General features: G+C 33.9%; 6 protein-coding genes across 8 annotated transcripts; 5 read left to right on the plus strand and 1 right to left on the minus strand.

Annotated features, from left to right (window-relative positions):
* Nucleotides 1–1185: 1185 nt before the first annotated feature.
* On the plus strand, nt 1186–6440 carry LOC149399048 (putative sphingolipid transporter spinster homolog 2). Of its 2 annotated transcripts, none has more exons than XM_089612683.1 (16): nt 1186–1371; nt 1485–1616; nt 2286–2387; nt 2690–2794; nt 2920–2995; nt 3095–3169; nt 3315–3417; nt 3514–3579; nt 3752–3794; nt 4193–4290; nt 4467–4543; nt 4641–4754; nt 4876–4995; nt 5105–5233; nt 5431–5509; nt 5762–6440. In XM_089612683.1, exons 1-16 carry the CDS (start codon nt 1313–1315, stop codon nt 5896–5898), a joined length of 1515 nt encoding a protein of 504 aa, XP_089468809.1. In that variant the 5' UTR covers nt 1186–1312; the 3' UTR covers nt 5899–6440. The 2 variants fall into 2 exon arrangements, with proteins under 2 accessions (XP_089468809.1, XP_089468810.1); XM_089612684.1 differs by having other exon boundaries at nt 3758–3794.
* Nucleotides 6441–10485: 4045 nt separating this feature from the next.
* On the plus strand, nt 10486–16045 carry LOC149399049 (P-loop containing nucleoside triphosphate hydrolases superfamily protein). 2 transcript variants are annotated; one of them, XM_089613500.1, is made up of 15 exons: nt 10486–10847; nt 10948–11019; nt 11114–11230; nt 11673–11761; nt 12089–12233; nt 12317–12412; nt 12518–12609; nt 12980–13228; nt 13338–13488; nt 13619–13681; nt 13766–14002; nt 14137–14241; nt 14371–14484; nt 14756–15271; nt 15556–16045. In XM_089613500.1, the coding sequence occupies exons 1-15, from the start codon at nt 10800–10802 to the stop codon at nt 15790–15792; spliced, it is 2331 nt and encodes a 776-aa protein (XP_089469626.1). In that variant the 5' UTR covers nt 10486–10799; the 3' UTR covers nt 15793–16045. The 2 variants fall into 2 exon arrangements, with proteins under 2 accessions (XP_089469626.1, XP_089469625.1); XM_089613499.1 differs by having other exon boundaries at nt 15547–16044.
* A 632-nt stretch (nt 16046–16677) lies between these two features.
* Nucleotides 16678–19462, plus strand: WDR5A (Transducin/WD40 repeat-like superfamily protein). Its single transcript, XM_089610935.1, has 2 exons — nt 16678–17441; nt 18902–19462. The coding sequence occupies exons 1-2, from the start codon at nt 16809–16811 to the stop codon at nt 19184–19186; spliced, it is 918 nt and encodes a 305-aa protein (XP_089467061.1). The 5' UTR covers nt 16678–16808; the 3' UTR covers nt 19187–19462.
* A 2956-nt stretch (nt 19463–22418) lies between these two features.
* LOC149399051 (transcription factor bHLH18-like) lies at nt 22419–24841 on the plus strand. Its single transcript, XM_089612937.1, has 4 exons — nt 22419–22518; nt 22650–23105; nt 23735–24127; nt 24704–24841. The coding sequence occupies exons 1-4, from the start codon at nt 22483–22485 to the stop codon at nt 24773–24775; spliced, it is 957 nt and encodes a 318-aa protein (XP_089469063.1). The 5' UTR covers nt 22419–22482; the 3' UTR covers nt 24776–24841.
* A 15738-nt stretch (nt 24842–40579) lies between these two features.
* Nucleotides 40580–44784, plus strand: LOC149399052 (uncharacterized). The gene is made up of 2 exons (XM_089613801.1): nt 40580–43315; nt 43720–44784. The coding sequence occupies exons 1-2, from the start codon at nt 40711–40713 to the stop codon at nt 44160–44162; spliced, it is 3048 nt and encodes a 1015-aa protein (XP_089469927.1). The 5' UTR covers nt 40580–40710; the 3' UTR covers nt 44163–44784.
* Nucleotides 44785–55560: 10776 nt separating this feature from the next.
* On the minus strand, nt 55561–59265 carry LOC149399053 (malate dehydrogenase, glyoxysomal-like). The gene is made up of 9 exons (XM_089613804.1): nt 59024–59265; nt 58702–58917; nt 57626–57940; nt 57284–57373; nt 57102–57185; nt 56826–56861; nt 56645–56734; nt 56032–56126; nt 55561–55930 (listed from the first exon to the last, which is right to left on the minus strand). Exons 1-9 carry the CDS (start codon nt 59093–59095, stop codon nt 55858–55860), a joined length of 1071 nt encoding a protein of 356 aa, XP_089469930.1. The 5' UTR covers nt 59096–59265; the 3' UTR covers nt 55561–55857.
* Between the last annotated feature and the right edge of the window lie 12618 nt (nt 59266–71883).

Here is a 71883-nt window from a genome sequence, read left to right on the forward strand (position 1 = left end):
ATCCTTATTCATCTAACAAAAGAGCAATTGTGGATATGACTTGTTGTATCGAGTGTGTTAGCTGTACTTGTAGTAAGTAATTGATAAAAAAAAATTGTTGAAAAAACAAAAGCAATAAACTTTGGTTTTTTTTTTTTTTTAAATCCAACTCACTAAGACGCTTGAAACATTTGATTTGTAATCTAGTTTACGTTTTAAACATGTTTAAAATTTAGTCGCATTTGGTGATGTGGACTCATTAATCAGATAGTATTTTTACACAATTGTCTTAAATATTTTCATACGTTAGTTTTGGTAAATATATGCAGACTAATTTAGTAAAATAAACGAAACGTTTACTAATTTCTTAAAATCTAGTTTGAAATTTGCTAAATAGTTACCTCATCTTTTTTTTTAATTAAGAAAAAGTTAATACAAGATAAGCATCCTCAAATAAATACTACAATACAGGAGAAAAATCCTGATTGATGGACACAAAGATATTTTAGAGGGAAAATAACACATATATACCCATGTGTTTTAGTGAAATGTCGAGTTTAACCTTTGATTTTGAAAAACGTCGAGTTCATACCCTCTGTTTAACTAAAATGACGAAATTATACCTTGAAATAGATAATAGTATCACAAATCTCCATTTCATTGATATTAACTCTTATATAAGAAAAATCGAATAAAATCTAAACCAGTATCCTAACTTCCAAATTCCCAATTTTGAAATAAAAATAGCCTCAAATTGAAATTAAATAATAAATTCATATCTCCTAAGAGATGACTTCATTTCGTGTTCGAATTGCAACTCTGAATCCTGGATTCTCTGTTCCAATCGGCGATTTTGATGACTATCAACTGTCGATTTTTACCCCTTGCCTATTTTTGTGTTCTTCGCGATTAAGGGACTGCATATGTTGCGCGAAAGAATAAAGATAATTGGTGTTTACATAAAAATATTATAGTCAACATCAATGGAAAGTCAATAAAAAGAAGATTTGTGGCACAGTTATCTATTTCAGAATATAATTTCATCATTTTAATTAAACAGATGGTATGAACTCGACATTTTTGAAAATTAAAAGTTAAACTCGATATTTCACTTAAACACAAGATATATATCTGTAATTTAAAGAAAGAATTTTATATGTGTATACATAAATAAATAAATAAAGAGATAATTGGAAGGAATTTTTTGTCATACGTAATACGTTTGGTTGCTTTACTTTCAAAGATAGGCAAGAAAAAGAAAAAGAAAAGGAAAAAAAAAAATCTTCATTTTCCTCGCAGTAAGAAAATAATCCTCAGAAGACTCAGAGCTCCAATGGCGACTAGTACAAACGACGGCTCGAATTCCCTTCCTTCATGGTACACGGCAAAGAGGTCCGTTAGAAAGCTGAACATTTTTTTCTTTTTCTTTCTGTTCCGTCTCCGATTAGGTATTTCAGTGTCAAAAGTGTTTGCGACGAATTTTTAAGTTGACGAAATGAAATCAGGTTGCTCTTGATCTTCTGCGTGATCAACATGCTAAATTACGTGGATCGCGGAGCGATTGCGAGCAATGGCGTCAATGGAAGTCTCGAGACTTGCAACGACTCTGGAATTTGTTCCTCGGCTACTGGAATCCAGTGAGATTTTCTTACCCGAAATTATATATATATATATATATATATATATATATATATATATATTCTATATTGTAGTTGTATATGCGAAAATTGCGATGGCAAACCAATTTTTACTTGTGTTTGATATGCAAGAATCCAATTGAATCTTATCAACGAGAATTCCATCGGTGCATTCTTACATCCAGGAGTCTATTTTATTTTATTTATTTATTTGGGAACAACAAAGTTTGAATTAGGGCTTGGTTGATCACATTAATATATACTCTTTTTTTTATTTGTGTGTGTGTGTGTGTGTGTGTGTGTGTGTGTAAATTAAGTTACAAGTTGTTGTAAATGATGCTTGAGTTTTCTTTTTACTAAAAAATAAAGTATAATTTGAGGTTATTTTATGCTTTTGTTAAGACTACCTAGATTCAAGGTAATTATAATACTTGGATATATACCTAGAATTCATTAATTATATGTTGGTCTTTGAAAGGTCGAGGACTAATGTCTCAAACACTAAGCCTTCAGCTGATAAGTTGAGGAAGATATTTGAAGAGAGGAATGAAATCCTCTGCCTAGTAAACTAGTCCAAGTAAAATTAGCCTTTCTTATTGATATGTGCAACGGCCATTTTCTTCATGGGGTTCCTCGGTTTTGATATATTAGTCGCTACTTTCTCTGCAGGGGTGATTTTGACTTGAATAATTTTCAAGATGGTGTTCTTTCGTCTGCTTTTATGGTTGGACTTCTTGTGGCTTCACCGATATTTGCGTCCTTGTCTAAGAGGTGAGTACTTACTAAAACTTATCTTTTTTTTTTTTTGGTTACGCCTTGACAGTTTTAATTTTGTTAAGAGTCTAGGTATTGAGGAGGGTATAAGAATAACAAGAGATAATTAGGGGACTAGAAGTTAGTCTATGAGAGACTAGAGTGACTGAAGAATAAATTCCCATTTGGGAGAGCACGGATCTCTTGAAAGTCCGATATCGACCATTGTAGTTTATTTCATTTAAATTTCATTTAATCCAAAAATAATATCAATTCATGATATCAGTGTTTATAACTTTGTATTCGTTTTTTTCTTGCAGCCACAATCCTTTTAGGCTTATCGGAGTTGGTTTATCCATATGGACTTTTGCAACAGCTGGTTGTGGCGCTTCATTTGATTTTTGGTCTATCACGTTTTTCCGTATGTATGTATATAAAAAAAAATTAAAAAAAAAGCTACGAAGATCCTTCCGATTGCTATTTATTTGCTTCTATATGATCTAATCTTCGGTCCGTATAATGACATTATTACATTGTGTTCTTCTTCCAGGCTTGTGGGTGTTGGGGAGGCGTCTTTTATAAGTCTCGCTGCTCCGTTTATTGATGACAATGCTCCAGCTGCTCAGGTTTAATTTTTCTCTCGGCTTTCCTTTGGATTCTGACTATTTTACTGATTGTAAATTATCGTAAGACCTAAATTAGCCTTGTCTGTTTGTTGATCCCAGAAAACTGCATGGCTTGCGATGTTTTACATGTGCATACCTACTGGAATTGCACTAGGATATGTTTATGGCGGTTTTGTAAGTCTCAATCTCCCTCGTGATTTTAGTGAAGAACAATCATGTTCATAGATTTCTGAATTATTTCACTTGTTTGATTGTTTATGCATGTTATAGAGCCTCATACTTATTTAGTATCTCCTGTGATGCTTTATCTCTCTCTTAGGTTGGAAGCTTTTTCAATTGGCGTCTTGCCTTTTGGGGAGAAGCAATTCTCATGCTCCCATTTGCTGTTCTAGGATTTATAGTAAAACCATTGCCTCTAAAAGGTGAATGTTTGGAAATTAGTAATCTATTTATGGACAAAATCTGGTATCTTGCTACTTTCTTCTTCTTACTCATCACCTCTCAACTTTTGGACATAGGTTTTGCGTACACTGACTCAAGCAAGGGATTGAATACTATTGAAGCAACTCACTCGGTGGTTGGAGGTAATGCAAGATCTTATTAAGTTATTGCTACTTTTGCTAGTTTTTAAATTTTATAATGTAAATTTGGGGATAGATTTATTGATCTTCAGGTTATTATATGCTTTCATATGATCTTCATACTATCATCTATTCAAGTTTCTTTTACTGAGGTGTGATTTACTTGTAACCGAAGGAGCAGATGATCATGAGCTCACCGAGTCTAGTAAGACTACTAGGTAAGTGGACATTTCTTACATTTTCAGTAAGTTCCAAATCATTACACTTTTGCATTTCAAAAAAGGAAAACTAACAATAAAATTAAAAAATTAAAAGCTCTGAACATTTTATTACGTGTTTTCCATCGAATATAAAGTTTTTAACCTGGCTGCTCTGTAAAACTAATTATAACTTGGACTGGATACACCAGTTCATGATGGAGATTGTTTAAATATTTGAGCATTCTTCTAAAAGGAACAAGAATAGACCCCTTTTTCTATTTATCTTGACCATAAATCTTTGCTTTTATTGTCATCTGAATTCGGTTGATAAAGAAAATATTAGGCAGAATGAGTGTAACTAAATATCAGAAATAGGTTACTCTTTTACGTTGGTGTCTGAACTAGTGCTGTTTCAGGTCGTCTCCTACATCAAAACTAGGAGACCAAGTCTCCAAATTTCTGAAAGATATGGAAGTCCTTTTGCTGGATAAAGTGTATCTTATCAACGTTTTAGGTGCTCTCAAATTACTTTTGACTTGTTAATTCATTCAAGTCATTTTTTGGCATTTGAGAAATGAAAAATAAAAAGAAATTAAGTCACCATATGTTAATCATCCAAGTGAAGATCTTGTGGTTAAATATTTTGAACTGTTCACCTGAAACTTTTTCTATATCAACCGACTTTCACAGGATACATTTCATACAACTTTGTAATTGGTGCTTATTCCTACTGGGGGCCTAAAGCTGGATACAACATTTTCCATATGGTATAATTATGTTAGTCCTTTTAGAACTGTAAGAAATTTTCATTTCGGCCTATAAATTGTACTGGATGATATTTTAATAAAATGAATCCATTGACAGGATAATGCAGATCTGTTATTCGGTGGAGTAACAATCGTATGTGGAATTCTGGGCACAATTTCTGGAGGCTTGATTCTTGATAACATGAATGCCACCATTTCAAACGCCTTCAAGGTTGAGTTCTCTCTTTCGAAATCATTCTTTTGAAGAGCCTAAGAGGTTTATATTTGAGTAGAAATTGCCGTACCGAAATTGTCTTGAATATTAGGCACTTGAGATTTTCTTTCATTTGCAGCTACTTTCGGGAGCAACGTTTCTAGGTGCAGTATTTTGCTTCGCTGCCTTTTGCATGAAGAACTTGTACGCTTTCCTGGCTCTTTTTGCAATTGGAGAGCTACTAGTATTTGCAACGCAGGTAAAGATTGTTCATTGCTTGAGAGTATACAAGGGTTGGGTTAGCTGTTATTAAGTTTCTGATCATCCCATTTCACTAACTTTTAATCATCATCACAATGCATGTGAAGGCTCCGGTTAATTACGTTTGTCTCCGTTGCGTAAAGCCAAGCCTGAGGCCACTATCAATGGCTATGTCAACCGTTTCTATCCACATATTCGGAGATGTTCCTTCGGCTCCGCTTGTTGGGGTCCTCCAGGTAAAGCCTTCAAAGCTTCTTCTGTTAAATGTAAAAAAAAAATATAAATAGATCATTATGTGTGGGAGAGATTAAATTTATCAATTAAAAAAAGTATTGATTGTGTCTCAGAAGCTTATCACCTTATGGTTCTATCTCGAATACGTAAATTTTGCCTTATGTTTTACGGGGTTTGTATGTTTTATATGTGATTGTAGGATCATTTGAACAACTGGAGGGAAACGACTCTGATATTGACTTCCATACTGTTTCTTGCTGCTGGAATATGGTTCATGGGTAAGTGTGTTAAACCCGGAAGGGTAAATTAGTACTTTATTTCATTATTTTCGTTATTTATTTATTTAATTATATTTTAGTACAAATAAATCATTGTGGTGAGTCATTTTATTTTCTTTAGTCCTAGAGCAGCGTACTTCAACATTAAACTTGCTATTCCAACTGATTATCATCACAAAAGATCTGGTTGCTGTTTTTTTTTCTTTCTTCTAATATTAAAGTGCGTGCTTTATGATTTTTTTTTTTCTACAGGTATTTTTCTGAATAGTTCGGACATGTCCATCGAGGACGAAGAAAGTCAGGTATCGACGGTCAACAGAGCCAACACAAAGCCATTGCTCGTAGAAAATCGAGAAGGCCAAGCTCTTAATGACAGCATAGAAACGTAAATCTTCTCGAGAGACTTACAATCGATCAGTGGTACAGCTTTTTACACTTGACACTATATATATGCTTAACCACCACAGTTACTTACGTGGTATAGCCAAAATTACTGCCCATACTCAAAATGTTTAATTGCTTTTAAGGGAAAGCAACGATTGTGAGGTATAAATGCGTTTCCAAGTTTTGGAAAGAAAGAAAGAAAAAAGAAAAAAAAAGCAAAGCAAAGTTGGCGCTTTTGAAAGGACTTTAGTTGATTAGTGTACAGCTGTGCCTGTGAATTGCTATGTAAAAATATCTTATTCGCTGTGATATATTCTATATAATATGCAAATATTTATGTGACTCGGTAGTTGCTTAAACTTGCATCATTCTTTTAAAAGGGCCGTTTGGAGTTTCTGCTCATTTTGATGGGTAGTTTTAATTCCATCTGTATTTACCATCATAAAAAGGTCCGATGAGTTTGAGAAGCATTTGATGTGGCTGATTATGCTATATAAATTATGATTATTGGAGTGTTTTAATATTAAAAAAAAAAAAACAAAAAAAACTTGCAGTCGAAGAGACTCGAGACATGGGAAATGATGATCCTTCTTTTAGGAACCCATCTTGCTGACCGGGATTTTTCGGTGGACATTTATTTTTCAGGTTTTCTTTAGGAAAAATTACACAAAATAGCCATTTAAAACCATGTTGTCAAAATATTAAATAGCCATTATCTAGGCAGTTTATATTCCTAATATGATTAAGATTGTAATTTGTTAGGTTTTTTTTTTTTTAAATCAATAAAGTGAACACTTTCCAGCTAAAGTAACTTAATCGCCAAGATAATGATGAGAGTTTAGGTTTATAGGAAAAGACCAGCCTTCTATTAATCAGAATTCTAGGGCTACCGTAATGATATTCAGATCTCGGGCTATACCACCATGACCTTCCCCACTTGAAATTATGATACTGAGATAAAGAGGAAATTCTGCGGATATCAATTTTTATGTTCATTCTTAAGGATACAGACTTCCATATACATTGGTTTTCTAAATTTAAAATTGTACCCAATAATATTTATAAACATTAAGAAAATTACGTTTGAAACATTGTTGGCGACGATTATTTTATGGGATTAAAAATTGTATTTGATGTTTGTAAAATAAGTTTTGAAAAGTCAATACACCAGATAATTTCTTCAGGAAGAAAAGATATGATGAAGATATTTCAAATGAAAAATTACATGATAGTGATATATAAATTCACTTCATGAAAAGTTCTACAAACATAGTGAAAAATCTAATTTATTTTTTCTGCTTTTTTTCTTTTTGCACCACATCATTTATTTTTTCTTCGAAATCAAACAGATTTTTGCATGTATTCAACAAGTATTTCATACATATTGCAGCTATAATTAAGATGCTCATTTGTTAGCTATTGCAAGAAATATACGTGTACTCAAGCAATACGCTATCTAATTGAAAAGTAACATTCATCCAGATTCCAAAACACAAAAAAGGTTAATCACATCATCCAAAGTTGGTAGTTGAAGCACTAATTAATTTTCTAAAAGAAGCATAGTACTTGACAAACATAAAAAATAGAAAATAAAATAAGGAATTGATGCTTTCAATTGTCCATGGTAATGGGTGCCATAACACATGTTGGTAAGGACATATATAGCTACACTTGACCCACATTGAAACCATAATATCATAACTTATTTTTTTGTATATTTTTGTTAGATTCCTTTTGCAGATACCCCATATTCTTTCATTTAAAATCTATCCATGAGCTGCGAAGTTTGCGTGTGACGTTACATTATTGGCAGGAAATTGTTAAAATCATTGGACCGGCTAAATTAAGGCCTGGAAATTGTTTCTCGGATAAATTAATGCGCACACAACTAGATTTGATCAAGTACGATCATACATCCACTCTTGTATTGCGTGCTATATATGTATTTAATGGTACCACTAAATTAAGGATTTTTTTAATTATTATGTGAAATTGACCTACTATGTAGTTAAAAACTTAAAATAGACAATATTTATTGAAGAAAAAGCTCGGCACTGAATTAGTGACTCTTTGGATGGTTACATATTGGCAAGATAGTTCAAGCGACATTCGCATCCAATATCAAATTCGCATCCAAAACTAATTTAAAAAGAAACCCATTTAAAAATACTTTTCTTTGATGATGCTCAGTGATATTTTTTTATGCGACAAAGTTGTCCGAAGCTAAAAATTCAATTTGTCTTAGTGTATTATAATAATAACTAAAGTACTTTCATTTTGTTTCTAAGAATTGGTTTTTTAGAATAATCAAATTTATAGGTAAAGTTAAAATGATTCCTATAATAACTATAAGGAAAATAACAAACATATTTTTATTTGGGTCAAGCGACTATATAGTGAAATAGAACTTAAACTTTTGCAAAATAGCCATAGTTTGCCAATTATAAGCAAACTAGCCAAAGTAAGATTAATCTAGGTTGGATTAAATTTAATCCAAACGAACTATAAAGACAGAATGTAAGCTTATGAAGGCTGGATTAAAATTAATCGAGGCAGGATTAAAAGTCGTAGTACTCTCAATTGGCTATTTTGATATACCTAATGAAACTATGGCTATTTTGCAAAAGTCATAGTTTGAATGGGCTACTTCATATCATTTTTCCTTTTTTTTATAATCCGGTCAAAATTCATGTGTTTTACAAAACCTCTTGTTAATTTTTGAAATTCCAAAGTAGGTGATTTTCTATATATTTTTTACGATTTTGCCCTTTTACTTTTTATTCAAAAATTATTATACACACGCATCAAAAGACTTAACTTAAATTTTTGACATAGTTGGATTTATATTATCTTCAAACATAGGTTAAGGCTACGTTTGGACCACACCTTTTTCATGGTAACCACATTGTGTTTCCCAATCATTTGGCACTCATCTAAGAGACCTTTTTCCTATGGCCAAACTTGTTTCATTTCTTTTTATTATTCCTTTTACTCATTAGATTTAGTTTTATCGAAACCTATATTTTCCTTTGGTGGTCCACAAATTTATTTCAATGCATGCATATATGCATATCATCATCAACCAGGACCATATCTCAATCCATGAAATTTCGAATGCATGTTGGTGTCTGAAATATTGCCATGGAACGACATTAAACGTGCTTGTCACTTATTCATATTGAGATTTATGGAGCTGAATTAAGTTTTTTTTTCATTTTTTTTATATGATCTTAGCTTTATAACTTGTTAAAAAAAATTAAAAACTTCATGGTTGCAGCGTTGTATATATATATATATATAAAAAAAATTAAACAAATAAATTATGCCGTATCAGGGAAAAATAATTATTCAAAATGTTATTTAAGTTTTCTCGTATCTTATAATATTTACTTAGAAATTAGTCCATTAATAAATGCCACAATTTTATTTATATCTCTAGTTTGATAAAATAAATAAAAAATCGGTTTTAAGGAAATTCCAACTGGACGTTTTTAAAAAAAGGACTTATTTAAATTGACCTAAGATCCAAACCGGCCATAGATCGAGTAATAAACAAGTCAAAGATACATATGTTCCAATATTCTTATCTACTGATGATCAAGTCTTGTGTTTACATTTATTGAATTTCATTTTTTAAATTTGCATAGCACGACTAATTAAGAGACAGCCATATCAGGTGTATTTATTTAAGCAGGCTAAGCAACATTTTAAATACAGTATTTTTTGTATGATTAAACTAAAGAGCAAGAAAATAGACTAATCACACAAGAATAGTTTTTTTACGCACAAAATACAGCAATTCTAAGACAATTTTTTATTTCTTCTCTTGGCTTTGAAAAATCCATTACATTGGTGTCAAAGTAATATAAAACTAGGCAAACATGTCTTCCTCATTCGAAGCAAACAAATTGGAACATAAATGACCAACAAAACAAATTTGGTTACCACGTTGTGTTGCTTGTAGTAATGTTCCCAATGAGACAATCTTTACATGATTGTATAGTTTTATATTTCACACAAACTTTACAACTCGCACGTGTGAGGTATTACAGAACGCCTTTTTCCCTACCTTGGATTTTTTTTTTTAAAGGTCCTACCCTACCGTGGATTTTATTAGATTATTTTTGTGACCATACCTCTTTGTACGAATCTTTCAACAAAATAATAAAAAGACAGAAAGACAATTAAAAACAATAAAAGGACTGATTTGTAAAAATTAAAATAGGTAACTTCAGAGATCACGGCCCAAACTGCCAAAAGAAAATAATTAGTACTGTCATCAAACTTCAAATCATAAAACGACAAAATCCCATTCGTAGTCCCACAGAGATCAAGAATCCCATTTTTGTCCCGAGCTAAAACCAATCAACGGTCACGATCTTTCACGAAAACCCACCGTAACGTTGATAGTCATTTATTGTGCATATCAAATACCAATCAGTACGTTATATAGTCTTATACCGTAGACCACATAATAATTTTTTCTGCCAACTAAGCTTTTTTTTTTTTTTTTTAATTTCTTCTTTCATTCTCTCTCTTCACGTACGTATTTAGTTTAATCTCGCTCTCTCTCACTACATTTTCTCGCGACTCTGAAATTTGTCCGCTCATAAATTAAAAAAAAAAACTGTGAAATTCCCGAGAAAATGAAACGCCGGTCTCTCATGGATTCCGTTTCGGAAGATTTGCGGTTTTCGCTCTTCGCGCCTCGTTCTTCTTCTTCTTCCTCTTTATGAGTGGTTTTCCTTCTCTTTTCATCCAAACAGAAAATAAATCCCTTACTTGTTTCTCGTTTTCTGGGAAAATATGTGGCTCTGAAAGAAGAGCCTGTTTTTTTTTTGGTTTGGTGAACTTGCGAGTTCGGAAAGCTAAAAATCGAAGAAGAAGTCGATGAGAATACGAAGAAATGCCAAGCATTAGAGCACCGGCTTCGAAGAAAACCACAACTCTCACTGTAAGTATATGTGTAAGCATTGATGTATATATACATTCACGTGTATCTGCGAAGTTGTATCTGCATTGTTGTCTTTTCTGATCGCATTGATTCGATACAGGTTGCGGTGAAATGCCGACCATTGGCGGCTAGGCGACGAGGACGCGATATTGTTCGAGTGATTGACAGCAAGGTTTTGTGGAGACTTTGAAGCTTTTTTCCCGGTTTTAGGTTTTTTTTTTTTTTTTATTTGTTGATTTCAGGAATGTTTGTTTGAATTTTTGTAGGAAGTGCTTGTTCTGGACCCTGACTTGTCCAAGGACTACCTTGATCGCATACAGAATCGAACGAAGGAGAAAAAGTACAGTTTCGATTACGCTTTCGGACCTGATTGTGCCAATTCGGTAAATTAAATTTGAAATGCATTTTTTTCTTCTTTAATTGACTGAATGTTTGCTTAGAAGAAGAAGATACTGCTATAAATGCGTTTTGTCAAAGACAATCAATAAGTTATAAATTGATTGGGATTGGTTTTTATTATTATTATTGGAATAATGTGATACTTCTGAAAATGAAATATCTATGTTAATGGATTAAAAAAAAAATTACTAGTTATTTTATTTTATTTTTCTAATCTTGTGTTTAAAGTTTAAACTACCCTTTCGGATCATTAAAAAAAAGTTTTGTTCTTCTTGTGAGTTTTAATTGAATAGTGCTGTTATGATCACTAATTTGGCTGGCCAGGCGCTATAAATTGGGTCAAAAGACATATGTAGGATTTAATTATTTATTTTTTAGGATAGTTATAGTTTGAGTTATTTGTCTGATGATCAGTGTACCGTACAGGATGTTTACACAAAATGTATATCTTCTGTGATCTCCGGTGTTGTTCAAGGTCTCAATGCAACTGTTTTCGCCTATGGTTCAACCGGAAGGTAAACATAAAAAATATATATTCCTGTTTGAACTTTACAATACTTCAATTCTCATACATGTAAGTTTAGCTTGACTTTGTGTGTCTATAGTAAAAGTTAAACCCTCATAAACTCCCATATCTTATGGTGTTATGAATTTAGGATGCTTAATTGAGCTCATCATTTTTTATTATTGATGTATGACAGCGATGAAAGGCTTGATTTTCTTTAAATAACCATGCATTATGATACTCCTAAGGTCTCATAGGTTTTTGATATTGCACTTTTGTGTATATATAATATTTCCTTTGCAACTTTCTCATGCCTCTCAATTTATCATGCATTCAGCGGGAAAACCTACACAATGGTTGGGACCAAGAAGGATCCTGGACTCATGGCTCTTAGCCTCAACAGGATTTTTGATCTTATTCAAAGTGACAAGAATTCCGATGAATTTGAAGTTTTTTGTTCCTATCTCGAAGTCTACAATGAAGTATGTATGGTGTAACAATTGATCGAGAAAGCTGATCTATTCAGCACTTTTGCACTGAAAATTCTAATGATTGTCAAAACTAGGTAATCTATGATTTACTTGAAAAATCATCTGGACATTTGGAACTGAGAGAGGACCCAGAGCAAGGAATAACCGTCGCAGGGCTGAGATGCATCAAGGTTTGAGATTTTTATCTCATTTCAAATGATGTTTAAAGCCAATTTCATAAAATCTAGATTTTGAGTGTTGATGATAGTCCTTGATGAGTTGCGTTCTTTATTTAGGTCCAATCGGCTGATAGGATTCTTGAACTCTTGAACTTGGGGAATAGTCGAAGAAAAACTGAAAGCACAGAAGCTAATGCAACATCTTCCCGGTTAGTTTAAATTCTTTACCTGTCAGAGCATTAACGGTAGTGGACACCAGCATGATTTTTCATTTCAGAATTACCTCATGTTATATCTTTGCAAGGTATCTTATAGCCTCCGATTTTCAAACCTCTTTAACGTCGATAGTTTTTTTCTCAGAACTAGCAACCTCATACACGTAAGATATTGATATTGCATGTTTTATATGGAATATGTTCACTTTCTGGAGGTACTTTCGCTTGAGAAATCTGACTCAACTAGATACGTAGAAGAAAGCAAACAATATTGAACTTTCATTCACAAAACTATGGCATTGCCTGCCCATTCGTAGCATTTTTTTTACGGCGATCTCATTATGGGCCGTTTCTGCATGACTAGATCACATGCTGTTCTGGAGATTACTGTGAAAAGGAAGCAGAGGAACAAGTATCGGAATCAAGTAATGCACGGAAAACTTGCACTAGTAGATCTTGCTGGAAGTGAACGAGCCTCAGAAACAAATAATGGGGGCCACAAATTAAGAGATGGGGCTAATATTAACCGTTCACTTCTTGCTCTAGCAAACTGCATTAATGCTCTGGGTAAACACCACAAGAAGGGTCTGGCTTATGTTCCTTACAGAAATAGGTATTCACTGGCCAATTCAAGTTTACCAATTTAAGTGAAACACTGTCACTTTTTTTTTCTTCCTGTTTTCGTTTTCTTTTTCAAACTGTTAATTCAAGTGATTCTGCAGCAAATTGACACGAATACTAAAAGATGGTTTGAGTGGAAACTCGCAAACTGTCATGGTTGCAACTATATCCCCGTCTGACAATCAGTATCAGCACACTGTAAATACCTTGAAATATGCCGACCGAGCAAAGGAAATAAAGACACACATCCAGGTATGATTGAGACTATAGTTTTGTTAAAAAGCCTGAATACATTTCATTTATCACCCTTTAGCAATTGACTCTTTATTATCATCGAGTCAATTCTCTTATAATAATAAGATGCTCTTTTTTTTTTTTCTAGAAAAATATCGGTACAATTGATTCCCATGTTTCAGACTACCAGAGGATGATTGACGGTCTTCAGGTAAGCTTTTAAAAATGGGTTCTTTCTCTTCTCCATTTTTAACACATATTAAAAATAATTCATGTGATATTAATATTTGCACAGGTCGAGGTTGGCCGATTGAAGAAAGAATTGGCTGATAAAGATTCACAACTGAGCATCAAACCGGCTGAGAGGGGTGCTGATGATGAGCTATCATGGCTGAATACTTTGAGCCACGAAACCAGTGAAAATGTACATGAAAGGATAAACCTACAAAAGGCATTGTATGAGCTTGAAGAAACTAACCTCCGTAACCGCACCGAGCTTCAACAGCTGGATGACGCTATTGCTAAACAACAGGTATGTGGGGTTCTGAAGAAAATGCATTACCTTTTGTGTGACTTCTGAATTTCAGTTTATTGTGTTGAAGTTTAAAATTTGTGGTAGAACAATGTTTGGCTAACAATGCTATAATTTTTTTGAATATGCCAAAGGCTGTTGAAAACGACGGATCAGTTTTTGAAGCTTTAAGATCAAGACGGCAAGTCATTTTGGACAACATCCGTGACAACGATGAAACTGGTGTCAACTATCAGAAGGTATGTTTTCTTCTTGTAGGAAACACCAACATTCTCTGTAGGAAATTGAATCCATAAGCTTTTAATTTTTTATATTCATATTTTTCAATGACTTTATAACCCTTTCTTTATCACCAACATTCTCTGTAGGAAATCGAATCTAATGAGAAATACCGATGTCATCTCCAAAATATGATAGAGGAGGCCATGAGTAACAACGGAAACAAAACATATCTGTGTATTCTTAGCCAATATAGGCTCTTGGTAAGTTATTCTTAGGGAAATATGGTCATTTGAAGCTTGAGGTTTTGCAAAACAGCCACGGTTCACCAACATGCTCAAGCGGCTAGTTCACTATTAAATGTGCAACCTCTTTTACTGCATTTCTCTTATATTTACTTGCTTGTTTTGAATACTTCCCGTGTAACGAACAAAGAAAAAGATACGACTGTTACTGTTTTTCACGCATAACGAGTATGATCCTTTCAAGAACTAGGTCAATCCTTGCTGATATACATACACACTCACGACACAGGGAATGGCAAACACGGAACTTCAGTGGGAAATGGCGATGAGGGACCAAGTGATCAACAACCAACGCGAAGCCGTGAGAAACATGTGGGACTTGCTCACCGGCTTGGGACTCGACGAGAGGAGGATATCGAAGCTCGCAGCCAAACGGGGAATAACAATAGAAGACTGGGCGAGAACGCCTATGCTCGGAATCTCCTCCGCGCCGGAATCAGCCTCCGGCAGAAAACCCCACCCATTTCCGGGAAGATTTACGGAACCGCCGCCGCCGCCGCTGAGCCACACGTTTCGCAGAGAAGAGCATCATCAAAGCTCGTCGTACGTTGTGGTGTCTCACGACCGGTCCCCGTGCAGCAGCGAGCATTGTGGTGGGGCCGGCCGCGGTGTTAGGCCATCGGGCGGTGCGTGGTTTAGGAGCCCCGATGAAGTCACCCGAGGCCTCCGAAGCTCGTGCCCGGAGATGAGAGTTCAGTCTTCTTCTCCGTGCGGCGAAACCTGCGCTTCCGCTTCTCAACGAAAGGTATTAAAGCCTCAATCTATTTATTTATTTATTGCAGCATTATAGTTCTGTTAATAAAATCTATCACGTTTAAATAAAAATAAAACAATTTTGGATTGTTATAGTAAGATTGTGGTTTTTTTTTATAAAAAAGGGACTAGCTATGATAAATTCGATGGTTTGATGATCATTTTGCTAGACTTTTTGTGCTAAAAAAATCCAAAATCGAAAAATAAATCAAAATTTTTGTTGTATTTTTTATGTTGTTTGTTTGCTCATATTGAGTATCGTTTTAGTTTACACAGGAGGAGTGGAATAGTAGGTCGAGGCAAGAAATGTTTGAGAGAAGTCCGTGTGGCAGCACGACGACGAGGTGTTTGTTTGGTTACGGCCACTCTGAGCAAAGCTCTTCAGGAATTCAAAATCCCGGTTATGTTTTCCCTAACATGCCTGCTTTTACTACTTCTATAAGTACAGGCTCGATTTCTTATACTTCAAGTAACACCAATTCGAGTGCTCACATCCCCCGCAATTTTGTGTAGTCCATAGAAAATCTCTTGTTTGCATTCCACTTGTACATAGGCTAGGTTTGACTTGTATAAATGTTTTTTTTAGGAGAGGTGTGGATTTTGTGTGAGAAGTGCTTGGTCACTAAAAAGGTCTATCGTTGTGCTTGTACATAAATCTCATGATTTGAACTGAACTAGGTAGGAAAATATCATTTTGTTCCCAAGTTTCTCTGGGCAAATTGTACTCTCTTTTTTTTTTTTGTTGGCTACTCGCATAAAACGTGTCACGTGCAATTCCATCGAAATTACGAGTCTCTTGTGTTTCTCAATAGCGAATGCTCTTCACTATAGTGCCGCCTAAAACCATATCTCCGTTTTACAGTATATTTTCCTGTTAAAATTTTACCTTAATAAGATTAAATTACTCTACTATGGTTTTTCTTAAAAAAAAATTAAAAAAAACCTTGTCTATTTAATTTTAAACCATAAAATTGTTCTCAATTTAATGGTTTCAAATATATGAATGCGTGTTACTGTATCTTTACATATTTATTTATCCATTTTGTGTACCTTATAGTATAGATGAAGTCAGGACTCATGACCAAAAGACAAATCAAGTGTTGAAATCACTTTCAAACTTTGTTTATCAGAACAACCATTACAGTGTTAGAGTGACGTAGTTTAGCTATTCATTCCTTAAGATCGAGAAATTATTGAAATACCATTCCCATAAGAACGGAAAGTGAAAAAGTCAACATCTCATACTAAAAAACAGATCATGAAATGTATACATGACACAATTCTGTAGAGATAAATATAACTCGTGAGCTCCTTGAGAACAGAGATTAAGGATATGTGCCAATTTCGTTTATAAACTTGACAGAAGGATTTCTTATGCCAAAAACCAAAGGATGGAGGATGATTTTGCATCTAAAAATAATATAGGGACTAAAATGCATTAAACGAAGAAGATTAGGGACAGCAAAAAACAGTAACAACAAATAAAAGTGAAATAGAAAGCGAGAGGCAAAGCAGAGAAAGGAAGAACAATGTCAGAAGAAGCGAAACCCTACGCCGTGAGCCAAACCCTGTCCGGCCACACTCGCGCCGTCTCCGCCGTCAAATTCTCCCCCGACGGCCGTCTCTTAGCCTCCGCCTCCGCCGACAAAACCCTGATCACCTACTCCGCCGAAACCCTAACTCCGATCCACCACTTCTCCGGCCACCTCCACGGCGTCTCCGACCTGTCGTTCTCCCCCGACGCCCGTCTCCTCTGCTCCGCCTCCGACGACAAGACCCTGGGCCTGTGGGACGCCGGCGCCGGAACCCTAATAAAGTCCCTCCACGGCCACACCAACTACGTCTTCTGCGCCGCCTTCAGCCCCCACGGCAACACCCTCGTCTCCGGCTCCTTCGACGAGACCGTCAGGGTCTGGGACGTCAAGACCGCCAGGTGTCTCAAGGTCCTTCCCGCGCATTCCGATCCCGTCACCGCCGTCGATTTCAACCGCGACGGCTCTCTCATCGTTTCCAGTAGCTACGACGGCCTTTGCAGGATTTGGGACGCTTCCACTGGCCATTGCCTCAAAACCCTCATCGACGATGAGAACCCTCCGGTCTCGTTTGTTAAGTTCTCGCCTAACGGGAAGTTCATCCTCGTCGGAACTCTCGATAACGCTCTGGTTAGGATTTTCTCTTCTTCCTTTTTTGTTTGCCTTCCATGTGTTCGTTGAATTGCCTCACTGGGAAACATTCTCTTGCATAACATTTGAGACATAGTCAGTATCTTAAGTAAGATGTCAATGAAGTTGTGCTAATCTCTTAGCCTTAGAGAATTTTCTATTTTTAGCTTCTCCTTTATCACAATTCCTTGAGAAAATAGAATTATTGAACGTAGTCGGGGTAAAAGGATTTAGCTTTATGGATTGGGTTCTGATATTTTTTAATTCAAAATATCTATGAACTTATGCCAAGCTCAATTACGGTCGAATTTCCATGGTACATTATGCTCTCTTATATAGCATTTGAATTATAGTCTGTGTTGAAGGATTTAGTCTTAAACTCAATAAATCTTCAAGAATTTTAGCCTTAGATACAAAATTTGACTAAAATTTGACTAAAATTTTGGTGGTAAATTTGTGACTTGAGGTAATTCGGCGTGTTTAAAGAATTTGGAAACTTGTTTATGTGAACGTAGTCAGTATTAGAGATCTTAGCTTTACAGTCTGGGTTCCTGGGTTCTTTTTCCGACGAAAATTGTCTATTTAGTTGCCAAAAGTCATTAAATCTGAGAATTTTGGTACCACGTCATGTTATGGGTTCTTCTCTCTTTACATTTAAAGCTTGATGCGTAATTTTTTTTTTTTTAAGCTTTAGCTCATTTGGTTAACTTATACTTCGGCTCAGATTCAGGGGAACTGAATTCTCTCACTGAGTTCATTCTGTATTTTTAAGGAATTTGGATATTGTTTATTTGAACATAGTCAGCATTAAAGGACTTAGCTTTATGAACCAAGGTCATTTTTTTTACGAAAATTGTCATTAAGTTGTGCCAAAGTTATTAAATCTGAGAATTTCGGTGCCACATTATGTTTTTGGGTTCTTCACGTAAAGCTTGATGCGTAATTTTTTTTTTAAGCTTTAGCTCATTTGCTTAACTTCTTATACTTTGGCTCAGATTCAGGGGAACTGAATTCTCTCACTGAGATCATTCTGTATTTTTAAGGAATTTGGATATTGTTTACTTGAACGTGGTCAGCATTAAAGGACTTAGCTTTATGAACCGGATCCTGATTTTCTCAATTTAAAATGTTAATGAAGTCTGTCATACTCAATAATCCTTCGAATTTTGATGCTCTAGTATGTTTTCCTTGACTGCATTTTTGTCTTTGAATTTGAATATTGTTTATTTGAACATAGTCGGTGTTAAAGGATTTAATTGATGAACTGGGTTCTTAAAAAAAATATCTACCTAAAATGACAATGAAGTTATGGCAAACTCAATAAACCTTGGAGGATTAAATCCATGGTACATTATGTTCTTTGTGACAGCACTCTTGTCTCAGACTCGGGGGAATGAATCAAATTCTATCCGAGATCGATATTCTGTATTTAACGGGTGTTTGTTTTTCAATTTGAACAGAGGCTTTGGGATTTCGCAAAGGGAAAATTTCTGAAGACTTACACGGGCCACGTGAATTCAAAGTACTGCATTTCGTCAACGTTCTCGGTGACAAACGGTAAGCACATCGTTAGCGGATCCGAGGATAATTGTGTGTATATTTGGGATTTACAGTCCCGGAATATAGTCCAGAAATTGGAGGGTCACACTGATGCCGTTATTTCGGTTTCTTGTCACCCAAGCAAGAACATGATCGCCTCTGCTTCTTTGGGCAATGACAAGTCCGTCAAGATCTGGACTCATTAGCAGAGAAAGCTTTTGATCTATTAACTTTATCTGCTAATTATTTATAGTTAGTTTTCCCGTTTTCTTTTGTGCTATTGTGTGTATAAATGCACAATGAAGAGATGTTTTGTCCATAATGAATTAGATTAATTGACTTTTTATCTTTGCGAATACATTTTTGGTTTTGTTTAGTGAGAGGTTCGAAAGTCTTGAGGAGAGAGAATTTATGTGGAGACTTGACTTCTTCAACAGATCTTTTTCTTTATTTATCCTTTTATTTTTTATTATTTATGTTGAGACTCTTTGGAGCAAGTTGTGTTTTTATTCTCAAAGGCTTTTTGTTTTTATATTTATGATTTGTAAACATTAATCACGGGATGTATAATCCTAAAAAGTCTTTTGCTTTATGATTATTTACATAAATACCCCTTGAACTCCTGCACGTGTAACACTATGACCCTCAATTTGAAAATCGTACACAGCCAACCTTAAAATCCTGCATCGTAGCAAACTTAGATCTTCTGTCAAATATTTTTTACGGACGTTGGTGTGTGGTCACGTTTTTAGCACGTGACGAGGATAAAAATGTAATTGGATAAATATAAGTAATAATGAATTTGTCATCCCTCTCTCGTACGTCGCAGCTTCATCGTCTCGTTCTCGAACAACCCGCCGGATCCGGATCGGGACAGCGCCGCCGTACAGGACTTCCTCTCCCGTATGGAGTCCGATTTCAGAGCCCACCCGCTCTGGTCCGGCTGCTCCGACGACGAGCTCGACGGCGCCGGCGAGGTCACTCCCTGAATTTGGATAGAGAAAAGTCAACTGTAAAATGTAGATTGATGAACTGTAATTCACAGGGACTGGAGAAGTATGTGATGATCAAACTGTTCACTCGCGTGTTTGCTTCGCTTCCTGATGATGTGGACCTCGACGAGCGTCTCTCCCACAAGATAGCTCTCTTTCTCTCGGGCCTGTCGGTCGAATCGAACAGTACTCAGCAGCCCAGTAATCAAGCCGATCAAAATCCGGGTCAAATTCCCAGACCCGGGCCGAGAGAATCCTCAAGGCAACTGAGAGACTCTCCGCAGCGGCCCAGATCTTCCGAACCGAAATCTCGAGCCGATACAACACCTCTCGCAAAAGTGTTGTCCCTCTCGGACTTGGAGAACAAAGGGGCCGAACTGCTTTCGAAAGACGATCGGGCGGCCCTAGTGTTTCACGAGTACCCGTATCTAAGGTTTTTTTTTAACACGGAAGAAGAAGATGAACTAAGGTTTTTTTTTTAACTTCTCTTTAACGATTGGGGCATTTTGATACTTTCTTTTGTCACGTGCTAAAAACGTGACCACACACCCAACGTCCGTCAAAAATATGTGACGGAAGGACTATGTTTGTTATGATGCAAGATTTTAAGGTTGGCTGTGTACGGTTTTCAAATTGAGGGGACATAGTGTTACACGTGCATGAGTTCAAGGGGCATTGTTGTAAATAATCCTTTGCTTTATTAGACTCATTCTTGAAATTGGCTTTATTAACCCATGTGATGTTCTTAAAAAAAACGTTAACTGCTGTGATCCTTTTCCTATTGTTATTATAGCAGCTTTCAAATTAAAGAAAAGTAATATTTAAAGCCCTCTAGAATATAAATTTACCATTTCCGGATCCATTGATCTTCATGAAGATGTGTTTAAAATTTTAATAATGTGAATGTTTGTTAAACTTCTTAAAGAAAATCGACATGGAGTTTATTACGTAGACGAAGCAAATAAGAATTTTTTTTATTGCTAAAAAACTTGAAAAAAGTTAGAACTTAGAAGTATAACTTGAGTATTTAAATTTAAAAAAAAATACTAAACTCTATGCCTAGTTTTCACATAGTTCATAATTTGGGATATTTTTAATTATTAGACTATTAAACTATGATTTTAATTCAAGTTTTATTTAGAAATAAGATAGGAAGTTTGAAATTTAAATAGCTAGGCTTGATATCAAACGTCACTAGATTGATCATAGTTCATCATCCACGAAGCCCGAGTCACCATAACATATTAACACGCACGTGGCATAAATTTGAATACCGTTTTCATTCGGCGAAGTTGCTTTAAATGATACTCTCTGATTTATTTATCAAAACAAAAAACCCTCTTTCCTTTATAAAGTGGTGCGAGGAAAATGCTTTCTTTGTGCACGTTGAATTTGATAAGAGCACAAATGTATATTTTACTCTCGACCGACCCTACACATATATATATATATATATATATATATATATATATATATATATATTACAGTGATATTCTAGCAGGTGAAGTATAAACACTTTGGATATATTCCATCATATATACATATTTTAATGACATAAGTCATATAGCATATATACAAACGAAGCTTCCCTTAAAACAAACTCCTTAAGTACATACACGAATAAAGTGGGAACAATCTTTTAAGTAATATAATTTGACCAATTGATATTCACAAAACATACTTCCTTTCCTTAGAAATGGGAGTCCAAATTTGACCACATAGGCAATAATTAGCCCTCATATGAACAGTGTAACACACAAACCAAAACCCACAAAACATTTTCACACGTGCCTGCTATAATATTACTATAGCGATTGTTGTTGCATATTTTCTGTAGGTACACAACGCGTACGGAATTAATTTAATCCTTCCAGAATGATTATAACACAGTTTGTGCAACTATATAATATAACAACACAAAAATAACACAAAACACAAAACTACTCTCTAAGCTTCACCATAACTTCGAAACCCTAATTAGCAAGGAAAACACTCTTCGATTTTCTGAAAGGTATGCAAGTCATCAAGTATATAGACATTATTATTTATTTTATTTATAAAAAAAAAATCATGGAAGTATACAATTCTTTCACTTGACTGACTGAGGCCACAGTTCAGCCTTACCCTAATTACCCAGAAAAAACAAAAATTATCTTACTGGTACATGAGTATAAATGTTTCTTTTCTTATCTCGCTCTTTTCTTTTCTTTTATTGCTGGGAAATATTCAATTTCTCTTTTCTTCTTCTAATAATATTCTGGGCTATAAGTATAATTTATTTTGATTGAATTTTGTATTATTTTTTCTTCCAAATAAATCTTCATTCAGCTAACTCCTAATCAATCTACGCACGTAGTTATCTTCATACAATCCAAATATTTTATATATTTTTTTTCCTGGTGTAATTAAGATAATGATTAGCTTATCGCTTATGGATGAATTAAAGTTTGCTTGCAGATACTGTGCCTTGATATCCAAGATATATAGTACTGCGCGAATTAATCAATCAAATGGAAATCTCATCAGCCAAATGGTTTTCTGAACTGGTAAGACAATAATATATATTTATCATAAATTAATTCATAATGATCTATATATAACAAACCATATCAATAACATTACATGAGTTCAAGAACAATCATCTCATCTCGCTTTTCCTTTCCTTTTTCTTTTCAAGGAAATGGAAGATAATTTCATGAGCCAATACCAGTTAGAGCTAAACCCTATGGCCGATCAGTACTCATTCGACGACCTCCATTTCCAATCCTTCTCCTCCGAGAGCTACTCTTCTATGCAAACCCTAGCGCCGCCGCCACCGAGCCACCACATGGAATACCGATCAGCAGAGCTGAGCTATTCGGAGAGGCCGGCGAAACAGCTCAAGAGCGAAAGCTGGAACGCAAATCATTATAATAATAATAATAAGACGTCGGCTTCTGATTCTTCTTCGTCGCAGATAATATCGTTCGAGGCCGTGAAGCCCAAGGAAAAGCCGAGGCTCGTATCCCCCGCCGTGGCGATCACTCGGTCTCCGGTGAGCGCTCAAGACCACGTCATGGCCGAGAGAAAACGCCGCGAGAAGCTTAGTCAGAGGTTTATCGCCCTCTCTGCTGTCGTTCCAGGCCTCAAGAAGGTACGTACAATCAATATATATATACAAATTATTATACTCGTCAGCTTAATATATGAAGCCCTAATTCAATGCTTACTAAACCTAGCTGATCAGATAAATTTTCTTGACAAAATTTGAGATACGAAGCTTAAAAGGACTCAATTGCTAGGAATACTAATGAGTTAATTGCTAAAACTCATCAACCAATATATAAGATTTAAACTAATTAACATTCCTGTTAATAATTGGCGGAGCCATAATTTTCAGTTAGGACAGGAGGGGCATATGATTTAAATCTTTAAAGGGGATAAATGAAAAGATTACATAATTTAAGGCGATCTTTTTTTTTAAATTGCGTAAAGTAGTGATGAAGATCGTGTATGTACTGGTGTATTTTCGAATTCGATTAAGTTTTGATTATTTATTTTGCTAATATTTGATGAATCTTGGTTATCAGGAATTTCTAGTGGTTATTTAGTTAGAGCTTGATGATTTTACTCAAATTTATAGAGAAATATTGAGTAATTTCTACAAATTCTGATGATAACTTAAATTAACCAAAAATAAACTAAATAATGATGATTTCTAAATTTAGTTTCAAATTTGATTTTTATTTATTGATTGTTCGTGTGATTTGTGACGGGACACAGATGGACAAGGCTTCGGTGTTAGGAGATGCAATCAAGCACATAAACAATCTCCAAAAACGAGTCGACTCGCTCGAAGAGAAAGCAGCGAGCAAAACCGTGGAGTCGGTCGTGTTTGTGAAGAGGTCAAAGCTCTATTGCGACGACGAAATCTCCTCTTCTTCGGACGAGAATTTCGACCATAATAAAAACCGATCATTCTCTAATAGTGACTCTCTCCCGGAGATTGAAGTGAAGGCTTCGGGAAAAGATGTGCTGATCCGAATGCACTGCGAGAGGCAAAGAGGGCGCTTCGCAAATGTGCTCGGAGAAATCGAGAAGCTTAACCTCTCTATACTCAATAGCAATGTCTTGCCATTTGGTGGCTCTACAATTCACATCACAATTGTTGCTCAGGTACGGAGATAGATACAACTATATATATTTAATTTCGTCTTTGAATTTTACGAGATGTGAGAGATTAGTCATTGTTCTTTTTCGGGCATCATCAATTTTTTAACTTTGAAAAATTGATGCTCATGTTTCCTTTTTCTTGGCAATCGATTGGATCGAATAATCAAGAGTTCGATCCTTATTTTATTAGGATAAAAATTGTCAAAACTATTAACCGTTTGGAATTCACGTACTTAAAAAATAAGATCACATGAATCACATTAGTTGTAAAGTTTTAAAGATTTTTCCCAACGATTGCCTTCAAATATACTAAAATTTTAAGGTTTAGAGAAGTTGAAAAAAAAAAACAAATAACAAATAAATAAATCTACCACAACTTGTAAAGTCCACGAGCCAAGCGAGAAAATGAAAACAAAAATAATATTTAATTGTGCGTATTATATATCTATTAATGGTTTAGGTAAAGGCTAGTGTTTATAATAAACGTTAATTAATATAATTAGTGAGAATATAATACATCGATGTGTTAAATTGTAAATTTGTAGTTATTTATAATTGTTATTATTATTATTATTGCAGATGGACGTGGAATTCAACATGAAAGTTAGAGATCTTGTGAAAAAGTTGCGACAGGTTTTGCTTACCAAGTGAAGTCATCACTAACTTCACTTTGACAATTGACTGATCGTCGATACATTTATTCCCTTTCTTTTTTTCTTTTTTTCTTTTTTTCTTTTTTTCTTTTTTTTTTTTTGCAAAGAAAGTATAGATCTGCCTTAAATGTTAGCTCTCCTCTCTCAATTATATTCATACATCCTAAAAACATACAAACAAATATATTGTGCAAAGTTTCGTTTTTTTTTTCTCATGACTGGGTACTCTTTTTTTTGTGGTTTGACCAATTGACCACTTTAAATTATACCCACGTGTTATATTACGAAACTGGGCTGATGTTTCCTTTTAATCATTATTATAACTTTTTAAACGACAACTTTCTTAATAGGTTTTAAAATTTCAAAATGACATCTATTTTCGTTCCTCTCCTCCTTTTATCCATGATTGAGAGAGACAAATATAAGGCAGATTTGTTTTCTTTCTAGTTTCCAATTTATTGTACGAGTTTCTTTTTTTCAGGCCATATCTGGCCTTTGTGTGTAAACTTCTTGGATAAAGTGTTAATGTTATTTAATTTTTTGATAATGTCGCTCTTTTTTTTTTTTGTCGCTCATTTATTGTGATTTTTCAACTTTATGTTGTGTAATATTTTCACCTGCGCCAGTTGAATTTTTTATATTTAATTCACGTTTCAGTTTTGGAAAACGACAAAATAAATGGATATCACATCTGACGTTGTTTCTTGTTGAAAGCCCATCAACATCCATGATATTTTTTTTTTTAGTAATTGCTTAACTTAATTACGAAAATGGAGAGAATAAGATCCTCCAAAAATTTGCTATCTAGTAATATATTGTTGGACGCCAGTAAAAGTATCTTTAATGATCATTTGTTTAACAATTAGAGAAATCTAGTAAATAACAAAAGTTTTAAGTTATTTGTAACTTGTTTACCGTTGTTTTGCATATTAGTTATTGATTTAACTTAGCAAAATAGCTCTATAAAGCAAATTACTTAACCATTAACTTAGCAAAAAATGGATCTCATTTTTTTTTCAACCAATGAGAATTATGTATCACTAATATGATATTTAGCTTACCATTTTAATACTTTCTTTTGTTTAAAATAATTGGGGGCTTTTTTTTACTAGTAATTGGTGGCTTGTAAAGTATATTATCGTCAACAAATTCGAGAAAACGGAAGAAGAATAGTCAGCTATCTCCTCATATGCTAACGTCTTTTAATTTTTAACGATTTTTTTAATAATAAATTCAAGCCAATTAATTGAAATGGTGCTTTTTTATGTAATTAATTGATATATACTGCTTTTTATGTAATTAATTGATTTATACATCACTCTATCATGAAAATAACATATTCATCATCTGTTATGTTATTGTTGACGATAAAAATTTGCTATAACATTTGTCTCAACAAAAAATCATATATGTCGACCAAAATACATCGATAAGAATTTAGAACATGTCGATTATAATACGTCGATTACATCAAGATTTAGACCGTATCATCCATACAGATGAATCTAATTACAACGAGAATAATAAATAAATAATGAGGGGTCTAGACTCTAGATAATAAGTGAGAAACGTAGCGAGTGTCCAATCAGAACCTATTTTTCTCATCTTCTTGACCTGTGATTTAGTAGTTATTTACTTATCCAATTGATTAATTTTTATTTAACCTTTAACATTGCTGTTCTTTTCGGTTCTAATGATTATTAGACCTAAACTTATGATTATGGTTGTTTCCTATTTGATTTCGGTATGATACATGGTTTATTTGTCCAGTATCTTTTTATGGCAGCTTTGCTTAAATTCAGGCCTTTAGTATTCCCCAAAATTTTCCTTTTTTTTTCATAAACGGATTTTCCATTAAAATTGGGTAAAAAACCCATCAATACAGGAGAATAACACCTTAATACAAGGAACACCAAGACCTAAGTCGAAGTGAATCTAACACTAAGATCCGTTAAAAGTACGTTATGTGCAAACTTCCGACAACGAGAAGAATTACAAGCACCAATAGAGCACACAATAGGCTCGTTCAAAAACCCAAAGATTGGCAGTGGAAAAATCCAACCAACCTTGGTCCGATGACCACGAAGAAGATGACTCTTCCACCTGCATAGATCAAAACCTAACAGGAAATCCACTACGGATAAGGAGACTACGGCTAATCCGGCTCCTAAACAAGTCAAAAAAACCAAAGCACAACAACAAAGATAACGATTCACTACAGAACCAGCATGAGCTAAAACCAAGAAATCAAAACACAAAACTAAATTAATATTATCTTCCAAGAAAAAGCTCTCAAACCCCACAAGGACCGCGACGAGGCCGGCGCCGAACTGAGCCATGGACCCCCGATGGACCGCTACTGCCTTCGCCGGTGAAGCACGGAGAAGAACTGCTGCAAGAACCACCGGCGGAAGCGCTACACCAGCCCCGGTCGGAGAAGAAGACAGAGCCGACCACTCGCGAGGTCGCAAAATCAGATCTGAGATTTCAGATCTGAAAATGCCACTCGGTCACCGCCGTGCGAGGTCAAGGGAAGAGCGATGCCGGAGAAGCCACCACTCGCGAGGAAGCGCGACCTTCGCCTCCCCCCGGGTCGGAGTCGTACAGCCGACGTCTGGTTCCCAGGGGGCGGCGGCAAGAAGCAACTAGGGTTTTAAACTTTGCAGAGAGAAAAGCCTTTCGTCCAGAGAGAGAAAAGCCAGAGAGAGTAGCAAATTGGCTAAAAAAAATAGGGGGGGCCTAAAATTTTCCTTATTATAGATGATTTTTTTTTTTATGAAGTTAAATTGCCAGCTAGCTAGCTCATCCGTGAGATGATATAGCAAGGAATATATAAAAAAATGTTGAGAAAAAAAAACGTCAATCATTGTTGAAATAACATAAATGTTTTCACATAATATTTTTTTATTTTTTCTTAAACATCAAAATCTAAATTACAATTGTTTAAAACAGACAAGAGAACAAACAGAAACAATTGTGCCGACCAAATATAGACCCAATTTTTAAACTGAAACAAAATTCATTAAGAGAATTTCCCTGTTAGTACTTAAAAAGTCCTTTTTCTTTTTTCGTTTCTTTGACAGAACAAAGTCTGTATTAAAAGAACAAATTTCTACAAAAGCCTACAAATGTTTTAAAGAAATGGTCTTGCAAATCAATTGTACCTTTTTTTCTTTCTAATTTCTCTGTGTACATCTCCGATTAGGCCCTCTTTTTCTGACTTTTTGTTGATAGTGGTGGACTAACTAGAAATGCTAAGCTCAAATGTCTTTAAAATTTAAATTATTGGTCGGTGGTGCTAAATATATTCTCAATATAACGACTTAATATTCTGTTTCCCACTATACTTCAAAGATTCCAATAAAGATGAAGAGTTATATATAGTCGTTCACCTTTGTCACTGAATATATATTTTAGTAACTTTTTTGAATTTCTATTAATTTTGGGTTGATTATAAAATAGGATATTTATCATCTAACAGGTATATTAATTGGTTTATATCTTAGGTATATTGTTTTTATATATATATAGAAAAAAGTGTTGTGTCTTCTAATGAGAGGATTTTACATGTAATTTGGCTTTTCGAGTTTAGTTTTCATTTCATGTCGGACAGTCGGAGTGAAATACATGATTAGCAAAAAGATAAGTCGTCCAAGGTTTTTATATTTGTTGGACTCTTTTTCGTTAAAAATTGAGTTAGCAAGTTATATCTTTACGATACATACTTAAGAGATAGTCTATATCATTCTAATTGTGGTTAGTTTGTTTGCTATAGTGCCTATATAATGGCAATTATGGCATAAAGAAATATATTGGAAATCAATCAAATTAATACAAAGAAATATATGGCTTTTCTCTAAATCTATTTTTCTACAGAGCTGACACTCGTTCGAAGACTAATATCTGGTTCTGAAAGCCGAATTCTCACCGGATGTTGTATTACTTTAGCTCTCTTCAAGCATGTCCATACAGGCATACATTCCAAATAATAAAATGCCTTGTTTTTTTTACCAAAAAACTTGTGCCGAAAGAAATTATAAGACCACTTTAATTAGACTAAACTAGAATGTAAGTACTAAATTTCAATATTAGAAATATACGTATGTCATACGTAAATAGAACTGGGGTACCTAAAATTTAAGCCATAAAAACTTATAATAATAATTATAAATACATAGAATTTTAAACATTTACGCATAGTGGTAAATTTATTGTTTTATTATATATTCTCAATAAACTTGAATATATATATATATATATATATATATATATATATATATATATATATATATTTTGGCTGAGAAGTTAAATAGATATTTGATCAAGTGTAACTTTGAAGTACGTAAAACCCAAGCCCACCCAATTGATTTTCCTTAAATTGGGCTGACAATGTAAAGCTTCAGCCCAATTTAAATTGGGCCTATATACTTTGTTCACATACATCACTAGTGTCAAAGGAAAGTAAGGTTATCATTGCATTTTGGGTTTTTTATTTTTCTTCAGCAGACAACTGATAATATATATTTTAAATAGTAGATAATAGTATAATACTTCTCTTAGTTACTTATTGGCGGTTAAATTTGAAGTTTCTAGAATATTTTGCTCAATCAAAAATATTTTGTTTTCTTTTTTAATTGTATTCCTTTTTTGCTACATTGGGGGAGCAACAAACGCTAAGGTACAACGCCCAGAGTAAGTTGAAATGGAATGAAAAAAACAACCGTAATCCCAAAAAAAAAAAAAAACAAATGAAATATATAAAAAATCTGAAAAACACCATCCGATTTACCGTCATCAGTTTTGTCCCTGGAAATTCAAAACCTTCATTTTCATTGAACCAACATGATGTTGAAATCAGTTTACATTTGCAGCGGAAACTACTGAGAATAGAGACAGAGGTAGAAACAAAATTTTATTTTTTTCTTGGCAGCTTTTTTAATTTCAGACAAATGATGAAACAATTTTATAATTGCATGACCACATTATAAGATGGATTTGGAAAAAAAGATAAGTTTTGGTCCCCCTCAAGCTCAAGCCTTACCTCACCTAAACCAAAGCCCATATGTGAATACATGTTAGGGACCACAAGTTTTAGTTTTATCAGAAGAAAAAAAAAATTATATTATATAATATAATTTCTGGTTGAAAAAAAAAAATTTATTTAAAGAAATAAAATAATTGCAGTTTATATGTTTTTATTTCATGTTTCACTTTGCCTTTAAAAGAAGAAGATAAAAGCACCAAATCAATAAAATTTGTCCATTTTATCTACATATAAATGTAAGACTATAAACTGCCTATGGTAACCTTGTAAATATTGTCATCATTTAGAAGAACTATAAACTGTCTAAACTCTGTTCGTAAGCTCGTCAAAAGATATCAACATCTTCTGTATTTCTCTCACATCATAACAACATTTTATAAAACAAGAAGCAATATTGATAAGTAAAATTAAAAAAAAAACACAATGTTTGTAAAATTTAAACGAATGCGATGGGTGATGAATGGGAGCAATATGTAGTTTGCCATATAGATGGACTTTATGGTTAAGAGTACTTTTTTTCTTTGTTTTTCCATATAGTAGGACCTTATGAAAATTAAATTTATGAGGAGTGGACCAACTTATAGAAACTTATATTGAAGGAAAATAAAAGTTTGACTATCACGATAGAACTTGCAAATATCACATGACCACAATGTATGTGACTCAGTGAGAGGTCTCTCTCACGACAGAATTTAATGAGCAAACATTTTTCTCTTCACTTAACTTCAATTGTAAATGTAATGGACTTGTTTTGGAAGTCAATTCCGCAAAGCAATATTAAAATCAATTTATTTGAATTTAGAATTGGATGCAATATGTTCACTAGATTTAGTTAAAAGTCAATGTTTAGAATTAACATTGCCATTCCAAAATCTTTCAAGCAATTTTATTTTCAAAATGGTTGTTTGCTTTTACCTTCGTACTATGTGACTACATTTTTAAGAAGAAAGATAAAACTTTATCGCCATTGGTTCTCATGTTTATACTTTTTCTTCTTCTTCCTTAGGGCTAAATTTGGGTGACTTTAGTCGTTTGTTGGGATTTCATTCAACTTAGAGAGATGAGAGTTTGTAATTGGAGTTTTATACTTTCCACCATGAGAGGTCATCAAGATCATAAAAATGAGTGAATTATTGATGAGTTTTCAATGTGCACATCCATTTTTCTCCATAAGTCATTGTATCTCAATGAAACTCTATGGTTGCGGTGCCTAGTGGAGACGAATGAATGCGAGTTAGAGATAATTAATCTTCGATTCATCTGCACCTTCAAAGAGTGCACAATGTGGATCTAAAGATCGGTGTCAACAATGCGCGGTGTCTTATTTTTATTTTATTGTTGTGCATGTGTTTTGTTCTTTTATATTGATTATTTGCGTATTTGAAGATGGAATAGTCATGTAACAAGTTTGTGTTAGATTCAAGTATATGCATGTTTAAAATGCTATTTCAAGCTATTATTTTGTCCATGTTAGCCAAATTTTATTATTAATGAGATATTATTGTCAAAGGGTTGTTGTTATATTCAATAAATTGGATTCATACTAATATTTCAATCAAAATTACACACATATTTCAATTCCATTAGCACTTTTATTTGATTTATCTACAAGTCTAATTCGGCTAAGAGCACCTCGAATGTTAAAATGTCTTTTAAAGTTGCGTAGAAACTTTTATAATCATCTATATCATTAATTACGCGATCAAATGATGATTGTTTTTAAATATATATATACATATATATATATATATATATATATATATATATATATATATATATATGCGCGCGCGCTTGAACCAATAATAACTAATATGCAAATGTGCATTGGACACTATTTAGTAGGTTAATCCATTAAACACAAAACACTATTATGTTGTGCGTTTCTACTTTTTCGACAATGCATATACACCAAGCTAAAATAAATCAATTGTGAGAGCGAGACACCAATGAACAAAATATTGATGACGAGTCCTTTTCTGTCACATTATGTTGGGAGGTGAAGTAGTTAATTCTTTTAATTTTATATGATCGAATGGAAATAAATTCCTACTATGTCTTCAATGACATGCATACCTTTAGAATAAGGTAAGTGGGAAAATTTGAGAGCGACATCCGAATTATTGAGCAACAAATATGCAAGCGTGTTTAACCATAGAATTTAAGGACATCATATTTCTACTACTACTACTACCCAAAAAAAAAAATAAAAAATCATATTAATGATTGATTGCGCAAGACAAAGGAAATGAATAGCCTTTTTGCAGGCTCGTTGATGTTAGATTCAAGTGCTTACAATGATATTCTCGTGTAATTATCCATTACCATCTTCTTCATAAATTGGACCCCATGGCAATTACACGGTATGACGTAATTTTGATAGTTAGCCAATTTTGTAATTATTTTATACTATTTTCGTTTCTTTAGTATGAAATTAGACGGCCATGGGGTTTATAACTGTCTTTCATATCAAAACGAGAGATATTGATGTCGTTTGAGACTTATCTCGATTTTTTAAAGAGACATCTTGTTTAGGATATTGAGATTTTGATACCTAATAATTTAAAATTTAGTTTAACAGAGTTTAATGTTAATTTATATTTCTTTTATATTAATTATGGTCATTTTTTCAAGTATTTATTGTAAGAGTTTATTATTAAGGTGTATTCTTTTAATATTTGTGTTTAACTATTCAATCCAATACATTGAAAATAAAAACTAATCAAGAAACCACATTTTTTTAATTTAGTTCGACATCATATTTTAAAAGTGTTTAATTAACAAAAAAAAAATAGGTAACTAGCCAACTTAAACGTATGGGATTGTTATATAGCCATTATTTCGTAAATATTAGATATTTACGTCAATTTTTAGTTTATTTGGTTTACTCTTTTATTGAAATACCATTTTATTGAAATAAATGATGATGTATTTATGTCAAGCGTGTAAATACGTAGATGTGGTTATTTACCTATTATTACAGAATATTAGCTCTATAGCAATGTGAAAATATAAATATGATTATATACTTAATGGACCTTTTGATTAATTATATATTTAAAAATATTTTTATTCGAAAAAAAAAACTATTTTATATAATAAAAGTACTTTTTTGTTTACACACATATGTATGGGATCTATTTTTTGTTAATAAAAAATATGAAGACGAACAAAACAAACTTGGTTAAGTTGATATCATGCATATTTTGTTGAGCACTCTTTTTATTCCCCACCAATCAACTTGACGATCTCTTGTCATTCCCTAACATCTTCTCTGCTTCCCATAATTCTTTCAAACTATTGCTAAGATCCAAACTAAAAGTCATGGTTTTGATCCAAGCAACAAGTAACATTGAAAAAAAAAAAAAATTAATAAACTAAAAAAATAAAAACCAAGAAAAAGAGGAGTCCATTGTACTGCAACAAATCGGATTCGATGCACATTAACCAAGTTTCATTACTATTTACCAAATATAAAACTATGAAATGAAACAAATAGATAAAACGATATTGATGAGATAATAATAATACAATGAAATGAAGTGAGAAAGATAGAGATAGTCCAAAGGTGAGGGGACAAAAGGAACACAATCCAACAAACGATATAAGTAATTTGATCAAGCAACGTGTTTTCTGGGATAAAAGGAGCTTTGGGCTTTGAACTTATTTTAATTATTAAAAGCCCAAAGTTGCAAGTGAATTTTTAACTAATTAAAAAAATAATTAGCTAAAATATCCGGAGAATCTTTCTATCCCACTTTCAATTTTCAACTTCAGTCCGTCCCAACATAAAAATAAAAATAAAAAATAAAAAATAAAAAATAAAAAACTTTACTTTAGCTTTGTTACTTCTTTCCCATCTCCTTTTACCCTGTCCCAAAATTTATACATATTTCCCAAAACAATGCCCTATTTTATGTAGAGCTTTTATAAACCAATAAGTACGTGGGTCCACAAATATGCTTTACTTAACAAATTATTTCACATGGGTGGCATTTGATAAAACCTTGGAAAGTGACCAAAATTTTAACCCTTCGTTGCATTTCTAAATAAACTTTCTTAAGCTTTTCAGCCACGCATGGATGAAAAGGTTTGTTAATCTCTAATTCCCCCCAAAAAAAAAAAATCAACTCTTCATATAAGCCAAAATAATATTCTTGTAATTACACTTGGAGTTTGGATAGTATCATTGGAATAGTGTATCGTATTTTAGGGACAAAAGTTACGAGATTTATTGTCAATAATTACGAGAATTTATTAATTGGTCTCTGAATATTCGGTATCAAAATAGTGGTGTGTAATTTTCAAAGTGCAAAACAGGCCAAAAATCTTGATAGCTGGACTTGACAACAAAATGACGACTGTAACCTCCGAACCACATGATATGTCATATGCCCCAGAAAGAGACACTTGAATAAAGTCAATAACCAAAGGGACTGGTTAGAAGGGCCTTATGGTCTTTTTCCGTGGAAAACAATCCACGCTAACCGGCAATATTCCGTCACTTTCTTTAGCGTGGAATGATGGAGAGAATACAGAGCGAGGGCTAATTAGTCATTTCATTCCGTGCCTGTTTTCTGGGCCTACATACATACTTGGGCCTGGGACCACCTACGCTGAGCCGTTCATCTCCTTGTGGGATGATAGTTGTATATCAAACAAGGAGGGTAAAAAAGTAATATCTCTGCATGGATTTCTTTGGAATAACGATATTCGTTAAAGTAAAAAAATAAAAATAAAAATAAAAATTAAGAGTGCTATTAAAAAATAAATAAGTAACTCGTCTCTCGTGTCCATCTGATAGTCAGTCAAAATAATTGACCAGCTTTTTCCCGGTAGCAGCAAAATTATTACTGTTTAATTATGACAAATTATTACATTGATTCTCTTTTAATTTTTGTGTGCTAAAAAAAGAAAGAATAAACAAAACAAATGGGTCCCCAAAATTTCTTTTTCTGTCGATTCATTTTTGTGTCCTGAGTTTTGACCGGAGCCTCGGCTACGAATATACGATATACATATACTTGATTCAAAGCTGGGTCCCACTTTCTCTTCAAAGCTCAGAAGAATATATCACCGTTTAATTTGCTATCATTCTCATTAATGGATAAAGTGAGATTTGTACCATATATGTTATTCCAAGTTATTAAACGCAAAAATATTGATCAGATTATATAGTACTTTTGTGAATTTTTACTTTGTCCTTTCAGATTTTCACTATATAATGAACTAACAGTTGCATCTTTAAATTAATTTAAACCGATCCCATAGATTTACAATGACCCTAAGATAAAATTATTGTATGACTATTCATATATTAAAAATATAATCTTATATCTAACTCTCATACAACGGCGTCTACATGATATATTTAATATTAGTTGAACTATTTTCTTAATTATTATAAAATTTAAGATAATACTTTTTAAAACATGTCATGTGTGTTGTGTAGCTCACTTTTTAAGGGGATATCGGTTCTTATGTGACTCGAGCTCAGGACTTCAAAGCCTCTTTATATTAAATCATATATATAGATAATTTATTAAGTTTGTTAGAAAATAGAAATGACCTCAAAACCTCTTTATACTAAATTATGTATGGTGTAAAGAATATATTAAGTTTGCTATAATGGAAATTAAAATTTTGAAATAAATTAATTATTTTTTATAAATGTAGAAATATAAAACTATACAATAAATTCAAATAAAAAAAAAACAAAATTAAAACTTTATAAATTGAAAGGCAAAACCGAATGAAATATTTTAAGTGGAGCGAGTGAGTTACCGGTTTTTTTTTCTTTTAAGGGAATTTTGTTGTAATTGTGACTAGTGACTCGAACTTATGACCTTAAACTATGTGAGTTAATACATTAATCACTTGAATTACCTCAGTTGGTAAAAAAAAATTAAATTAACTTTGAAAAATATTCGCTTTTTTTATTATTGTTTATAAAGGGTTATTCAAATGAATATATTGATAAAAATTCAAATGCTTATATTACTAGACTAGAAATAAATTCAAAAACTTATACATGAAAAATATGAAAAGTGAACCACAAACAATCATAGATACAACAAAATAACACGTGGGTTACCCGTCTATGCAGACCAATCATTATCATATTATAACACGTATCACGATTAGAGACGTCGGTCTTCGTCTATTGCAGATTGTGGTTTTAGAGGTCTTGACCAGCTGAGATACACGCCCAAAGAAAACCATATCTTAGATCAGAGATTCATATCTGAGAAAAATTCAAAACCACTCCCTTTAAAGATTGGACAACACAAAAGTCAGATCTAATAAGCCTAAAATACTTAACATAATAATAAATAAAAACATGAAGATAAACATAAAGATAAAAAGTACCTTCCCATAGGTCGAGAGTGCTCCATTGATCGAGACCACCGGAGTCTTCGTATCCCAGGAGAGGCGACGATACTGAAGATGAAAGCCCGAATCTTTATTTTTTTGAAGAGAGAGTACATGGGTTAGAGTTAACGAGAGGGAATTTCTTTGATATGATTAATTCTTGATTTATGATGCTTCGTTTTTTGGTTACTTGGATATATTCGCTATTTTCGTTTAAACAAGAATAAACCACGGTACTATGTCATAGGACAAATAGCGAATGTTATGTTCGATGAAAAATATGTACCTTCAATTAAGTAATGTTTTGGATGATGAGCTTACTACCGTATACAATAGAGAATGTTCTACACAACTATAAATCTCATGCAAGGTTTAAAATGTCGGTTGCCGATTTTCTGTCGATGGTCCAAAATAGCGAAAACTGCGGTAGCCGATGGAAATTGCGACGGAAATAATGTGAAAATTTGAAAGAATTACGTCGATGAAAATTAAGGTAAAACACGAAAATTACGATGGAAATAATGTTGCATAATTTCAAATATAAAAATAAGTTCCATACACATATAAAATGTTCTAAACATACATAATAAATTTCAATTACAAACACACATAATACACAACTATAATAAGTTCAAACTTCAAAGTCCAATACATATAATAAACACACATAATAAGTTGAAAATATCAAAGTCAATAACAATATATAAAAAAAACACATACTAAGTCATAAACTCATCATAATTTCATAGAGTACCCCAAATATAAAATTCACTAACAAATTATCATTTTTCATATTTTCAAATACTTGTTAACAAATGTATATATATATATATATATATATATATATATATATATATATATATATAACTTTAATTTCATAACAATTAGCATCCATTTAAAATTTGTAATATCTCCAAAAATATTAAAACAATAATACGTTCACCGTGAGACAAGTACAAACAACATCCAATGAAAAAAACTTTAAAAATTACAATTTAGATTATGAAAAACACAAATAAACGCAATTTCCACACAATTTCCCGAAATATTGTTGGATTTGCACTGAATTGGTCGGCTTTTGGACGAAGCGACCAAAATTGTGGCGTGGAATGCTACGAAAATTGTGACAAAATATGACATAATTTTTTGTGTTTTATATAATGGGCTAAACAACATTAATGAGCGCAACAAAATGAGAATTTTCACGAAATTTCGACGCAATACCCGTGACATAAAATGGAGAAATGCCATATTATCGTAAACCTGTTGGACTTCTCATATTACCGCAATTTCGGCGTAATTTTCCTAAATTTTAAATCTTGGTCTCATGTAATAATTTGTCGAAAAATAAATTTATCGAATCAAATATTTATCATAGGGCATATATTTGGCTGCCACGTTGAGTTCGGCAACACATTAATAAGAGCATATCACTTGATATGATGAGATAGCAATAGGTAAGTGCAAGTTTGTGGAGAACTGTGTTTTTTCTTGGTCAATAGTTTACTTGTGTTGTTAAATACGAGTTAATAATTTGCCCAGTAACCCACTTTTGACTCATTGACCATGGAATAAAAACCAAATAGCAATAGGTACTCCATGCTTGAAGTCAGGCACGAAGCCTAGCCCCCACTCAATTTTTTTTTTTTTTTTTTTTTTTTTTTTTGCGTTTTTTGCTCATTTTTTTTATTTTTTTTTTACATTTTTTTACCCTAAAAAATTACAAACCAGCCCCCCCTGAAATTTTTGTTGCAAATTAGTCCCCCTAATCTAGATTTCTGGCTTCGTCTCTGCTTGAAGTTGAACCCAATTCATGTGTTAAATTTATATAAATACCCAATCTATGTTTGTACCTAATTTATGTCTTGTAAAATCCATGTAATTGGTGAGGTGTTAAAGTTAAGGTTTTCAACTATAAAAGCTGTATAAATATATTAATTATGGTACGAAGGTGTAAAGAAATTGCATTCAAATATTTAATCTTATTTACATAATTTATTATATGAAGAATCATGTGGTATGAAAATGATGTGAAATTCCTTTCTTTCCGGTCAATTTAGAGGAATGTAAATTTCCTTCGAATGATAATGCATGGAAGAAATTATTCTTTCCGTTAAACCAACGAAAATCAATCAAATATGTACGGAAATGTTGCATCCGTTGATTTTAGCCTTTGTTTTTTTTGTTTTCTTAACCCTCATTTTTTCTTCTCATATAAATATCACTCGCATATTATTTTCTCACAACCTTCTTTCTCATATAATTTATTCTCCTACTCTCTTCAACTACTCTAATTTTCATATATTTATTTTCATTTTAAAGTTTATAATTTGTTTTTCATATATAATTTTAGTATATAGTTTTAATATATGATTTTAGTTAAAATTATATTCTTCTCCATTTTTTTTCATCTTCTTCATATATATTTTTAATATATAAATTTAGTATATAGTTTGTAATACTTTATAAGTTAACAAAAAAGTATTCTTCATTTTCTCACTTTTTTTTTTTTTTTTAATTTTAGTCCTTACTTTAAAAAAACACTACATTTTAATTCTTTGTAAAAGTATTAAATTTAATGATGTTCTAATATATGGAACTGAAAATTTCGGTCAATACTTAGTGTAATTCTAATCAACACTGGACGGAATAATTCCTTTAAGTCAAATACGTAATTCGGTATGCAATGAAAATGGATCTACACTTCCTTCCACAAGGTCAAGTTTTATTGGGCTTAAAAGTGGCTTCAAACTTAAGAGATTGCAACTTTGTCAAATTTGGTTAACTTTGTTAATTTAGACAATTTATATTCAAATAGTCTATTTTACCTTTTTCCCCAAACATGATAAAAATGTTTATTATCGTGTTATTGTTAAATTTCAATTATGGAATACTGAGTTACATCAATTATATTTTGAGTTCACATTGATATAAATAAGAGAATTCAGTCTAATTAATTTCAAATGGGAGAGATAGGTTGAGTAATTGTAATTGTGATTATGCAAAAACACTTTTAATAATAGAATTGCATTTTTTTCCTTATTTTTTAAATTACGGAAAAAGGATTATGTCTGAAAAAATCAAGATCGACAATTTCGGTCCAGCAATGAAGAACGGTGTTCCAATCCGTCCAAGTGCGCATTTTTTTTAAGGATAGTTTTGCTACTAGTGAGGATTGACCTCACAACTTTCATTTTGAAAGCGGTGTAAAATTATCAATTAAGCTGTACTAAATACTATCCAAGCGGAGTATATTTATTTTATAAGAATTTGTGCATCAAATATATCGTGCGTGATGAACATCTAGACATAAATTACAATTCTAAATTACAATAGTATACTATAATGCTAGTATTACGACTATGGTAACCATTCAAATGTGAGAAACAATCATGCTATTTAGTTAAAGATGTTATAATGCTAATGATTTATATTAAAAGGATGACTGATTGGAATTTGACATGTAGACCATGCTATAATATATTAGAAATTAAAAAAGTTCAAAATTTGACAAGAGGATCCAAGGCTAGGTATTTTCTCAAATTCCATGGAGTTTGAGAATGTTGGATATACATTATACAAAAGTATTTAGTGTTATATTGTGCCCAAAAAAAAAAAAAGGATGTACACGATATTAAAGTTTTTTGTTAAATAGTTTTAGCCGAAGTTTTTAGTGTTATTGTTATATAAGCAAAACATTATATGAAACATATAATACCAACATTGTATTAGATAAACGTTAGAAATACATGAAATATAAATATTTAGTGGAATAATTTTTGCCAACAAAATTCTGTCAAGCATTCGATGATTCGAAACATGGTTTCATTGAGAAATAATAATAATAATAAAAAAAATGCTTTGAATTTGGAGAAATTAAAAGGAAACACGAGCTGAGTTGTGACTTTGTATGGATGTTTATGTTTATCTTAACCTGAGATCTAATTTTCTATAACCCTCTTTCGAGTGTGGCTTAGGAGTTGGGACTATGCACACGATTAGACAAACAAATTATATTTGTGGGTCACTTTTGACTTCGAGTCTTTGATTCACTTTGGCTACATTCATATATTAACAACACGTACCAACATGTAAAATGATACATTTTGATGAGATAACATCTTAACACCCCAAAATTTACTTAAATTCTTATAAAAAAAAATAAACAATTTTAAAAAAACTAAAAAACAATTTTCAATTTGAACTCGAAGACAGAAGAAAAGTGTGTATAGTAGTTATACTATAAAAATAAATCACACTTATCGGCAGGAATGGATATACTCATATACACTTTACTGACATATATTTTAAAATGGAATAGTAAAATAAAATTTTTTTCCCCTAAAATAAAAAATATATTAAGATGTTATAAAAATAAAAAATGGAATTGAGAGGTTGTAACCACAAAAACAAGAACAACACTCACGTTTTCTCACCCTCCTTCTCTCTCCCTTGCTTACTAAAAAGCTCACTCTCTTCTTCATCTTCTGCTCTCTCTCTCTCTCAAACAAACCTTCACAATGCGGCTTCTCCTACTCCTCTTGTTCCTCCTACTCCACCTAATCCACGCGCCACGCGCCGTTGCGAAGCAGCGCGTCATCCCAGAATACCGAGCCCTTCTTTCCGTAAAATCCGCACTGACTGCCGATTCTCAGAACGCCCTCTCCACGTGGAACGCCTCAACCGACCACTGCTCAGCCTGGCTCGGCGTCACGTGCGACCCCTCTCGCCGGCACGTGACCGCCCTCGACCTCTCCAACCTCAACCTCACCGGGACTCTCTCTCCTCTCGTCTCTCGCCTCCGATCCCTCACTTCCCTCTCCGTCGCCGTCAACAACTTTTCCGGTCCGATTCCGGCGGAGATTTCCGCTCTGGACCGGCTCTCGTTCCTCAACCTCTCCAACAACGTCTTCGGCGGCGAATTACCGGCGGAGCTATCTCGCCTCAGAAATCTTTCCGTTGTGGATTTGTACAACAACAACATGACCGGCGATTTGCCTCTCTCCGTCGTCGATCTCCCTAACCTCCGTCACCTCCATCTCGGCGGAAACTACTTCGGCGGCGCGATTCCGAAGGAGTACGGCCGCTGGCAGAGGTTGGAGTATCTCGCTGTCTCCGGGAATGAGCTAGCCGGCGCTATTCCGCCGGAGATCGGAAACCTGACGAGTTTGAGGGAGCTCTATCTTGGATACTTCAATACATACGAAGGAGGCCTTCCGAAGGAGATCGGAAACCTGACGGAGCTTGTTCGCCTCGACGCCGCGAACTGTGGACTCTCCGGCGAGATTCCGCCAGAGATCGGGAGGCTTCAGAACCTCGATACTCTGTTTCTGCAGGTGAACTCTCTTTTTGGTTCCCTGACGGCGGAGCTCGGCGATTTGAAGTGTCTGAAATCGATGGACCTTTCCAACAACATGCTGTCGGGCGAGATTCCGATTTCGTTCTCGGAGCTGAAGAATCTGACGCTTCTCAACCTCTTCCGGAACAAGCTCCACGGTGCGATACCGGAGTTCATCGGGGAGTTACCGCAGCTGGAGGTTCTTCAGCTGTGGGAGAACAACTTCACCGGAAGCATTCCCCAGGGACTCGGCCGGAACGGGAGGCTTCAGCTTCTCGACCTCTCGACGAACAAGCTCACCGGAGCTCTTCCGCCGGAAATGTGCTCTGGTAACAGCCTCCAAACCCTAATCACTCTCGGAAACTTCCTGTTTGGGCCGATCCCGGAGTCTCTGGGGAAATGCGAGTCTCTGAGCAGGATCAGAATGGGACAGAACTTCCTCAATGGATCGATCCCCGACGGACTCTTCGGACTCCCGAAGCTCACTCAGGTCGAGCTTCAGGACAATCTCCTCTCCGGCGACTTCCCTCAGACGATCGCCGTGTCGGAGAACCTAGGCCAGCTCAGCCTCTCCAACAACCAGCTCTCCGGCTCCCTCCCTCCGACAATCGGAAACTTCTCCGGCGTCCAGAAGCTCCTCCTCGACGGCAACAGATTCACCGGCCAAATCCCGCCGGAAATCGGCCGCCTCCAACAAGTCTCCAAAATCGACTTCAGCCACAACAAATTCTCCGGCCCGGTGGCTCCGGAGATCAGCCAGTGCAAGCTCCTCACCTTCGTGGATCTCAGCCGCAACGAGCTCTCCGGCGAGATCCCGAACGAGATCACGGCCATGAGAATCCTCAACTACCTGAACCTCTCCCGAAACCACCTCGTCGGAAACATCCCGTCCTCGATCTCCACAATGCAGAGCCTCACCTCCGTCGACTTCTCCTTCAACAACCTCTCCGGCCTAGTCCCAGGGACCGGCCAGTTCAGCTACTTCAACTACACCTCCTTCGCCGGAAACCCCAACCTCTGCGGCCCATACCTCGGCGCCTGCAAGAACGGAATCTCCGGCAACGAATCCCACACCCCACACTCGAAAGGCCTCTCCGCGTCAGTCAAACTCGTCCTCGTGATCGGCCTCCTCTTATTCTCCATCGCCTTCGCCGCCGCGGCCATAGTCAAAGCCCGGTCCTTAAAGAAAGCCAGCGAGTCTCGCTCGTGGAAGCTCACAGCCTTCCAACGCCTCGACTTCACCGTCGACGACGTCCTCGACTGCCTCAAAGAAGACAACATCATCGGAAAAGGCGGGGCCGGGATCGTGTACAAAGGATCAATGCCCGGCGGCGACAGCGTGGCGGTGAAGCGGCTCCCGGCGATGAGCCGCGGCGGGTCCACCCACGACCACGGGTTCAACGCAGAGATCCAGACCTTGGGACGAATCAGGCACCGCCACATCGTGCGGCTCCTGGGGTTCTGCTCGAACCACGAGACGAACTTGCTGGTGTACGAGTACATGCCCAACGGGAGCCTCGGGGAAGTGCTCCACGGGAAGAAAGGCGGGCACTTGCATTGGGACACGAGGTACAAGATCGCCGTCGAGGCTGCCAAAGGCCTCTGCTATCTTCACCACGACTGCTCGCCGCTCATCCTCCACCGCGACGTCAAGTCCAACAACATACTTTTGGACTCTGCTTTCGAGGCCCACGTCGCCGATTTCGGCCTCGCCAAGTTCCTCCAAGACTCCGGTACCTCCGAGTGTATGTCCGCCATCGCCGGCTCCTACGGATACATCGCCCCCGGTAAAACCATTTTCATTATCTCTTTACGACGCTTATTTATTTTTTTTATGTTTTTATTATTTTTTTTAATCCTAAAAATTTAGATCATATCTTAGATTCTTTAGTCCCAATTACTGCGTCTAGCTAGAGCCCAAGAATAATTTGTTTTGGTTTAGTGGCATATTATGAATCTTTCTGTGTCATGTGGGTAGTTTGTTTTGACTTTGAGCGGAATCTAATAGTAGAACTATTAATGATTTGAAAGTCTAAACCGAGATGTGGAGATCTTTTAGCTGGGCTTTGAGATTGAAATTGAAATCATGTTGCCTCTTTGACTAACGACCCACCCACCTAATTATATTTATAGGACATGAATTTTCTAACGTTTTTCTTTTCTTTCTTTTTCTTTCTTTATGTGTGTACAGAGTACGCGTACACGCTGAAGGTGGACGAGAAGAGCGACGTGTACAGCTTCGGAGTGGTTCTACTCGAGCTCGTGAGCGGTCGGAAACCGGTGGGCGAGTTCGGGGACGGAGTGGACATAGTGCAGTGGGTGAGGAAAACCACGGACTCGAACAAAGAGAGCGTTTTGAAGATCCTCGACCCGAGGCTGTCCTCGGTCCCAGTTCACGAGGTCATGCACGTCTTTTACGTGGCCATGCTCTGCGTCGAAGAGCAGGCCGTCGAGAGACCCACCATGAGAGAGGTCGTCCAAATCCTCACCGAGCTCCCCAAGACCGCCGGAGACCATTCCGCCACCGCCACCGCTTCTGCTGAGCTGTCGCCATCGCGGGCCGTCGGGTATGACTCGTCGTCGTCTCCGAAGAATCCGCCTCAGTCTCCGCCGCCCGATCTACTTAGCATTTGATCAAGGGAAAAAAAAAGGATCTCGAATCAGTTGGTTTGTTTGTTCTCAAAAGTCCTATTAATTAATTAGTGTTTAGTCTGGTCTATTATCTTTTTTACTATGTTGGGGTTGGGGGAGTATGCTTTGCTCTAACTTTTTATGTTTTTTTTTTTTTTTTTTTTTTTTTTTTTTTCATAATCTGATGTACAGTAGATTGGTGGGGCTACTCTTTTATTTTACAAGTCTGTTTTAAATTGTTTTTCCTCAGTTAGTGAGTAGTAATAGTAGAGGCTAGAGAGTAGTACAACTGTGTCTGTTCGTCTCTCTGTTTGGTTGCTTGAAACTCTGATCTGCGTTCTGTTAATGGCAAATCTGGTGGTGTAATTAAAGTCACCAATTTGAGTCCAAATGTTGAAAAAGGACAACGAGGTCTTTGTGCAGTCACAAACACTAGGGAATCACATATCACAAGAGCGTGGTTGCTTTCAATTACCGAGAGAGTATTACATTTAGACTATTGGGCTTTTCTTTTTCAATTGTAAGTTATTATATGAGTGATAAAAGAAAGCTCTTCTTCCTTGGCTGCAATGTAATGATTCAGGAGTCAGAGTAATAAGACAGAAGTGTGAGTATGAGAGTCAAACAGAGCTGGCTTTGTATTCAACATCGTTGAAAGTTACAAAAATTTAATACAAATCATCATCTTTTTTTCAATTTCCAACAGTTCATATAATAACTATCTATATATATATATATATATATATATTGGCATTAAATTTTTGAATGTCAAGATTCCCAGGAGGGTTCAACTTCAACGGTCTGTTGAAGGATTATTTTCTAAGATCCTTTTGTATCTTTTTCAACAACTTAATTTTCCTGAATATAGGAGAAACATATTCATTTTCATTTTGCATTTCTACCAAAAACCGCAATAAATGGAGGAGTAGAAATTGATACATAAAATTCCATATATATATATTATCGTTTCTTTTTTATATATCAAATTTCTTTGGCAGTGTTTCGAGCCTATCTCCAACACAGCTGGCTTAATCCTCGAATTCTTTGTTTTAGGGTGAATCAAATCTCTTACTTTATTAATTTATTTTGCATTTATTCTTTGTGAATTTTCAGCTGTATTATCGACAAATGGGTCTTGTGTGGTTTTCGTGCACTTTGTTTTTTGTTTTTATTTTTGCTCAGATTTCGTGCACTTTGTCTACTAAACATCTCATGTGTTACAAATATTTTGGTTGATAAAAAAATTATAATAATCTCTCTTTGGATAGCAGGTGATAGAGATTTATCTTTTTTCGGTTGTTCAACTTGTGAATCTCTAATCCTAAAGTCTATCATACGCGTCGAGATTTAATTAATATGCGCTGCTCCAAAAAGTGCCATAACTTTGCAACCAAACCAATCTTGGTTTTATATGACCCCTTGCTATTGAATATTCTCTACCAAGAGAAAAGAAAATTAAATATAAACCGAATGACTGATGGTTCGATTTTACGGAAATACAATTCCTTACACTTTGTTTGGAAGAAATTTTAAAGAAATCTAACCAAATAAGAAGTTATTGATACGAAAAAAAAATCTCATTTAATGGAAATTAAAGCACATAAATTTATTAAATCCAGTATTATATTATCATAAAACACATAAATTGCTAGTCTTTGATGTAAACATAAAACACATCTGAAATTGGTTGACAAAATAAATAATTTTGTTAGATACCATGAGAAACCCTAGTTTTTGGTTTTTAGTTTTGGAACATGAGTGGGATCATATCAGGTATACAGTTTAATATAGTGTAGAATAGAAATTAGATAGGACAAGGCAATAGTAAAGACTAAAGAGGAGTGAGTGAATGATATATAATTGCATGAAGAAGCATCCTCTGACTAACATGGCTATGTCCCATCTTTCAATCAGCGTGGACCTGAAAATTCCATGCAATCTTTGGCTTTCGGCTTTTGTGTTGCTGATTGGTCACATACATACAACAATCTCTAGATTTGAATCAACCTTTCAACATTAAATAATGGAGAGAGAGAGAGAGAGAGAGAGAGAGAGAGAGGACTATACTAATTGTGAGAGACGACGAGTCTTCAATGTCTTCCATGTTACCTCTTCAAAACCCAATAATGCCTTTATTACTTTCATCAATGCACTAAGATATCAACATAAATATATTATGCGGTAATAATGTATCTTTGTTTGGTGGTGTATACATACACTCAAGTGCATACACTGATCACCATTTTTTTAATATATATATATATTAAGCTAGCTTATTTTACAAACCTAGTTTAGTAGACGCTTATTGTTAGATTATATGCTTTTTAAAAAAAACGATAAGAGGATGGAGTTCCAAATACAAATCAATATTGTTTAATACCCTAACATTAAAATATAATATTTAATATTCGATGCTCGCTACATAGAACTACAAAACAAAGTTTAGGTATGACCTAAGTAGAGACTCAAATCCAAAGGGAAAGTGGTGCATCTAAATAAATATATAAATGAGAGAATGGTAAGTAGGGTTGAAGATGATGGCTAGGGTTAGAAATATTATGCTAGAACGAATCTTGAAGTAGAATTAGGTGATGTACTTGGTACTAATTAGTTGTATATCTATGAAATTAATTGTATAGAGACCAATAGAATATATATGTATACTTAGCACCAATAAATTGCACTGCATGTGAATATCACTACTATTCCCATACGAAAGTGATCTTGTAAAATTTGTAATTTAGGAAAGTTTTTAAAATTCGATATTTTAAAATAGAGTATAAATACTCGGTATAGGTAGAACTTTTCCCGTAATTAATTCCAATAAACAAACATTCCACGTCAATAGGAAATACAAACATCAATGCGAAACAAATAGATAATGGACGGATGAAATGCCAAAATCGACACATGTCCAAGTTCTATAAAAGTAAAACACCTTACAAGTCATAAACCTTGCCATGGCATTCCCACCGGAAATGTCATTATAAATTTTATTAGATATTTCGTCTCTTAATTCACATTTTGGTAAAATCAAGCCAAGAACAATTGAATTTTTTAATTGGAATTTGCTAAAACCTCGGTTTATATATACTAGTTAACTAGTGTATATAGCTTTAATCTTGCATCAAGCTGGTAAAAATAGATTTAATGACGTATCGCACTAGGTTATATAGATAACAGCACAAAAGCTATTATATGTTATTTAATTTGTCCAAAACGACTCTACTAATTTTAGGAAGTTGGTTTTAATTACTCTTTTCCTATTCTCTTTGTTATACAATGGTGCTGATTTCGAGTTTTAGAAAATACTCGTGATCGATCAGCATTCGGCTACGATGGGGATCTGAGCCCTATTAAAGAAAAAAAAAAAGCTCATAAAATTATGGAAATTGATTTTCGGCCCGATTCACGAGTCCCGAACGATCCACACTCACGTGATGACACGTGGCAACAAACTGCCACGTGTCATCACGTGAGTGGATCGTTCGGCTCGTGAATCGGGCCGAATAGCATCACTCTAAAATTATTGGCACGTTAAAAAGCAAATATATGATCTTTCCTAGTCTACCTAACCGGCTAGTCCTCATTATATTTTTTTTGGGAGTAAAAGTTGGTAGATATGTGTATGTGATAACTGATAATAGACTTAAAATGTATGACACAGATAAGAACGTAGAAATAGAGCAGCAATTGATATTTTGACTATTAAGGATAAACACATTAGAAACTGGAAAGGGATATTTAATCTTATACGATCTTAATAGCTTAATTATTAGTTAAGAATAAAGATAAAATAATTTCGAATTATATAAAAGAAATACCATCGATGCAAAAAAAAAAGGGTAATTAAGCTAAGTAGCCTCCTGAAAATAGCCAATTTTTTTTTAGCCAACGTTCTGTAAATAAGTGGTAAATAACCAGGAGGATTTATTTACAACAAAAATTGGCCGAGACTACCCTTCCATTTTCCCGCCCACTATCTTCCGGGTCATTAATACGTGATAAGCTGTAATATTTGGATATTAATGCACGCGAAAATCGAGGAGTAATTAAAACCATCTGATGCGTTCACATTAACACGCAACCGCTCAAAAAAATTGTTTTTTTTTTAAAAAAGATGCCCAAAAATCGCAGAGAAGAAACTGCTCAAATTTGAACCGGAAAAAAGATTCAACACCTTCATTTACAATCGAAATCGAAACCCAGAGAAGAAATACAGCGACGACGAAGAAGAACGAACACGGATTAGTAAATAAATAAAAAATACGATTTGTATCGGTCTTGTTTTACTGCTCTTCAGGAAAAAAAAAAAAAAGAGAGAGATTTGGCCGCCATCAATGCCGAGCCCGAGCACCCCCCTCCTCTCTCTCTCATCGTCATCGTCTCCTTCATCTCCTTCTCCTATCTTCTTTTTCATTCCTTGCGCGCCATCAATGGCCGAGACCGAGCACCACTCGCGCGTGTTCCAGCCGAGAAAAAGATGACAGCCACGAGCCGCCGAGGATGCCGGACCGAGAGGAGACACCGGGAAATGACGCGTAGAGCACCGGAGAGTTGATGGCACAACCATAAATCGTCCTCCTCTCCGCGATCTGCGTCCAAGGTCCCGATCTGCGACACCGCGAAGAACAGTTTTTTTTTTTCATAGAAAACATATTTACAGTATATCCGTGTAAATAAGAAGCATATTTACAGTATATTCATTGTAAATACACAACATATTAACAGTATATTCATTGTAAATAAGAAGCATATTTACAGTATATTTGAACTGAAAAAAAATTCTGGAAATATTTTGAGCACGAAAATTCTGGAAATTATGAATATATGGAAGACAAAATAATATCAATAAATGAAGAATATATTTACAGAGTTTAACCACGAAAATAGATACTAATTACCTAAAGTCAATGCTAAAAACTTCCAAAAACATAACAATAAATGGGCTATTAATTTTCAAAATCTGCAGGAAATTTCAAATTTCAAATTTGAAAACTTCCCTATTCGGTTTCTGCGAATTAAATAAGGGCAAAAGTGTAAACCTAATTTAATTAATAAGCTGCCACGTAAGCAATATGGCTATTTACAGCATATTAACGAAATGTTGGCCAATTTTAAATTGCTACACTTTCCGTGGCTTAAGCAGCCAATTATTTGAAAAAAATACCCGTTGAAAATACTTTTTAATGTTTGAACTTTGAAGTCAATAGTATAATATTTATAAAACTTCAATGCTTCTATTTATGGTTTTGAAATACCAGATAGGACCTGGAATTCCATTGTCTCTCTCGACACATACTAGACCTATTATAGAGGACACAAATCTATTGATGAGGTTATTAGGATTCTATCCTCAAATACTACTTAAAATCAGAAAACGAATAATATGCAAAGAATAAATAACACACACTGATTTATAACGGTCCACTTTTAATGCAAAAGCTACATCCACTTTGTAGTTGTCGATTTTCACTAAATCCGAATTCGAGAAAAAATATGTTTACAACTCTCTTGCGTTCTACATAGATAATAAGCGCATAAAATATTTATAAAGAAAACGTTAGGCTAATAGACAGAAATGAAATTCTCAAAATTCTCTCAATTAGATCAATTTGCAAATCATTTCTTCAGCTCGTAAACTTGATCACTGATTAGACTCCACGCACCAAAACAGAGGTGATGTATGTAATAATTTTATTTACGGCTTTAGATATTATATTAGATGATGTAGATTTCATGAAAATAGACAAACAGTTAGGAAAATATAAAAATATCAAACTTTTTTGGCGTGGAAAGAGATGTCCAAACATGACAAACAACTTTCACAGAAAATCTATCGATCAAACATAGGACTTGATTCCCCAAAAATTACACCCATTTTCTCTTTTATATATTTTGACATCCATCAATCATTTTTTTTTCAAATTTCGTTTTCATGTTACTTTGAGTGATCGGCTATATATATTTCCAAGTCCACTACATAAATTCACATTTGTCTTTTGCTAGTTTTTTTTTTCCAGGTCCAATGAAAAGCCATGACAATAAACAAATAAAGTGGAAAAGTGATTTTAAATCGCATCGATTTGGAAAATTTATCATAGGGTTCTCTTTTTTGTTTCACTGTAGCTAATGTCTCTATCCTATATACACACACACACACACATATATATATATATATATATATATATATATATATATATAAATGTGTATGTAATATATATGTCTTCATATGTGACAACTAATGGTAAATAGGTGATGTTGGATCGTACAATAATTTATAATTGTAATCTGTGTGCTTGAAAATGATCAGCGGTTCATTGACTCATAATAATTGTGAAAATTATAAGACTACTGTATATTGATTTTTTTTTAAAAAAAATTAAGATGACAATATCCTTCTAAATACAATTTCAATATACATGATCTAATTTTCGTATGTACATTTTTTAATACATGCAATTAATATACACTTAAATAGTCATTATAAATCTGTAAAATATAAAAAATACTTGAATAAAACATTTATTTGCATTTTTTGAAGTTTAACACATCTAGTTATGAGACAATATACATTTATAATATTGTATGCAAAACTAAAAATGATAATATATCTAGTCAGTGTCGGAGTCAGAAATTCAAGTCAAGTGGCAAATTTGAAAAACAAATTCACAGGGGCAAATTTAAAAAAAAATATATATATAAATTTGATTAAAAAATAAAAATAAAAAATGGCTAAATTTTTTACAATAAAGATTATAATTTTTAAAAAGCCAAGGGTAGTATTTGCCCCTCATAAGTTCAAGATAGCTCCGCTCTTGCATCTAACCAAGGAGCAATGTTATTTGGCACAACTCACTACTTTGAACTATCCACTCAAGTGTTGACACGTGGACAAATTTTAAACAAAAAATAATATTTATTACTTTGTTGGGGAGTCGTTTTTAATCGTGAGTCGTGTTGTAAAGCATTTCTGTATAATATTATATACGATCAAATAACACTTCACTAGACATACTAGCTATTTTATGGTGGTATCTTTCAAAAATCTACTATTATATGTAGTTTTCACTAATTGCTTTTGTGTTGAAATAATTTTGGTTTTCACACGTGTTATTTGGGTGCGTTATAACATTAATTTATAGCCCTTCATATATATTTAATTTTTTTATGATTTAATTTTCTCGATCTTTGACTACCCTTTTATGCATTTCAACAATTGTAGGTATCATTATCAAACTAATAATGTGTCAGGTAAAATAATTGATGTTTTTTTTAGAGCAATGCTATTCGGCACGGCTCACGACTTCTGACGATCCACTCAGATATTGACACGTGACTGTTTAATACTTTAATTCGGTGGTCACGTGTCAACTTTTGAGTGGATCGTCAGAAGTCGTGAGCCGTGCCAAAAATCATTCCCGTTTTTTTTACTCTTGATCTTGGGGACCTTCTCAACCTTCTAAGATGACCGATCAAATATGATTTTTTTTTTTTTTCTGATCTCCTAGTATTATTTCAATAGAATTTTCATTTTACATGAAAAAAACCAGATCAGCTTCTCTTAATAATAAACAAATACTTCAAGGCCTAGCCCTCAAATTTTTGTCTATCTCCGTCACTATTTATCACTATAGGGTATTGTTGACAAGAAGAGGTAGAGCGAGACTCAATAGTGAGAGGGGCAAATATGTAAATAATGCAACGGTAATCCCAAATTAAGATAGCGAAAGAAAGATAAATTCTTCGATTGAGAATGTATTATCGAAATAAAAATCATGTTAAGAGCCTTGGATTTTGTTTCACCATTTTTATTTCAAAAATTTATTAAGGATTTTTAGATCAATTTACATTCAAGGTCCAAGTTCTACTTTTATTTTCTAGCCACAATGTTTTTCCTGTATTTTAATGCGTGGTTTGACAATCGAAGCAAACGTAGAATTCAGTGCTTATTTTCGTTCCAATTATAATCGATTTGAAGATATTTTTTTTTTCTTTATAAATAATCGTAACCGTACTGGAAAATCTTTGATCGAATGTCTTGTCTCGTCGTATTATCCTTATGAAGTTTGTATGTCTAAATATTGCATTGCGTGTCATCAACTTTATGCATTATTGCTCACCACAAGTCATTGCAACCGCAAACTTTTCATAGAAAAAACATGCACCGACTGAATAAGTTCAGAAAAAAAAAAACACACACACACACCTTTAGGCTTTGGTTCCTGTAATGATAGTAATATATATATATATATATATATATATATATATATATATATATATATATATATATATAGTACTCAGGTACTTCCTAAATTAAATAAGAAATATATTTGTATGTACTAAACGAATTTTAAATGCGTATATATATATATATATATATATATTGCATATACATTTCATGACATTCCTAACCAGATATTGTTCATTATTTTATGCGATCGATTTAAATAGACTATTATTACTATTATCAATGGCTTCTCCAAGAATAGAAAAGATGAATGTGATCTGAAAGAAAAAAAACATAAGAAAAGAGAGACATAATACTCCAAAGAAAAGGACTATGACGCTTTGCTCAACAGCTCATTGTAGAATTCTACTACCCCATATAAATCTAGATCTCAAACCTCTTTAGATTTATCCCTATGTATATATAAATTACGTAATCGTACTATTTTCAAATGATCACCATATACTATGGGTCTATGTATTTTTTTCTTCTCTGCCGACCTATTCTAGTGAATGGATATCTGAATTCGCTTTTTCAACAAATACGTTAAATTTCCAAAAAAAATATAAGCAACATCGGATCGGATTGGTTTGCAGTAACTAACGCTCGGTAAAATTTAAGCCATGTCAATTATGAATTGATGGAACACTAAACTCTTTTATTAGTGATCTAAAATTGGCATTTCCAGATATGTTATCAAGAGAAAATTTATGTGAAATGTAAAATTTAATGACATGTTTCGTAAAAAAAAATGTGTATGATTAGAGAATTATGACATTATAATGTCTATTTTTAAAATTTCAAGGGCTAGTACTTATATATCATGAAATTCTAAAATATATTTGTTCCAAGTAGAACAACTAGATTGAATGATAAGATGATACATGTTAAATTGTTGAAAGTCGACAAGGGAGTGATAGAGAGTGACATTTGAGGTGATTTTGAGAAAAGCAAAAGGGAAAATTAAAGTGGAGATGTGACTATAGCTTTCATGCTCAAAAACACATTAAAATGCGTATTAGCTTTATTGAAAATTTCGTAGCAAAAAGAAGACAAATATTGAACACTGAAAGGTAAAGAAAAGTGGCGCGAGTTGGGCCACTAACAGGAAATCTACGAAGCTGTAAAGTTGGCAATGCAACCAAAAAACCACCACCATGATGTCTATATTATTATTATTTTGTAACATGACATATAAATTACAATAAAGATGAATAGGAGATATTATAGTTTTATACGTTAGTGATGTCAGATACTATATTATTTATTTGTCAAATGACATTTAAAAAAGATGCAGTTTTAAGTTTCTCATAGTAAGACCAAAGAACAAAAAAAAAAAAAAGATGATATAGTTTTTATATACGTTAGTGTGGTTGACATCACTATGAAGAAAAAGACCGTTTCTCTTTGGTTCGGTAAAACAAACAAAAGGCTGTTATATCAAAACTATATGGGGCCACTTCTTTGTCAACAAAGGCTTACAACCACACATACACAAATCTACCATTAATTTAAATATATATTATGTTACATTATGTGTTTGTTGGAAGGTTTTGTCATGTGTTTCTTTGTCATGTGTATTACGACAGCTCGACAAATATTTTAAACGTATGAAGATATTGATTGAGCTTTATGGGATTGGAGAGATGAATTGCGATATTTTGACCAGTTTATTATTCATAACTGTACACTGATAGTTAATAAAAACGATGCTTACTGCTGTAAACTAACCTCTATATATGAAAATTAAGACAAATTAAATTTATATTGTTTGCTATTCGCGTTTCATGGATAATCTATACTTTCATGCATTTTGTTCAAAATATTAGAATTAAAGTCTCTGTTAGTGTTGCATTTTGATACAACTTGTAGAAACGCGCGTATATTCGAGTAGGGCTTGCTTAAGTGAGGGTTCAACAAATGTTTTCAATAATATATATTCCGAATTAGATTCTATAGAAAGAATAAATTCGTTCGGACTTGTCAGCCTTAGACCCAACTAAAGGCAAGGCTTGGCCCGAGTGAACACTCGCGGGCTAACTCTGCCTGGCTAGACACTTAGTCCAAGTATGGCGAGCTTTAAATATTTCCCGAGCTATCTCGTTTTAAAAAATGCTTTTCGAGAATACCTTCTTCTCATTCTTATTATGACAATACGATTGTTTTCTTTCGAAAATAGCTTGTTTTTATAGTTTTTTCCGTGTTATTTTACAGTTTTTTTTTTTTTTTGCCTCTTTACAGTTTTATTTAACATTTTCTTAGTAGTTTACAATTTCATATCAAAATCATGGTAAAATTATCTCAGGGAATCAACATGTGGAATTTCCCCTAACAATAGAGGGACTAATTTGTTTCGTCCATAGGCACAGGACAGGACTTAAAGCCTTATAAGAACTAGCAACCGATGGATTGAAAAGAATGATATTCCCATAAGCTTAAGCCACTAAAAAGCACGTGCTTGATAAGAATAATTATTCACCAATAAGACATTTGTCCCAAGTCGAATGCCAAACTAATGATGAGAAGATACACATTTCATAACATGAGATTCGATCGGAACATCTTCTCTGTGTAGGTGTGGGCAAGAAATTCATATCCATAATTAGAAGAACGCCTCGTTCTTTTTTCGTTCGGACTTGGTCGGCCTCAGACCGAACTATGGCTACTATGGCTTCGCAAATTACAGGGCTTGGCCGAGCAGCCTCTCACCGGCTGAGACGGGCTTGACACTCGGTCTAACTATGGTGGGCTTCGAAAAAATAGCCGATCACCCACCAAGACTAACCCAAAATTTAAAATTTAAATGTTTATTTGAGAAATTTCTATATAAATATTGTTTTGTAATGGTGATTCCTTAAACATCTCAAATTTCCAATAATGTTATCAATATGCATTTTTAAAATTTCAAATAATTTACCATTATTTTAAATGAAAAGGAAAATTTAAATGAATTAGTACAAAACAACAATTAAAAAAAAAAAACTGTAAACAAAGTTTTCTCGAAATAAAATAATATATACTCATAATAAGAATGAGAAGCACGACATTGGATAATTTCCACTAAAAGGCTAAAACAGGAAATTTCCTTTTGATGTAGGTTCAGAACTTCAAAAAAAACCTCAGTAGTGTAGTGATCAACCACCAATGGGTAATATATAGTGAGCAAAAGAATGATTTTTCCACAAGCTTTAGCCACCATTGATTTATTATGAGAATTACAAGTAAAGTAAACACCTACACAAGGTCATATATATTGCTACAACAATAATGTCTCAACAAATTAAATTCTATTAGACCCTTTCAATTAATTATTATAATTATTAATTTTTTTTTTCTCTCTACCTCTGTTTATACAACAGAACTTTCTGAACCCTTATTTCCCATCGCTGTAAAGCTTGTGGTGATTGAAGCAAATCACAGAATACATCCATAATTAAAACAGAACAACATCGTTGAATTTCGAGGCACTCACGTTCTGATGAAGGAAACACCCTTTTGTATGCTCGCCGACAACTCTTTCTTCGCCTTCTCTAAGCCGATCCTGTTTGATGCCGTGACGAAGGTTTAGTTTAAAGAAAAAACGAATGAGTTCAAAGAATCTGTACAAGATTTAAAAAAAGAAGAAGAAGAAAATCTACAAACCTTTCATACTCATTTAGAGGACCAAGAGTGAATACTTCCTCGACACCACTACGTCCCAGCCTTACTTTCGAAGCAAAGAACGGAAGTTCTGTCACCTGCTTCAAACAATCAAGGGGAAGATCGATAGAGTTAATGAAATCCTGACTTTTTCCGGGAAAGTAAATATTGACTTTTTGGCGTAAATATTTACAACGCAAATAAAGTAAACTCTTTTTAGTTAAATCAAACACCTAAACTTAAAACATATTTACAACATTAAAAAAAAGACTTCTTTATAATTTAAAAAAGTTTCATTAAGCAACAATCTGCCCAAATAACTTAACTTTTACTTTGTATGTTTTATGTTTATGGTTATATTGGAAATTATTTTGTGTTTTTTTGTAAAATTTCCAAGTTATTCAAGTTGCGCATGCGAGTTTCTAAGGTATTGATTTCATTTTTTTTTATAGTGAAAAAGGTCTAAAATATAAAAAATCAATGGTTTGAAAAGTATTTTTCTCAGAAAATTGGTTTAGGGAAAAAAAAATGCCACTCCGCAATCCAGAAACTATTACTCTAAGAACTCCAAATATATCATGAGGATATAAGCCATGAAAGACCAAGTTATACAAACCTGAGAGGCAACAAAAGCACATTCGACGATCCCCGCGTCTCCTTTCAAGCCACGGAGGCATGCATCTGCAAACTTCACAGCAGCGTAGGCCTGCAATGATATAATTTTATTTATTCACTGAAATTAAGCAGTGCAGCAATAGAGAATTAAAAATCACAGAACTTCCTGTATGGAAACCAACCATGGATAGTGTTGCAGAACCAGCTCCGGCTTTTGCCTGCAAATAATTAAATCTTGACAAGTCATATGAGATTTCCAAGGTTTTTCCAGCGATTGAAAGCTAAAAAGCTGTGCTAGTTTGCAAGGAGTTGAATACCAAGTGGAAAGCAGGACACAATATTTTGAAGAATACGCATTTCACACCTTAATAATCTCAGTATCATTTCTGAGCTTTGGCAAATATATTTTCCCATATTAGTTTTAAATTGTACTGGTGGAATAATGATTTTATTCATACCTCGACAACCTCAGTTCCTCCGTTTTGGATGCGATCTGTTAGGTAGTCAATTTCTTTGCTGGTGAAGGAGCATGGAGGTTTAACCTGCAAAAAATGGACCATTATAACTTTTCTCCATATCCAAAGGTACAGGATATGACGGGGAAACACAACAAAATCTTAAAGAGCGAGATATTTCGAACCTGAGATAGAAGGGGTAAAATAGTAACCCCAGCATGACCTCCTACAACTGGAACGTTTACATCTCTCGGATCAAGACCCAAGACTTCTGCCTGCAAATAAATACATAAAAAAAAAAATAAAAAAAAAATAAAAAAATTCTATGAGACCCCGTATCCAAAAATTGTGAATTCAAAAGTATTGACTCTATAACAACTATTAAATGAAGAAGACCAACAAACTAAACCCAACTAAATTAAGTCTCAAAATCGAAGCTTTCTCAAATTGTTGATCACATAGTTCCATTTCGAGCACAAATGACCAGACTAGAAGTAAAACAAAAGTCGTATAGACGGGTTCATTACCACAAAAGTGTTGGCTCTGACAACATCGAGCATGGTCACCCCGAGAACTTTCTTGGGGTTGAAGGTACCCGCTCTCTTGAAGACCTCGGCTGCAATGGGGACCGTTGAGTTAACGGGATTGCTGATCAAGTTAACGACAGCGTTGGGACAATACTTGGCGATCCCTTCGCAAAGAGTCTTCACGATCCCAGCATTAATTTTGAACAAGTCGTCCCTCGTCATTCCAGGCTTCCTTGGGATCCCCGCAGGAATAATCACGAGGTCCATCCCTGTCAAAGCTTCTTCCAGCTGAGTTTGTCCCAAGAATCCCCTTACCTAATATCACAAGTCACAATACTCGCGTTACTATCCAGATATTGTAACAGCTCAGATAGAATTTTATGGAATTACATACTATTCGGTTTTAGAAGCTTACGATTGTCTAGTATTTTCACATTTATTTAAATAGATATCTTTGGGATTCTTTGTATATACGGTTGTAATCTTTTCTTTCTTACATAGGTAAAGTAGACACTTGAATTAAGAACACAATGTCTCTGTTCTTCTGAATATAGACGTATTCCCTATCAATAAATAATATATTGGAAAATTCTCAACCATCTAAAGCTACAGTTTTCACTTCCAACTGAGTATTTTGAACTCCCTTTATTGATCTCTACTCTGGAGTCCAGATCAATGTAGAACTCAGAGAATGAGTGCTTACTACAACTCGCTATCAGCACAATTCCATAATCTATGGTGTAATATTGTTCAACAGCGAAATGGGTCGGTCATACTCAAACATTTTGCACTATAGCAAGTCTAGTACTTTTTAATTTCAAACCGTGTATTTTATCTTCACAGAAAAAATCTTTTAAAGCCTGTCACCTAACATTTTAAACACGAAACTAAAGGTGGTACCTATTCTTTTCTGACTCTTCACACCTGTATCTCATACTTACAAACTACCATAAATGATATAAATTGAGGATCAGATTCTAAGCACTGTCAATTCATGAATAACAGCAACAACAATAATATACGGAACAAAGCGAACCAGTAATGAATCAGAAACAGAGGCCAATCAATGAATTTACCACAGCGCCGGTGTCCATGTGGCTGATATCGGCGGTGACTCCGGGCGTGTTGACGACGTCGTAGAGGTGAAGGAGAGAGACGTTAGGGTTCATCTTCATCAGCAGAGACAACGGCTGTCCGATTCCTCCGGCGGCGCCGAGGATCGCCACCTTGAATCCCGCCGCCGCGCCTTTGGCTCGGCAATTCTCTCTCGCCACCGCGAAATTCTCCTCCGGCTTCTCTCAATCGATCGGTCAAAGTCAACGGTGTCAGAATTCGGCGATTCTGAACGGAGATTTCGAAAATTGAAGACGGATTAAGAGGAGGAGATGATATATATACCTGGAGGTTTAGAGGGAGGAGATGGGCGGAGATTCTGGAGATTCGGCGATTCGCGTCAGAGCTTGACTCCATTGTTTGTTTCTTTTTCTTTGGGTGTTTGTTTATCGAAATGCGAATGAAGTGAATAGAGAAGCAGAGTTTTATCGGATTGGTTTGGATTGGATTAAATTGAAGACGATAAAGAGATGACGTGAAAGCGTTGTCGTGGAAATTGGAAATAATTGGGAGGTGTGCAGTTTCAATTATCCGAAAATATAATATTCCAACGATGTTTCATATTTCATCATAATAATTAATAACCATGCCATTTTCTTTTCTTTTTCCCCCCTCATTTACCGGGGTCTAAATTTGAAGATGGGATTTTTTTTTTTTTTTTTTTTTTTTTAACATTATACTTCCAGCATAATAGAATCATTTTTTTTTTATTGCTTATAGTTTCGTTAAAAAAAAATAGCTGTTTACAAATTCATTTATTATAATTGCAAAATTATCCAAAAATTGAAAAGCATGTTATAATTCCATGGAATATTTGGAAGTTTTATATTAAGGAAATTATCGTCATAAAATAAGTTAGTTATGATTTTTCAAAAAAAAAAAAAGTTATGGAATTTCCTGGACCTTTTTTCGTGCTCACTCCCACTTAGGCCAAAATATAGACCAGCCATGAACTTCAAACCCAAAATCATTGACAGGATTTGCAAGAAGCCTATTTTTCTACTTATTTTGAAGACCCTCCAAAATCATTAGCAAGTTAATGACATGACCAACTTTGTTTCAATTATCTGCGTGTTTCAAATTGCATTGGTATTGAAGCTACCATATGCAATTCGACTGGTTGGTTTTGTCATGGCAGCATTAGCACAAAACCTTTTGGATAATTTCTCAATCAAAGAAGCAAAAACGATTGGTCTACGTCTCGACTTATTGTGGGCTTGGGATGTGAAGTTGCTTATCCACTATGTAGAGCCAGATGTAAAGACGTTGGTCCAAGTTTTGGAGAAACACTCTTATTTCATGGGTTGATAATTTCGCTCTTATTATAGACTAAACTTATTTAGTTGGAGGAAATCTCTTCTTTATCGGCTAGGTATCTAGCCCAAATTGACTACCACTTTTAAAATTCTAACCCAACTATCACAAAATTTAAGTAACTAGCCCAATTCACAACCAAACATTATAATATTCCAATACTACCCTTCGTTCAAATAATACACCGCCAAAATTCCAATCCTCTCACCAAACAATCCAACGAAGCCTATAGTCATAGAGCAAACTCAAACCTCCTTTGAATTCGCTCCATTGAATTTCTCGTCCAATCAATCTCACCAAACAAGTAACGATTTTACGCAAGCTTCATCACCACCGCCGCCAAAGCGAAATACGGTGCCGATTCTGGCGTGGCCGATCGCGGCGGAGCAGCCGCTGAACGCTCGGAATGTGACGGAGGAGCTGAAGATCGGAGCCAGGGTTGTGGAAGCAGAACAGGGGAGGATCGCGTTAATCCATTACGACCACGACGACGGGGATCGGAGCCTCGATGCCAGCGATCTAGGTCTCGATCAGCCTCGCCGTGGACCACCGCACCACGGCCTCGACCGAGCCTTTCCCCGGGAGGATCGCCTCCCCGAGCCTCCTCTCCGCCGGGCCCCGACCCACTCCACCACCTCCTTCTTCGCCCGCCCAAACATCAAACTCTCCGGGAACTCCACCCGACCGGACTCCCCCGCGCGCCTCTGCAGCTCTGACGCCGCCGCCAGCCTCCGCATCGCCGCCGCGGACCTCGCAGACGGAGAACAGGTCGGGGAACTCCTAGACGTCATCTCCGAACGATTTTGGGTTAGATTATTCATAAAAATGATAAGTAAATATTATTTACAAATCGCCGTTCGATAGTAAATAATATTTACAAATCGCCGTTCGATAGTAAATAATATTTACCATTTGAAAAAACCAACATACCAGTCTCAGATTTGGCCAATTCCATGATTCAAATATAGACGCACAAAATTAACTGAACCCTAGACGTCATCTCCGAACGATTTTGGGTTAGATTATTCATAAAAATGATAAGTAAATATTATTTACAAATCGCCGTTCGATAGTAAATAATATTTACCATTTGAAAAAACCAACATACCTGTCTCAGATTTGGCCAATTCCATGATTCAAATATAGACACACATAATATATATTCCAACGAAGTCGATTCTGAACAATATAAGAAAAATATATGAAAATCTACAAATCGATGATCCTAAAAATATATTCCAACGAAGCCAAATCGATGATCCTGGTTGTATAATCATGGAATCAATTAAAAAAAGCTAATTCAAACCTGTAGAAAAAATAGGAAACGCAAATCCAAGGAAGAATCTAGAAATCGCTGTTGTGAGATGCAAATCGCCTATTCTCTTCTCGTGCCGTGCTCTGGAAGAAAAAATCGCCGTGAAATTGATCGGAGGAACGAAATGAGGAAGAGAGTCAGTTAAAACAGTTTAAATGAAGGGTAATTTTGGAAGAATGAAAAATATGGGCTATTTGTCTAAATAAATAGATAATTGGGCTATAATTTAAAAGCCACCTCTTATATGAACCTATAATTTCCGCAGAAGAGCATCTTCATCTTTAATTTATATCTCATTCGTGTTTTTTTTTTAAATATGTCATTCGGTTTCATTTATATATGTCTTTTGGTTTCTTTACCAACGGATATATGCGAAATATATCATAAAAATAATTGGCAGAAAATACTTGGTTTATATTACCGTAAAAAATTTGAAAATGTTAGACATAATCGACAAATCTAGAAACGGCATATTTAATAAATTAGTTTATTTTTTTGTATGCACTGTTGGATAGTGACAAAGAAGACAGCCGAATCAGTGAGCAAATATTTTATGAATAATTATCCACGGTGTGTCCAATATTGCATGTGCATATGTAGTTCGAGTGATAATCATTTGATTTTGATTCTGACCTACTTTCTAATTACTTTTACTATTAAACTGGTAAAAAAAATATATTAGGACAGGGACTTATTTTCATTATTATTTGTAAGGACTAATTTGTCGGCTCAATATTTTTTTTTTTTTTTTTCCAAATATTTGTGTAGGAATATATATGTATATGTATTTGTTACAGCGTAAGCTGCGTAACTAGCACTACTAAAAGAACGAAAAGATAGCTAATAAGGGCTTCTAGAAAATCTGCACACAGCACACGTCTCTTTCAATGTCGCATTTTGTGGAGATAGCTTTGATGGGTCGTTTGAAACAATGTTGAAATGATTTTTACAGAATCATTTGACGTTCAAGGCACAACACCTATTAAACTAATATAATATGCAAGTATAATCAATTTAAAATATTGGGTTTGTAAAATAGTCAAAATTTCTCTAAAATTAGAGAAGTAACTAAGATGTGCAATAACTAAGTTTAAAAAAAAAAATTGACCATTGGATTAATTTTTTTTAAAATTATAAATTACATAATTGTAAAAAAAATGTAAATCTTGGTGTCAAAACAAATTTGACAACGTAATTTTAGTTACTTTGTTGAAAATTTAAAATTTTGACTATTTTGTTTATCAATTAATTGTAAATGGTTGTTAAGTATAATTTTTTATTTTAAATATTTAACGCACTTATAAAAAAAATGCTACCATATATATTCGTATTTTTAAAAAAGATACAAATGTATTTTTATAAATTAAAAAAAATGAATATAGTTTTTGTAAGCAAAACTACCATATTGTAAAGCTGTTGTGCACACGTGTGTCTTAGCTAAACATATATATTAATTATTAGAAATGGAAGAGTTACACTACATATATGGTTTCATTTAGACTTTCAAAAGTTAAAATTTTAGCTTTAATAATTTAATTTATGAGAAAATGGGGATAAGATATATGCATGTACTCTGAGAGAGTCGAACATGAGTCGGACTATATTTTAGTTTCTTCACTAAAGATTATATATGCTTTATTTGTTGGCCATTCTAACCAACTAGCTTTTTCTAAAACGTTGTAATTTCAATATAATCAACATTTTGGAAGTTCGAAAAAATAGTCAACACATATTAACCATATTAACATTTATTACCAATTGTTATCTAAACACGATTTTTAAAAAAATTCAAAATTGTTAATTCAACATAAAAGAAATAATTTGAACTAAATCATCAAAAACTAACGATAAATTTCGTGAAGAACACTAAATATCATCAGATTTTAAGAAGGGTTATTAAGTTATATAGCCACACGGATATAGTGGATTGAGATATAGCCCACCTTTGGTTAATTTCTTGTAAATAGCCAAGTAAACTTATTAACAGATTAATAAAAACCTTATTTAACACAACCAAACATATATATTAGGTAGTTAATAGGCTGCCACATATGCAAGTTGGCTATTTACAAATTATTTACCAAAGGTTGGTTAATTTCTTGTAAATAGCCAAGTAAACTTATTAATAGATTAATAAAAGCCTTATTTAACACAACCAAACATATATATTAGGTAGTTAATAGGCTGCCACATATGCAAGTTGGCTATTTACAAATTATTCACCAAAGGTTGGCTAATTTACAATTCATATAGTTTAGGTGGCTTACGTAGCCAATTTTTTGTTTTAAGAATTGTTGGTATTTGATCGGTATTTGACCACTTACCGGTAAGTTTCTGTCGGTATGCGTAAAAATTGTCTAAAGACTGTCGGAAAGTGGACAGTTTCCCCGGAAACCGGAACGGTTTCCCCGGAATCCAAGAAAAAAATGGAAAGTGAACGGTTTTGTACATACCGGTACCGGGACTTTGAAAAAAACGGTTTCCGTTGGTTTCCGTCCGATTTCCCCTGAATTTCAAACCATGAATTTTTGTACACTCGATTCGATTCTGGTGGGATATTGGTTAGACTGTCTCATAATATTCCCAAAATATAAATATAGGGGATAGAGCTCATTTTTATTTTTATATTTGGTGTTCAGTCTTTGACTCTTCTGCCACGCTGCAAATTTGATGCGCTTAAAATACTATGACAAAATTTAAGAAGTTATGTGATAATGCTTTTTGAAACACACAAGAACATAGCGTGTTCAAAGCTTATACTGCGAAAAGAGTATTTTTCAAGTTGTAAACAACATTTTTCTTGATGTTTACAATTTTTTATTTTTTATTTTTTATTTTTTATTTTTACTTTTTGTGTTCTATATAGCTAGCTTTGATTATGGTTTGTAGTTTCATTTATAAGAAAAATAATCTCAAATAATTTTTTACTGTTTGAATATAAATATCATTTTTTAAAGGATTTAAAACAACCATTTACGAAAATGTTGCACTTAAAAAATATTATTTCGATAACGTTCTCAATTTATAAAAAGAGTACTAATAGTGGGATATAGAACTGACCTTGATCAAATATTGGAAGAAACAATAGTAACATGACATACTTCCATTGGCGCATATATGAAACTTCTCAATTCCTAAGAATTTTGAGAAACTCACCGTGTGAATAGAATATAAACAAAACAAAACAAATAAATTATAGTTTAGAGGAATATGGGACCGGAAAAGGAACATTTTGCGTCTTACCAGAAATCGTACCAAACTTATGTTGAAAATAGCTTCTTACCATCCATTACTACCATATATGTTATAATAAAAATCGATGTTGATGATGTAACTAAGAAAACATGAAAAAATTCATTAAATTAAAAATCGGTGTAGAATAAACGTTTTGAGTTTAAAAAAAAAAAAAAAAAAAAAAACACACGAGAATATATTACTTTGAATAATTAATACAAATTAGACATCCACTTGTAAGATTCTTGGCAAGAGCGAATTCTAATATTACTTTCCATGCATTTATGTAATACAAAATTTTAGGGCAGAGTGAGTCTCTCTCTCTCTCTCTCTCTCTCTCTCTCTCTCTCTCTGTGTGTCGGAATAATCGTAGTGGGGTATAAAGTCTAGAAATAATGGGTGAAGTGAAATTATAAGAGGAGAGCACTACAAAACAATAATCTTGGCAATGGAGCTATTTCTTCCACAACCACACTCATTATAGCCGCGTATATTTCTGGTGCGCGATGACCAAACTACCCTCTTTATTTACAAGAAGTACCTTTGAAGACAAGGTCATAATAAGATGGTAATAATGATAATGATGGTGAAGAAGAAGAAGTGTAGTAGCTTATATAGTATTGATTAAAAAGTACCACAATATATCGAGATTTAGCTCGATCTCATAAATTATATATTCTTTTGATAGAGAGAGAAAGAGAGAGATCGAAAGAGCCTTCTAGGTAGCGATCCAGGCAAACAGGATGAAGCCAGGCAAACAAGATCCCGATTTTGTACCTTCTTTTATCCTGGTAATTATTTCATTTTCTCATTATATGTAGATATTATTGTCCTTTGTTATGTATATAATTAATAGGTTTATCATGCATTTCGTTTCTGTTTTATCAATAGTCTAAAACGAGGAAGAGGAGAAGGAGAAGAATATGAAGAAGAAGAAACCATTAAGAAGTTTATTTATATATATATATCGTCCAAAGATTTATATGATATGTTGTCGTATATGTGAACAACTTTAATATTTCATTTGAGCGATTAATGGTTTCTCTTTTAATTACGATTCTGCTAATTGTATATCAGACGCTATCAATGAACTACTTCTATCATTATTATTTCATAATTAGTTTGGATACGATTATTGTTATCAATATTATCAAATAAATTTGGATATATATATTTGTTCGAGTTATTTCTATCTTTGAAATTGTACTCATGAAAGACTGGTGTGTACCGTTTTCTTTTCTTTATCGGTTAATTTAGAAGTTTCCGACGAATACGTACTCAGAATGGAAGCAACTGTTTGGTGTTTCTATATATAACCAAGATATATATAAAATTTCCAAGAAAATTAGAATGTCGGTGAATTTATTAATCTACTTTTTGCAGGCATACGTGCAAGCTTGATTCTCTGGCATATCCTAAAATTATTGTTTTAAATGATTACTACAAAACTATTTGTTAATGATTATAAATATTGACCTATTCTTCTTATTGTCTGTTGCTGTAAATATGTTTTCTGTTTGTTAATGATTTCATATATTGTTTTGGAGTTAATGCGATTCAAGTGTAATCTTTTTGCCATAACAACATTGTATCTTGTGACCCGATTCTCTAGACTAGACTGCTAAGCTCTCTGTGTTTTCAAAGGTTGATTTTGATATTGAAAAAGAGAATAATAATTCCATAAAAAAAAAAAAAAACAGAATAACAATAAAAAGAAAAAAAAAATAGCTAGCTAGCTGATATAAATTTGAACGTTTGCTAAATAGTGAATTTTTCGCAATTTTTTTTGTAAAGAGTCAATTTTCTAACGTGGCATGACGTGTCAACTGTTGCTATATTATTTACTTCGGTTCAACCCTTAATTGAATCACTCATTTTCGATAATTTCACGTTTTCCGTTCAATTAAGGTATTATGATTTTTCATAAGCAACAAGTCAGCGAAAAGTTAGATTAGGCGATAGACTTGCTTCATTAATTTTTTTTTTAACTTGTAAACTGAACTGAAAACGTGAAATTATCGAAAATCGAAGGTAGACATACAACATTTAATAGAAACCCCGGAAGATGTATATGATACTTCACGTAATTGGAAAAAAACTAGCTAGGGAGTGATCTCTAAATATGTGTGTACTAATTCGTGACCATTTGTTATTATTCAGAGCTTTGTGTGTGTGTTTCTTTCTTGTAGTATGTGATTATTTGCCTAAATATTTCCTTCTTATAGTTTGAAGCACCAAAACAACACAACCAATTTCGCACGACCGTAATAAACTGTCATGCAAACTTATTTTGTACGACAATTTTTTTTACTGTCGTTTATTTCTTATTAATGGTTAATGCTACGATAATATTATGATTGTTGTATGGATTTTAAATATTGTTATAGCAGCTAATAGAAATGATATTATGAAAAAAGAAAAAAAATGTCACTCGTAAAAATATGGCTTGGTATCAGCAAAATAGCATTTTATTTTTACTTTAATTGACAGGATTAAAAAAAAAAGTTCCTTTCTTTTTATTTATGCTCTCTTAAATTTATGAATAGTGGAATATTGATTTTTTTTTTTTCCCACTAAAAGCCCTTGATGTTTGCACCTGTGGTTCCTTTGCCTAACTTTCGTCAAATTTGTTGACGAAATCTAAAGTCTGTGACTTACATTAAGAAATCAACTAACTAAGTCTTTAACAACAAAATTCGTGAGCTTGATATTACGTTAAAAAATAACTTAGTGATTATTTTTGCACATGAAATGTCCATCTTACCCTAACAAATAATGTAAGTCACACCCTTGAAGAATTGTATGTCAAGCGTTTGCTAATAATAGGCGGAAAAATAATAGACTACAAATCACATAATAATTAAATAAAATAAAGAGAAACTAATATACTAGAAACATAAACATGAAATAAAATAATTAATTACAACCGATAACCAAAATCAGGAAACAAAAGGAAGTGGGGGCTCGTTAGATAATTTTCTTAAACCGTTATTGTTCTTTCACCGGTGCCGAAAAATATGAGTATAACCGCCTTCCGAGATACAACAAAGTACGAGTTGAACAAAGCACCATCGTGTCCAACTCCGACGAACACCACTGTCACGAGAGAATTGAAAATAAACTCGAGTATAGAGTCATTCAGTGTGTGTTTCTCTACAGCCTTAAGCTTTCAGCCAAGCTTCTTCCGAATGAGGAAGAACAAGACTTATATTAGGTACTCTTTTCAAAACGTTTGGAAGAATAATGCGCATAAAGCTCACGTTTTTAATTAGCCATAACCATAGCCACCAAAAGCATGGTAAAAATAATTCTGGAGGTTAATAAAGAAAGACTCCATAATTCAGAAAACCAACAAAATTGTGTAGGAAAAATTAATACAAGCCAGCCCAACCAATCTGGTTTAGACGGTGGTGGCTCACACATTTATCGATTATCATTCCATGTGAGACTCTTGTAAATACACAATCAAGCAAAACATATACAATTTTCTTCAGATTTTTTTTTTATTTTTTTTTTATGTTTTGCAATATACTTTGAACATCAATTTCTCATTCATTTTAGCACGATATAGAAAAAAATAAATAACCGATCTTATACCTCTCGCATCGAGAAGTAGGAATCTGTTCAGACTTTTAAGTTTCGATGAGTGGACCCACTCGAATATTTGCAAAAAATCTGTCAACAGATAATATTAAATCCTCTTTAATAGTACTAAATACACATTTATTCCAACACTATACAAAAAATAAAAACTTTCCACAACCATAGGAAATTCAATGGTCCCGAGTACAAATAAGCCTAAAAAGTTAAAATTTCAAAAATATAAAAAATATTTTTTCTAGACGAGTTTAATTAATTCTGGTATAGATAATTTTTATTTGACATCAAATAATTTACTTCATCATATAATTCATGCATTAGAGAAATGACTCTTTCAAGTATAGTGTAATTTTTTACATATCTTGAATATAAATGCTATAAATTTAGTTACTAAAAATCTCTTTTAATTTATTTTTTTAAAAGAGCAGATACAAATGTGATAGTAGGAGAATTGAATAGCTAACTAGTTGTGATTACTCATAGCTTAACGTCGTTTCTGGGTGGTAAGTTCTTAGCTTTTAGCCTGTGTCGTTTTATAACTTCTGTCATTTTTTAGAAAACGTTATCATTTGACTATCTGATGTCGTTTAGTTATGAAAAAGACCGAAAATAGGGTTTTTTTATTAAATTTTTTTTTTTTGCTCTCATGAGGCATTGTTTTGTTAAAATGAAATATTGAAGTGTCTATTATTGGGTCATCTTTTTACAATACCATTTTTTTCGCTATTGTCTTAATCTCGTCTTTGTGAGTAATGTCCCTTAACTAGAATGAACATTAGACTATTTTACCTAAGCCCATAACCTATGCTTATAAATGGTACTTAGGAGAACAGTTATTAGTAAAGTTGAATATTTTTTCTAAAATCAACAAAAAAACGTCATTACGACAAATGCATTAGTGGACCCTATAGATATATTTCAACAAATTCAAAATTATTAACATAAATATTATCATATATAAATGGTTGACATATATATAAACAAATTCTAAATTTATTTACATGCATATATAAGATACACTTATATGATTATATTTTTGGTTAATTTAAACAAAAAAATATTTAATTTACTCATATTCAAGTTCAAATCCCATGAACTAATAATGCCCTCACATAAGATGAGAATTCACAACAAGAAGATAGTGTCATATAATCTAAATCCTTCATAAGTTTTTTTTTTTCAAAAAAAAAAGCTCGAGGCATATCTAACAGAAAAATTATATAACATCTAAAGATATAGGCATCAAACATCTTTGAACACCGATAAGTGAGACCTCAAGACACATCTTCAAAAGTTCATGTGCCTAGTTTTATTTATCTCTGTCAATATTATATACTATTGATGACCCTATTTAGTGTTAGGAAGGCATAAATATTGTTATACTTCCCTTCCTACAGATGAAAATTAAACATCATATTGTTCGAAATATCATTCAACCACTTCTAAAAAAAATAGTGGTTGATTAACTAGCGAATTGAAGAAATTTCAGGAACGAGACTGTGTAGTAGCAATGTGGTGCACCTAAAATTCAAAAACGATACAACAATCAACGATAATCAAGCACCTAATTTCCCAGTCAATGCACGTTCTGAATCTGATTGTTGCTTTGCAAGCATATAAAATATGGGTATAAAATTATATATTAGCATTGGGGCCAAAAAGCAGACCGAAACTTTATTGACGAATATATCTCTTTTTCTTTTTCTTTTGATTTGAGCCAATCATGTAGGTTAAAAATTAATAAAACGACATTACATTGTTGACTTGCTTGACAAAGCGAGTCCACCGATAAGTAAATAATTATTGGGAGTTGAGACCCAAATGGATCGACTAGCTGTACTAATAATAGCCAAACTCTCTAGCAGTCAGTGTGGTTGTTAAGAACCTTGCATAATTTATAGATTTATAAAATAAAAATCGAAGAAAATTACGTTTATTGAATTGCTATGTTTCCCATTCAATAGTCAAAAGTTATCAGTGTAATCAGTGCATATGCTTCTTTAGCCTTTATTTACTTATTTATTTATTTGTGTTAGCTAGCACAGTTTTTATGCATGCACTAAATTTTGTTTTGGCAATCAAGACTCATTTAAAAATTCTGAAAATAACTTAAAAGGTTTGCCTTTTGTCCTACTTAAACCTGGCCTAGCGGGATATCCCGCGTCTCCCGCTACCGCCAGTGATCCCCTCCCGTTATTTGATCAAACGGGAGTCCCGTCCCGTTATGTAATGGGACGGGAGCGGGATTCCGCCTAACGGGAACTCGGGACCCCGTTAGGTGTAAAAAAAAAAATAAAAAATAACGTTTTAAAAGAATTTAACTAATTAAATAGAATGATGTAATTAAAAGGAATTTAAATTAAGTGGGTAGAAATGAAGATTTAAATGAAGTTAAATAATTATATACAAGGACTTAATTGAAAAGATTTTGAAGTAAATGGGTAGAAAAAATAATTAAAAAAATGTGAAATTAAAAATGGGCCTCCTAAAAAACATCACCGACCCCTAAAAAGGTGCGACGGCGAGGAAAAAGAGCACCCCTTTCCTCGTTAATTATTTGAAAATTTATCTCGGACAAGGGCCGGGATATCCCTTAGTTATACAAGTTAGTCTAACCATTTATGTTTACATTTGCGAAATCAACTTCAAAATCGTCAAGAATATCGAAGCACATGAATGTTTCTTGTGCTCGATTTCTATGTTGAATCCAATCCTTACCGCACGTTAATGCTTCGACCATCTCCGGTTTCAAGCTATATTATCTATCGTCGATGATGCGGCCCGCGCTACTAAAAGCTGCCTCAGATGACACGGTTGAAACAGGGATGGTGAGGATGTCTTGTGCCATAGATGACAAGACCGGGAACCTCCTCGCATTCTGTCTCCACCAAACCAAGAGGTCGATGGCTTCGTCATCCGACCTGACCCAATCGTTCCGATCGTACTCTTGGATCTCCGGATGGGACCGTGCGTCGGTTGCGCTCGACCTCGTCTGACTTGTCCCAGCTTCTTGTTGTTGAGGCGATGGGCTGTACGCGGGCGCGTTGACGAAGACATTCGTGTATTGGTGTCTTCTCGGATACTGCGTCTGTGATTGAGATGGTTGTGCTCGGTATTGCGGTAGGAGTTTCGCCTCGTATACCTTGAAAATATCAAAAAATGCTTCAACGATCCTCGGGAGATCAAGTGCAATGTAATCTTGGTCCACGAAATGGTTTCTAATGTACTTCAGAAATTTTTTTAAACCACCAATTTTACATCGGATGTCTAGAATGGCTCCAAAACCGTATAATAATGGAACCTTTTCAGCCCCCCAATATTTTAAAAACTTGGCTGTCATTGCTTGAATAGAATCTTGAAAAATTGTCTCGTTTTTATATTTATCAAGATGCACAGCAATTGCGGTCATAGTGTGAAGACCGAGAAAAGAAGTAGGAGTGTAAACAGCAGAGAGATAACAAGTTTCTTTGTAAAAAATGTCGAGAAAAGAAACAAATGATTCAACCATCTTAATATCATATTCGGATATAGCGTTTTCGCCATGTTCGCTGTTAATGTAAGAAACAATAACATTGACGTAATGCTCGGATAAGAAGTTGGTCAACATGAGAAAGGTATAATTCCACCTAATTTTGTTATCTAGGTGAAAGGTGCGTTCTTGGAGACCGTTTAGTCTAAGGCG

This window comes from Urtica dioica, chromosome 4 (genome assembly GCF_054948205.1).
Source record: "Urtica dioica subsp. dioica isolate 48M chromosome 4, U.dioica_male_clone48M_v1_H2, whole genome shotgun sequence".
NCBI lineage: Eukaryota > Viridiplantae > Streptophyta > Magnoliopsida > Rosales > Urticaceae > Urtica > Urtica dioica.

Excerpts from the sequence above, each read along its gene's own strand:
- LOC149399048 (XM_089612683.1), top strand. The coding sequence starts at position 1,313 with ATGGCGACTAGTACAAACGACGGCTCGAATTCCCTTCCTTCATGGTAC. Across the intron at positions 3,170-3,314 it reads GATATGTTTATGGCGGTTTT|GTTGGAAGCTTTTTCAATTG; the intron begins GTAAGTCTCAAT and ends TCTCTCTCTTAG. Across the intron at positions 4,291-4,466 it reads GTATCTTATCAACGTTTTAG|GATACATTTCATACAACTTT; the intron begins GTGCTCTCAAAT and ends CGACTTTCACAG.
- LOC149399049 (XM_089613499.1), top strand. The coding sequence starts at position 10,800 with ATGCCAAGCATTAGAGCACCGGCTTCGAAGAAAACCACAACTCTCACT. Across the intron at positions 10,848-10,947 it reads AGAAAACCACAACTCTCACT|GTTGCGGTGAAATGCCGACC; the intron begins GTAAGTATATGT and ends GATTCGATACAG. Across the intron at positions 11,020-11,113 it reads TTCGAGTGATTGACAGCAAG|GAAGTGCTTGTTCTGGACCC; the intron begins GTTTTGTGGAGA and ends GAATTTTTGTAG.
- WDR5A (XM_089610935.1), top strand. The coding sequence starts at position 16,809 with ATGTCAGAAGAAGCGAAACCCTACGCCGTGAGCCAAACCCTGTCCGGC. Across the intron at positions 17,442-18,901 it reads GAACTCTCGATAACGCTCTG|AGGCTTTGGGATTTCGCAAA; the intron begins GTTAGGATTTTC and ends CAATTTGAACAG.
- LOC149399051 (XM_089612937.1), top strand. The coding sequence starts at position 22,483 with ATGGAAATCTCATCAGCCAAATGGTTTTCTGAACTG. Across the intron at positions 22,519-22,649 it reads CCAAATGGTTTTCTGAACTG|GAAATGGAAGATAATTTCAT; the intron begins GTAAGACAATAA and ends TTTCTTTTCAAG. Across the intron at positions 24,128-24,703 it reads ACATCACAATTGTTGCTCAG|ATGGACGTGGAATTCAACAT; the intron begins GTACGGAGATAG and ends TTATTATTGCAG.
- LOC149399052 (XM_089613801.1), top strand. The coding sequence starts at position 40,711 with ATGCGGCTTCTCCTACTCCTCTTGTTCCTCCTACTCCACCTAATCCAC. Across the intron at positions 43,316-43,719 it reads CTACGGATACATCGCCCCCG|AGTACGCGTACACGCTGAAG; the intron begins GTAAAACCATTT and ends ATGTGTGTACAG.
- LOC149399053 (XM_089613804.1), bottom strand. The coding sequence starts at position 59,095 with ATGGAGTCAAGCTCTGACGCGAATCGCCGAATCTCCAGAATCTCCGCC. Across the intron at positions 57,941-58,701 it reads ACATGGACACCGGCGCTGTG|GTAAGGGGATTCTTGGGACA; the intron begins GTAAATTCATTG and ends TTGTGATATTAG. Across the intron at positions 56,127-56,644 it reads GTGCTTTTGTTGCCTCTCAG|GTGACAGAACTTCCGTTCTT; the intron begins GTTTGTATAACT and ends TGTTTGAAGCAG.